Below are 72,089 nucleotides of genomic sequence, written 5' to 3'. Positions count from 1 at the left end.
ATTCATTGTCAGAGTCTAACAAATAAGGAAATGTATGACGACAGACCCGGAGTCTATAAAGAAAATTTCAATGCTTTTTGTAACATGTTGCAGGAAGACTAAAACCACATTTACTCAGTTACCATACAGGTACTATGTGATGGGTTCGTGTATCATGTTAAAAATTTAATTTGTTTAGGTTGAATATGTCTGTCTGTGTTAGGTGTCAACTTGCATACATGGACGTGTATTCCCAAACAATATGCATGTTACCATAGCAACGGTCATGTTTTGAGCTAAATCCCACTTTGTCTTCCTGTAATCCAGCAATGGAAAACTGGACAGTCACCTAAAGTTTTACAGGGTGGCTTTAAGTTGAAAATAAGTAATAAGGCTTCTATACATTAAACTCTTTGTTTGAATAATGGAAATATATGATGACATACCTGGAGACTAACACAAATAATGTTACAACACATTTTGCAACATGATGAAGAAAGACTGACACGAATATTGATTGGTACAGAATACTATGTATTGTTGTTTAGATCGAGTGTGTCTATGTTTTATTTATCGATAAGATGTTTTCTACACACATATATTATTAGTATCCCCAAAACATGTTTCCATAACAACTGCCAGTAAGTTAGTAAATTTTCACATGGTTGTTCCTTGCATAATGGTTTCTGAGGACAGATTAACACTTATACTGTCAACAAAATTATGCACACATTCGATATAAACAAATTAAAACTTAAGTATAAAACCAACATCGACACATATAATATCGAATGTTCGCCCGAGTCCTACATCATGTTAGAAAAAGTGTCGTAACTTTCTTTGTACTAGTCTCCAGGTCTGTCATCATATATTCTCTTTTTTGTTAGATTCTAACGAAGAGTTTGATATATGGAAACCTTACATTATTTTCAGCATTAAGATGTCCTGCAAAACATTATATGACTTTCCATTGCTGAACTACACGAAGTTGAAATGATATTTTGGCTCAAAAGATGGCTGTTGTCATGGTAGCATACATATTTACTTGGAAGAATGGGTCATGTATGTCGGGTGATACCTGTTACACACAAAATATATAAATATTCAACCTAAACACATTAAATCGTTAACATGATATATGAATCAAATGCATACCTGTATGTCATCCAAACAAATGTTGGTCTCAGACTTCCTTCGACATATTACAAAAAGTGTTGTAAATTCCTTTATATCAGTCCCCAGGTCTGTCATCATATATTTTCTTATTTGCTAGACTCTACCATAACAGTTTGATATATATAGAAACTTTTCATTATTGTCAGGATAAAGGTGTCCTGCAAAACATTAAGTGACTCTCCAGGTTTCCATTGCCCAACGGTGCAACTGCAGGAAGACCAAATGTGATTTTGGCTCAAAAGATGGCCGTTTCCATGGTAACACGCATATTTGTTTGGGGGGGGGGGGATCATTCCTGCGTGATGCACTGAAACTTTAATATGATTGGCTCTGTCATCATTGATTTCCATATTTCTGAGACTCTAACGAAGGTTTGATATAACACATTATGCTGGTAATTTTCCGGTTGTGCTTGACGTCAAAAATGCGGGCCCTGCTGCAGCACTATATTTGATCGTCTCAGGGCCTTTACCAGCAACAGCCGCTACGTGCACAGAGTGGGCTTATTTCCAAGAAGGTGAAAGGCCTCGACAACAAAACCCCATAATTCTCGGATGCATCATCACAAAAATATTGGTTACCTGGACATTCTTTCTGTATGGTCTCTAAGAAAGCATCATCTACAATATTTGGAGGTTCAATTTTTGAAGAATGATCGACGCGCAGTGGCTTGAATAGAAACCGCACCAGGGGTTCCTGTATCACGCGTTTAACGTCATCATTTACAATAATATGTAATAACGCATTTACAGAGTGAGAGTTAATTACATTGAAATTCAGTCGTTTGTAATGTGCTGGTCCCCATATACATGTACTTGTCGACGGTCCACGGCAACTTAAATTTGACGAGGATGAAGAAGCATCGTCAGAAGTAGTTGTGTTGCAAGACTTACTCCCACCGAAAATACAGCCTGGTGACGTAGTTTGCCGTAATTTGTATTTCCCGCGTGGAGACGAGAAGGAACCACTCGAAGTCCCACTTGTTTCACCCCTTTTCCGTTTTCCCCCATGAACTTCAGATTCCGACGCCATATTGACGAGTATAAAGTTGGCGTCAGATTCAGATTCAGATTCAGCTAGCGTCATATTGAGCGTCAGATTCAGCGTCAGATAGCGTCAGATCCGAAGACACCCGACGGACTCAATCAGACCTGAAATAATACCGTGTTGAGACTACAGGGAAAGATTCCGCTTCACAGCCTTTTGGTGGAAGTTGGAATGTCTCTGCTTGCGTATTACAGGTACTTTACTGTGACCTGGTTCCTTAACTGGTCGTACGCGTCCTGACTGTTTCCAACTGATGAGTTGACAGCTTCAAGCTCCAGCTATATATGATCCATGCAGGGCATAAACTAATTGTTGAGACATTAGAATGAATTCCAAATGTTCCATGAATGAGAGGAAGCATTGCCACAAATCATGAAACTCAGAGTAGTCCAAAAATGGTTCTCAAACATGGCTATATGACAGTTGTGCTTTTATTTTTCCATCACAGACATCAGCATTTCATGTTATATTCCTTTTCCCAAATTCCTGGTTTCCAAGCAAGAAGGTACAGAGTTGGCTCCGTGCAATCTTTTCCTTTATACAAATACTTTCAACTTCTTAAATTACTATGGAATTGGTACCCATGTTCTCTCAATCCTTGTTCTGACTTCGATCTGTGTTGACATTTCATCAAGTCTAAAATTTAGGGCAACAAGTAACGGTTGTATATCTGATTTTCTTCGCAAGGACTTTTGAAACTCAATAATACGAAATTACATTCCGTTCACCCTAAATCTCCAAGAGCCTATACACTTCAACAATGTTTCGCTCCAAACCAGGTAACACTTCACTTAAATTCCAGGTTTGCTTCGCGCGTGCGCATTACATTCGTCACGCGTCTGATTATGACATCACAACTCATATTGACATCAACATTCTAATGAGAGTTGATGAAAGATAAGTGATCTTCATCACATTTGCCAATAACCTGCATACTTTTGAACTTTCAAAGTATATATATATATCGCAACAATGATTGTCTTATTTTGGTGGATGGTGAACACAATTCTAGGGAAGACTGGGTAAGTATAATATTTCAGAGACTCTGAAGAGAGAGGGGCGTGAAATCTTTTCGACAAGTTCCCTACAGTTTCATAGTATGAAAATTTGGTAAAGTACCAACTCATGTTTAGCAAAAGCGATGTACTGCTAATATGATTAAAATTATCGCATTTTTATAAGTTTTGAATTCGAAGCTGAACACACAAGTGCAATAAGGTGTCATGTACTGGAAACTACAACATGTACATGTACGTATACATTTTACTATATTTTTCTATTTTCTGTTACCAGGCGTATAAAACTGTACTTTAGGAGAGAATTGTTTATGGTCAGCGCGCGCATCGGTCTTTTATTTTCATGTTTTTTTCTAGCCAATGCAGTCTGCACATCCAGGGGGAAACGCAAATTTTGAAAAATACCCCCCCCCCCCCACTTCATGATCAGTGAAGACAACTGCAGAGCCAATCATGAACAAGCAAATGACATCTGCCCCATTTATAAAGTACTAAAGTAACTGTGATAAAATATTAGATTCAGTGACAGGTTTTTTGAGAATAAAATATAATAAAAAAAATAAAATATTCCAGTCGTCGCACCGCTGTAGAAAAAATATCTTGACCAGAAACAATTGTTATGGGGGGTGCCTTATGTATAGTTTGTGAATACGTTTTCACTGCTCGATCAACTTAAAAGTCGTGATCCAGGCCTTTTCGGAATACTTGATTCTCTTAGCAGTTTTATTAAAATCCCAATTCAAATAAGGTTCAAAACCTAGGACTGGTGTAAAAAAAAAAAGTTTTCTGGCAGAGCTGTAGAAAAAGTTAGTGGTCCTGAATGATCCTTTGTAATCCTGAATTGATGACTTCATTGATTAGACAATACTAATATGAGAATCTGGGATTGAAGCCTTGGCCTTTATATGACTATACAGCCTATTTATGACACATGCAAAATGATATCCATTCATAAACCCAGGCAGGAATTTTAGAAAATTTTGTTATCCTATTAACAATATTATGGTCAAATGAACCAATGATATTTCTTTTCTTTATAAGGAAGTATCATTGCATGGTGAATACATTTATTTCAACTTAAATGTGTAAGATAACAATTATAAAACATATGATGTAATAAGTAAAATCATAAATACTTCAATACACAGCAGAAGAAAGTACGCTGTGTGGGAACAAGCAAATTAAAATCACAACGGATAAAATTATTGTCGGTTGTGTATGTGTCTGTCTTTTGCAGAGGGTGATTTACTAATCGATGACTACATGAAGGAAAGCGTGCGTCCTCGTCATAATTCCGACAAACAAAACAAAACATGCACGTGCACGTGCACCATATTGTGACAATACACTATAGCTACGTACGGACTGTTAAGCAGACACATGCAACAATTAAATCGCAGTGTAATAAATAAATCCCCTCTCCGAGAGACAGATACAAGTAACATTTGTATCCCTTCTGACTTTTGTTCCTGCACAGTGGATATTCTTCTGCTGTATTAAAAAAGAAAATGTGTCAAGTTTCAGACATGATGTCAGATACGACCAGTCTTGAACATATGTATACAATAGATTACTTTGGTGGCGCCATCAACGACGATGTTATACACTCTGTGTACATGGCCACGCCTCTTAATTAGTTCTTGTGTTTCACTATCAAATTTCCTTGATTGACAGATCACCTCATCAATGTGACGATCAGCCCGATGAGCGTACTATATGTGACATCTTACATGAGGTGAGAGAAAGTGACCACAAGTTTGAAACAGTTAGCTGTAAAACCAAGAAGGAGTTATCTGCAATGGTCCTTGCTCAAGTCGACATGTTGGATGATATCGAGGAAAAAATATCACAGGAACACAATAGAAATAAGGACTTGGAGAGAGAGATCAAGGACTTGAAGGATAAACACTCCAATGAATACGTACCATGGGAGTTGCAGAACTCTGGTTACCTCGTTCCCGATGAGGGCGCACCTCCAATTTACTACTGAGATCAGTTAGTGTAGATCCTACACTCTCCAGTCTATGGACTTAGACATTGTCACGTGACAGACAGTCCCATAATCATGATGCTTATACGAGCTGAATTATATTTTAATAATATTATGATGACTTTACAGTGACATTAATAGTTAAATTAATAAAATATTAAGTTATAGCAAGAAAAGACTAGTCGTGTATGTCGTCGTGAATATAATGATACATAGGGTAGAGGTCAATATCAAATGTATATACATGTACATAGCAAGGACGTCAAGTCATTGGACAACAGAATACAGGAAATCGGAAATTAAGGTAGAATAAAATTGGTTATTTATTTTGGAATTTTAAACGCAAAACTAGAAAGTTCTTTTTCCAAGCCTCTTTGCTGTTTTGTTTGAATAGTAGATATCACTTCAAAAGTACTGAATAGTAGATATCACTTCAAAAGTACTGTTTCAATACGTCCATGAGGAACTCTTTTAAAAGTTTGATGTCTCGTATTTGGCCCTGTGTCATTGTCTTTTTATCCAGTGAGAGGAGTAGCAAGGTATTAAAGAACACATCATTGCTCTCGAATCTCGTACAGTGTTTATAACTTTCAAATTTAAATCCCTCTTTTCCATTAATGGTATAACATCTCGGATATCCAGCGTACGAATTACCTTGACAACTTTGTGTAGAGTTTTTTTGTTTTTGTTTTTTTGTTGTTTTTTTACAGTAAGTGGTAACAGTACTAGTACCAGATACAAGTCGCTGACATTGCTTGCTTTGTAGGTTCTGTTTTGTTACTCCATGTGGTGAAATATTTTCCCCATCGCTCAGCATAAGTCTTAAAGTTACATTAATGAATAACGAGTTCACCCCATCAACAGATATCTGAGGTTCCACATCAATGTCGAAGTGGTGGCTCCACAATGGCTCGAATATATAGAGGAAATGTGGGTTTGAAAGAATTCTCCACAAAAGGACGAACCCATGCGTGTGCCAGAAACTATCAGGACATTCACACCGTCTTGACTTACTTTCTCTTTTTCATCTTGCTTGACAATATTCAAAGTTGTATAATTAAGGTCAGGAGTTTGATCGTCGATATTTGGATTCAGGTACTGTGTACGTGTGGAGTATCCTTCAGCGAATTCCAATCTTTGTCCGTGCGAAACATTCGACCCACAAAAATAATACACGATCGAGCTCGAGAAACAACTGCCACAAAAATAAACACCAGCACACCAGCACTCATCACCCTTTTCAACATGATGAGAGCTGAACTTTTGAAGCAATGGCTCTTACTGCTTGAAAACCTATCACCACTGCCTATCCGTTGCTCATGAAATGTTGGCTTAGGTGACGTGGTCGGTGCATTTTAAGGGAGACTTCAGTAATCATGAGGGGTGGGGGAAATCAAGCACGATCTATGATTCTGCCGGACCCCCCGAGTTGCTTGTCTAAAAAGTGACCTCTGAATTGCCTTTCTCTAAAGGTTCCCATCCTTTTAAAAATATTTTTTTTTTAAATACTGAAAAGGAACATAAAACCCCCACATCGATAATTTTAAAGGTATTGATTGTTTTCCACTAGTACTAACTCAGTAAATTTGTTTGAAGGCACTGCATTAAGTAATTCCCGTGCTAGGATCTAATTGGCATAGCTGAATTGGATTTTGGTGCTATACAAATTCTTTTGATCGATCAATCAATCAATCAATCAATCAATCAATCAATCAATCAATCAATCAATCAATCAATCAATCAATCAATCAATCAATCAATCAATCAATCATCAATCAGTCATCACTCACTCACTCACTAATTCACTCACTCACTCACTCACTCACTCACTCACTCACTCACTCACTCACTCACTCACTCACTCACTCACTCACTCAATCAATCAATCAATCAATCAATCAATCAATCAATCAATCAATCAATCAATCAATCAATCAATCAATCAATCAAGCAACCATTCGATAGATCAGTTGATTAATAAATTAAATCATCATTGTTAAACACATAGATATTTTAGATAGATAACTTTACATACCTTTAGCCTGGGATGCCTACAATGCATAAATTAAGATAACATGAATGTTTTATTTAGAAATCATTTAATGATCAAACTTTGAAAACTGCTTCGTTTTGTAAAAATAGTGTTTAACATACACTCGCATTGACAGACACTGCAAATATGATAGGCCTACAGTGTGCTAGAAAAATACAGATTGTTTCGTACCTGTTGTTGGCATCATCAGAGAATATATCAAAGGCCCGCTACTGGTAAATTTAAGTTGTTGTCCAGATAAAAGCAAACATGAATCAAGAATTGTAATGGTAATTGTGTCATCCAAGGTTTGATGTGTTTTTATTCACAGTAGGCCTAGTAATATCAGAAAGTGTGTGGCTTTAGTCCCAAATGGAAAGCAGATTTATAATTACTACCAAACCAGGGTGACTGTAGAGTTTCAATTAGGTAACATGGTGGTTTTTTATGTTAACCTATTAACGATTTTTTTTTTACAATTTACATAAAAAAAAAATACAGATATTGATAGCGCGCAAACATATAAAATGATACATTTTATCTTACTGTAAACACAAATCAACATAACTTTCGGATGATACAAGAAAGATTCAAACTCAGGCCTATTTATTTGTGTTCACAATGAGACGAAAGTGAGTGTAAACATCTACTGATCCGACTAATGGAAGGTTATATTCCCCTGTCGTTGTTTGTTTTCTATTTGTGAACCGTGTGGCAAGTCTGCTTGCTTACCTTGGCAAATAATGACGACCAAAACTAAAGTTAAATCAGAGTATATACACATATAATACCCAACTTACTTCCTTGCTTTATCTCATTTAATACTTTAGATAACGACTAGATAAGTAAATACATTATTGCGAATGTTAAAATTAATGATATGTAAATGTCATTTCAATAATGGGACTTGGGAGAGATGAGGCCACACACACACACACACACACACACACACACACACACACACACACACACACACACGTGTTCGTTCAACAGGACAACAGGCGCATAACGGACAAACGTGTATATTCAAACAAGCGTATGCACAGACACAGACACAGACACAGACACAGACTAAGCATAAACACTGTCCATTTCAATGATGTTTAGTAAATTAAAATAAAATAGTGTTTGTACAAGACAAAGCATACCAGTAAGACATAGAAAGTATTTATAACATTAACAGTGGATACAGTATTATTTACTTTATACAAGTTTAGTGAAACCTATCTTTCACGTAGCCGTCTTTCTTTCAATTATTGTAATGCTATTATACTATACAGTTAACGTAGAGAGTGTCCAACTACGTAGAAGATTAGAAACGTTCAAATGGTTCTTGACAGAAAGTAAAATCACCAACGTTTCATTGGTGATTGAACAAAACGTGCTGACAACTAGGAGTGCATTAAGTGTTTGTTAGGCTTGGTAAGGTGTCTCCATGACAACTCCGTCGGCGTGCATATTGAATTATTACTTCAAGACGACACATGGGTTCTTAACAAACAAAATTAGTTTCAGCAGCCTCTCAGGTTCGCAGCTGATTATAGATAATGCAGGTAATCGCCATGGCAACAGTAAAGGACGCAGTGATCGCAGAAGCAGCGCCCTCAGGTTCCGAATCTCCTCCTTCGGATCGTGGAATACGTTCCTTTGAGAACACTGGGTGAAAAGACAGAGTATGAACAAGTTAGAATAGAGAAATGATTACACTAAAATATTAAGTCTCTTTGTAGCAATAAGCAAAATAAGATTGACAACAGTAATTGCAATCTGAGACCTCCAACATGAGTTGCAATTGTATAGATGAAAAATATGGGTTAATAATCGAAACTCACTCTGTAAGACCCCGAAAATATGTTTGGTTCCGATTACCCGACAAATTTTGAAATGCAATTGCAAATGAAAATAAAAATGAATTTAACTTGGAAATTGTTTTGCAAATACAAACCTTTTTTTCTTTTTTAAAAATAAAACTTGATATGAAATAAACTTTTTCTCCTTTTTTTCTATTTTAAAATTAAAATTGATCTGTGAAATCATCATAAGTCTCCTCGGTTGCCGTACTTCAGTGAGTACAACGAATGAAATTAATTATATAACTTATAGGTCGAAATTGAAAGTAAAATAATGCAATTAGGTCTACAAAAAAAATTGTGTGGTTCCGATTACGTCCAATTTTAGAAGAGATGGGGGTCGGTAGATTTTCTTTTTATGTGTGAGTGTCTAGTTCAGGTAGTTATCATTATTTTCTATATGGTCTCTGTGTTATTGGTTTCTTCTCTTCAGATGTACCGCCATTACAGATTGGAAGAACAGTTTTATATTGTCTTGTCAGTTTCCGCATCAGTTGTGCCAATAATAGGATTACATAGTATAATTTTTTTTCAGAACTAACATTTTTTAACTACCCTTTTCCATAGCTCTGGCAGAAAACTTTTTTTTTTCACACAAAGTTTCAATCCTAATCCAAAGTTTAATACTTTAGATAATTTTGAGGATAATCTACTTGAATATAATGTATCAGCAATGGTCGTAAAGTAAAACAACTGAGTTTATGCTTTTTTTACTCATGTGAATAAAACCACATTCCAGAATAGTGTAAATATAGATGCATGCCTTCTATGACATCACAATTGTTATGCCATTGTTGGAACAGTTGATAATTGCATAGTAGGGATTTTCTGAACGCGTACATTTTTTGATACGTATGATAAATTACGTCATCGGATCGTGTATGAGTTTATTGCTTAAATACCAGGTGATGGCTAAGTGCGCTTCAGTATGTACAATACTTTGAGTACCTTTTAAATATGCAGCAAAAACTATGCTCACATACGTATAACCTAAGCTTGTGTCCCCTTTAATTCTACGTTTATTGCTGTGTTTCATTACTGTAGATATAACAAAGTTCGTGCCCTTGACATTTGAAGAGATGGTGTACCTAGAGTGAACTAAGGCTGACGTTAATTCAAGGGTGTAGGTCACATAGAATAGTTGTAATTAATATTCATGAGTTCTGTAACCCAGTTATGACGCTGGTGAAGTCGTATTGGCGGAATGCCAGCTTTGGTGAAAGTACCTTGATGTTGCCACAGCGGCGATTTATCGAAAAGAATGGGTAGAGAGAGTTATTTTGTAGGAATTGTGAGTGTCTTCAAACGGAGAGAGAGAGAGAGAGAGAGAGAGAGAGAGAGAGAGAGAGAGAGAGAGAGAGAGAGAGAGAGAGAGAGAGAGAGAGAGAGAGAGAGAGAGAGAGAAAGAGAGAGAGAGAGAGAGAGAGAGAGAGAGCGAGAAAGAGAGAGAGCGAGAGAGAGAGAGAGAGAGAGAGAGAGAGAGGGGGGGGGAGAGAGAGAGAGATAGGGGAGAGAGAGAGAGAGAGAGAGAGAGAGAGAGAGAGAGAGAGAGAGAGAGAGAGAGAGAGAGAGAGAGAGAGAGAGAGAGAGAGAGAGAGAGAGAGAGAGAGGGTGTAGTGAGAACCTGAAAAAGTTAGGGATGGGAAGGAGGGAGAGTGATATATTAATTCGACATCCATGTGAATATTTGAAAACAGTATAGGTGACCAGCGTAAGCGAAGAAGTTAACGTTTTATATTCATTTTTGCTTCGGAATCTAAAGACGTTCGATAAAACTTGAAATATACTCCTCTTGTCATTTCAAATGTTGTTTTGTATCGCTACTTAAATTTACCTCCATCTTTTGATTGGTAATATCTTCCGGCAATCAATCAGTAAACATATCCATTTATATACTATTTCATAGAATTTTGATATTAATTGTAATTAATATCTAAACTATGTGTTCAATCATTATCACTTGACGAACTCTGTTTAAAAGAGGCAATCAACAGCAAAAAATTGTGTCTTTATTTTATTTGCATTTTATCCGCGAAAAACGGGTTGACTAGACGTGGTCGATATACATCTACCGATGTATGGAACATTTTATGCATCGATTTTGTCGACATTTTCTTCCAGACGTACTTTTGACTATTCAAATATATAATTATTGATTATTTTTTTTTACAAAGAGATCTACTTCCATGGAGAAGAATGGGGTCATTTAAAAAACTAAACAGCCACATTTTGCGTCAATTACTAGCAGTTTCAGTGATGTTTAGTATAAGCTTAACAACTGTAAATGACAGTAAATGGTGTGTGAATTCATTGATTAAAATTAAAACTAGCAATTACATGGGATTGTTATTCGATAACCAAATATAGTACAACTATAAAACAACAACAACAACAACAACAACAACAACAACAACAACAACAACAACAACAACCACCAGAAGAGTAAGTTCCAAAAGCCTGACATACGAGTCTGTTTGTAACACCACCCCGTAAGACAGAGCTGTCCTGTGTTCGTTCTCACAAAATGTTTTATTCATTAGGGGAAATTGTATACAAGTCAAGGGCGATAGTCTTAAGTGGTCAAGGTCGGTGGAAATATACCGTCGTCAAGTTCTTCGACCCCCCCCCCCGAAATAAACTGTTTTCTCGATTACAGACATTTATTATACAGTATACTGTAATGTTATATTACACGAACAAAAAAAACTGAATATAGTACTAAAAACTTTGGATAGGTGTACAAGTATGTATTTGGTCTGTTATGTTCAAAATGGCGATCAGCGTGTAAGTGTTAAATTTAAGTTCTGTAGGTTGCCGACTGTCCTTAGTGTACAGTGCCTAAAGACAGAGTTTACCGGGATGTTTTGGTATAATCGTAACCAAATAAAGGTAAAAATATGAGAACAATTTGCCGACGACAGATGTCTATACTTTGTATTGGACTGAAAAAAAGCATCAATCTTTAGAACCTAAAACTGTCTGGATTATTTAAAGAATGCGTATTGTAAACAATGAATAGAATTGTATATATAAATTGAAAGTGTTACCAACCTGTAAAGATTTGCAGTGCAACAAGGAAAAGTGTACAGAATACTGTCAGTTTGCCCATCTTGTTCTTCGTGTATGAGAATAGTCTGTTCGTGTTATCAAACCAGGTATAGTGCAATCACTTGACTGCTTCCAGCTGCTTCTACCCACAGAATGAGATCGCGACTTTGTTTACTTGGTTTCATACTATATATGTGAGAGAGAAATGTCAAAAGAACCATTGATATGCAGGACTTGGTTTGAAAGGAGTTGCGAGCCATTGAAACTCTAGATACAATGCTCACTTATTGTACGATTGTTGTGTTAACAATAGGAGGCCCAGGTACTATAGGTCAGGTAAGGAACGAGGCCAAGGTTATCAACCTCTCAAGTCAAAAGTATATCATACGTGATTTGGAACTTTTCCCACTGTATGGGTCATATCAATCGTGTCTATTGATTATCCACATTTATGTGTTTATATATTATCGATATCACAAACTACTGTGACTATGTATCCTTAGGTTTTCGTCAATATTTACCGCGAGAAACTTACCTTTTAGAAGAGAAAATATCAATTCCTTTCAACTCCATTCATCACTAGTCAAAAATTGGGGAAACAGGTAAAATGTAAGAACGGTTTGTTTATGTGATTCCACCTAGAGAACACTTCATACGACACATTAATTTTGCTTAAAATGTTTTGTGTATTTTTTTTTTCAAACTATTTTGGCTGTTCATCTCAGAGGCTCATTAAATGTTCTTGCCCAATGAAGTATGTCCCAAAATACATGCCCAATGGGCGGAATTTCTGATATTTGCCCCAAATTTGGACAATGGATAACGTCGAGTCATATCATCGCACCTGGTACCGATACACTCGCTTTCAATTTTGATCGACTTTAGGGCCGTGGTTGGTTCAATATATAAAAATCGCGTAGTCATTAATTGCCTGTGTGGATCACAAATACCATCACATAAATAACGTTTTCTACATTCAGTCTACTATTCACGAAGTTTCTTTGTGTTTTTGATTTGTGTAGTCGAGATCTGTTTAAATACATTCTTTGTGTCACGACAACAATACAACTCTGGCCAATATTTGCTCTATCTCTTGGTGTTCACACAATCTGATTAAAATCCGATCGATGTGGATATCGGCTAATCGTTTATTGCTATTTTACCTTCGTTATTTTGCCTGAATTGACTTTCATGGTACATGTTTACGTTTTTATCCTGATCGCCTTGTTTGATGATGATCTAGTAAAGGGCTACTTACTGTAGCCAGGACTTCTATAGTACTGACACGGTGCAAAGTTATGAGGAAAATTAGATTTTACATCTCCCCTAGAATATGTTACATCGAATATCCATCATTGAGTGACTGTATACTGCGAGTAAAATTTTGTTAGCAGATCATAATATTACAATTCCTTGGTATTAAAAGGTCTTTATTTTCAAGGCTATCATGTTGTCAGCAATATACTGGACAACATAGCCAGTAGTAAGTGAAGTGAATTCGTAATCTAGTTCTGAAACAGCTGTAGTACAGAAAACATTTTAATGACATTTTAATGATATTGATCACATTCATTATTCAAAACCTGTTCAAAAACATTTTCGTTAAAATTGGCAGTTTGGCCAATGAAGGGAGGGGAGTTTTGAGTCAGTACCATGATTAAACTGAACAATTATGACCAGGACAAACAAGTGCCTTGGAGAGTGCAAACTGGTCAATGTGTGTACATGTATTGACAGTTATTGACATTGGTTTACATTTATATTAACTCCACTTCTAATATTGTACTTGATGATTAGCTGAATTAATTTATGGCAATAGTTCACTCAATCAGAGAGATATCTTAGAACTATTGGTTACTTTAAAAATTTGTATGTCCGTGAACGGACAATCATACTTCTCATAGGGTTCCGGTCTAAAGATCTTCATGTGAAGCAATGGATTTGGGTTAGCAATTTACCAGATACACTTAAATTATTGTAAATGTAACATTCAAAATTAACTATGCAGTGTGCAGTATTATGCTTTGAGAATAGTGTGTCTTTTGCAAGAACAAGAAGAATGTTTCTTGTAATATATTGAGGATGGGTGGTGGGGTCAGTTTTTTAATTGTGTTGGTTGGTTTTGTGGGTGAATTGGAGGGAGGGGGTTCATTCTTTTAAAGTACAATATGAACAAAAAGTCGCCTACCCACCCCCGACCGTAAAATCTGATCACCCCCTAACAGTCTTTGTTCTATGCATTGACTATAGTGTTCATCGTGACTCCTAGCTCCCCATTTTATTGAAGCCCGCCTCCTTGCGTTCAGCAGAAGATATGATTGATCCTGGGGCTGTATACTTGTCATATTTATCCAACTGTTCACATCTGCAGCATTAGCGATTCGACGACCATAACACTGAAAGTACACTAAATCGATGGTGATATTCAAACAACGACAAACGTGGTGTCCGGTAACACGTTAGGGATAAATCGTCAACAAATGGTGAACAAAGTCTTATTCGGAATTTCTAGTCTAAACCTCGGGAAATAGTTGCTACGTACATAACAGTACGGGGGAATGTGAGGTCTATTCGTGCCATGCCAGAATAAGTCCAGGCAATGAGTGTGAACTAGAACGTACGAGTAACAAAATAAAATAACTATGCAGATTCGAAAATTACAGAAAGTAAAGGAAGTAAATGGTTCTAGAATGTATAGTTGTTTAGTCCGAATGAGTATTTACCATTGTAAGTTAATTAATTGTAAGTCGTCTGAAGTAAGAAATGGTTTGAATTTCTGACTAGTTTCGTATCCCCAGGTACAAATAAATGTTAAAACGGCTATGGACATCAAGTTAGCTTTCGGCGCATCGAATTGTTCGTATATGCCATTTTGGACAAAACAAATTTAAAACACCCCAGTGATACCTTTACTAATTGTAATTCACTGACCACCCCAGGCAAGAGAAACTGGTTTGCGGTGCACGTGCGATCACGTGCACAATATTGTCTGTTGCTACAAACTGAATAACTCTAGACCCATCTCAATTCTGCCCGTTTAGTGGTGAATTCTGGCAGCTCCCTACCGCAAGGGGCGGGCTTCTAGATTCTATCTACATTCGCTTCCCACACCATAGGGAGTGGTGGCAGCTATTCATTTACAAGTCAAGATGGTTTCTGGGGTAAAAGATACTGTGTCCGTATACTCCACATTGTTAGAATTAATTTAATAGTTTGATAAAATGTAGAAATTCAACAAAGTTCCCTAATACAAACATCACAAGGAAAGAGGATATCTGGGATGTAAAAGTTATGCGGTCGATCGTAACAGAACCCAACCAGTACAAAGTTATAAGCATCTACCCTGTGATTGTCATCTCATTTTGAATTGTATTTATTGTATATTCCTGTGCAACATGTAAATGTGTCGCCCTTTTAATTAGTCAATTTGTATCATTTTTTTTAACTCACTGTATCACAAGGGATTACTCATTTTGGGGCAATAAAGACATTATTGTATTGTATTGTATTGTATTGTATTGTATTGTATTGTATTGTATTGTATTGTATTGTATTGTATGGTAACAATACTTCAAGGGGTAAACTGTCCAGAAAGAAGCAAACGTATCTAGAAACATTCTGTATTGTTATTTCACAATGAAGTTTGTTGAACCCTCAAGTTTTTGTGTAATTTTAGAATCACTTACCTGAACTTCGCATATGTTGGAAATCACTCGAATCGAAGAGTTCTGTTCAGTCTTCTTGTAGAAGCTACCACTGAGGGCGCTTCACAAGTCTACAATAAAACCCCAGACCACATTTTAGACTTGTTTTAACAATAAATATTCCATTTCAAATGAGCATTATATTATATATATGTATATATATATATATATATATATATATATACATATATATATATATATATATATATATTGAGGGTAGAAGAAAATCAAGTAGGGTTTTTCGTCTCTACAAGCCTGTTTCGTGAGTAAATCACTCGTACTCGTCAGGAGGTGCTGATCAACATATACTCCGCTCTGCGTGCAGACGTATCGAGCACTGTGCTACAGACAAATCTTACCACTGACTTCCTATATATATATATATATATATATATATATATATATACTCAGCTGACAAACAGGCAGACACACACACATGCTCACACACAGATAGACATACACAACACACATACACAACACACGTACACAGACAGACACACTCCCACTCTGTTTTGACCATCACATCACATGAAAAAACGTGTTTAGTCAAATATGGGAAGTACTTTCTTCCCAAACCCCCATCCCCACCCCAACTGTATTATCCAGAGAGACGACAAGCAATGATTAAAGTAATAAACAAATGTTTATTCAATTATTTTAAGAGACTTTATAATCACTATTTACAAACTGTCAATCAAATCAATCTGGGACGGATATGCAATGTATACAGCTAATTTATGCAGTAATTACATCATCTCATTAGCATACTGACCTAATATGTACATACTAAGTAACATACCAAGAACAGGAAAATCAGAAATTTACATCAGAAAACTCACACTCTTTACTTTACTGTGTATATCCTTTATTAAACTGAGATACAAATGTTAAAAATAATATTGGAAAGAAATGTTTGTAATTGTGATATCTTTAGAAACATGTTCATGTTTTGTAATTTATGATAATATATGATGCATAATTAATCACAAGTCAATATGTACATAGATGTGTCATGTCAATGTTTACATGGTGTACTGTCAACATAGTATACAACTACTTTATGAATATGCAAATACAAGACAATAAACGTAATGTATGTTTGTCACCTGTGTCTGTTGTGTTCTTCATTCATCATTTACCATTGCTTCTACATTTGAACATGTGTAGACTATCATACTTGTACACTGTCATACATGCACACACACACACACACACACACACACACACACACACACAGAGGCACACATGCACAAGTGCACCCAAACTGAGGCGTACATCTTAAAATACATGTACTTGCTCACTTGCACACATACACACATGTACACTGACACTCACTCACTCACTCACTCACTCACTCACACACACACACACACACGCACGCACGCATACATGCTCATGCACACGCGCACACACACACACACGCACACACACAGACAGACAGACACACTCACTCACACTCACCCTAATTTGTTTTACTGTAGAAAGCTAAAGTGAAAGTTTTACACAAAACATAACAGACATAGCACGACTTTGGCAAATAACAATGAAATGTTAAAACCCTTATAGTGTCAGTATTAAGTCAATTCAATTCATATATTATGATGCTGTAGTTTACAACTGCACCAAACAGACCACTTTTCTCACAAAAAAACACTCTACTGTTTAGATTTCTTGGAGACTTTTGATGCCCTTGAACTTGCCCCTGACCTAATAGATGCTTGAGAAGTGGGTCTTGATTTTTCTCCAGCCGATTTCATAGAATTTGCCGATGATGGTGGTCTCTTTGATGAAGTCGCTGAGGACGGAGGTGGAATTTGTGATGGTGTTGCTGGGGTTGGCGTTTTGTCTTTTTCTTTTTCCTTTTCTTTCTCTTTACTCTTATCTTTATCCTTTCCTTTTGTTTTACTTCTTGGAGATTCTTCTTTCGGTGTTTCTGGTTTTGGTGCTGGTACCGGTTCAGGCGTGGGTTCTGGTTTTGTTTGAGGTCGTTGACCCTCTGATGAAGCTGGTGGTGTTACACTAGTTCTTTCGTATGCACGTAATTTCTCCAGAGCTGCTTTCAAATCTTCCTCCAAGTCAGCAACTTTTTCTTCCGCATTCTGTGCACGTACCTCAGTATTCCTGCATAACACATTCAATATAAATAACACAAGTTTACTTTCTGGCATAGTATCAAAGAAATTTGGAAATTATTGTTTTACAGGCATAGTCTGTAACGTAACATGGTCACTGGTAGTTAGTTAGGATTAATAATGAAATGTTCATATCCAGGGGTGAGCAAATCCAGTAGTCTGACTTAGAGGACCACAGAACTCTTTGCCAGACCAATCCACTAACTACACTCCTGGAGTAAGTAGATTTTAAGAAACAAGAAGTGGAAAAGAATCTGGACCACTAGGATTTAGTTGCAGGAACACTAGACTTCATTAATCAGATTTCAAACTATTTGTTCACCCCTGCTGATATCATTTCAACTACTGCATTATGCTAAATCACATCTAGTCATTGGTAGAGCTGTATATTAATTATAACTGAATCATGATCTGTACAGCTGTATATATATAGTAAAAAAAAAGGGCAGTCTAGGATCCCAAGTTGCTTTGTATTTTAACACACTGTGTTGATTCAAAGTCACTTGTAAATAAACAAAGTTTCAGTAAGTATTGCATATTTCCAAAAGTTTAATCCTAAAAATTAATCTACTTTTCTAAAAGGCTGTTATGTTTTACTGATTTCTTGTTGTTGAATACATCACAGTTTACTTACATGAGTTTTTCTTGTAGTGTGTGTACCGCAGCAAGTGCTTCATACGCTCTTGATGTGTTTGGTGTTTCTGGTCGGTCTTCATCAGATTTCAAAAGTTTTTCAACATCCACCTCCTAAAAATAAACATTTGTATGGAATATTTATATATGCATATCATAGTCTGTTATCTGATTGGTTACTGAGACTCACATGACACTTCACAATTACCATAGCATGTTGTCTGATTGGTTGTTGACACTCACATGACACATAAAAATTTGCATAGTGTGTTGTCTGATTGGCTATAAACACTCACATGATACATGGTGTACTTCTACAGGGAATGCCTTTATTAGGGGAATATGTTGCCCAAATGGGTCACCTTTTTACGACCCCTTAACATGAGTTCACTTTTCTGTATAATGACTGCTCTTTGCAACTTATCCTGAATATATACAAATTACAATGAGTAACACTGAAGTGAAACACTTTCTCTGTGTGCTATATAGCATTCATATCAAGTGTAAAAGTATACTGTTTCAATTGGTTTATTTACAAGCCTAGCATGTGGCCTTTCTAATGTGGTCAATTGGCAAATGAAACAGTATGCTTTATCGCTTGATATGAATGCTATAAGCGATTGTGGTATATACAGAAAACGCTTTACTTTGGTGTTATGGGTTGTACTTGATATGGATGCTATAAATGATTGTGGTATATACAGAAAACGCTTTACTTTGGTGTTATGGGTTGTACTTGATATGGATGCTATAAATGATTGTGGTATATACAGAAAACGCTTTACTTTGGTGTTATGGGTTGTACTTGATATGGATGCTATAAATGATTGTGGTATATACAGAAAATGCTTTACTTTGGTGTTATGGGTTGTACTTGATATGGATGCTATAAATGATTGTGGTATATACAGAAAACGCTTTACTTTGGTGTTATGGGTTGTACTTGATATGGATGCTATAAACAATTGTGGTACATACAGAAAACGCTTTACTTTGGTGTTACGCTTTGTAAGAAGAAATATTTCACACCTTTGGTTTGACATCCTTGCCATTTTCTAGAGACTGTGGTCGTACATTTTGGTCATAACCTATAGCTTGCATTTCTGATGTGTTCACAGTTTCTTCATGTTTGGGTGTTTCAGATGGTTTAGTTGATGGCTCAGATGGTGCAGGTGTTTGTATTGGTTTACTATCTTCTGCCTTCTCCTCTGTTTTCTGTATGGGAGTAGCAGCTTCAGACTGATCTGGAGTTTTGGTTGCCTAGATTAAAAACAAAAAATTGAAAAGAAAAGACGATGAAAACAAGTCTCCTATGTTTGAAGACATATACCCTAACATAATATGATGTTAACTACTGTCTGAAATATGGTCATATGATTAGTTTATTCACTTTTTATGGGTATTTGTGTAAAAAACAACAAGTTGGGAAACACAGGATTAACAATCTACATAAATTCCTCACATCATAGACAGTATGTCTCCCAATAAATTGAAATTAATTGACCAAGTTTTAGGAGATAGTGGTCATGATGATCAAGTTTGGTGTATCACTCCTGGGACATTACATTTTTGATACAAAGATAGACATACTTCAACTCTAGACTAACAATAACAGAGACACAATAAACACAGCAGGATCCTTTACCCAGTCACATTGAACACTGATAAGCATTGCTATTCTTTCACAGTGCAGTAGAAACAGGCTTCTAATGAAAACATTACACATGGACTTGATGATTTTAATGGCTTCAATTGTTTATTTTCTAACTGATAATCAATATTTCAACTTGACTACTTCTACATCCCCACTGTGTCTGGCACCTATGTAATTGCTTCTTTTGCATCAGAAGTTGTCTGAATGTGTGTAAAAATTGTTATATTGAGTGAAACACCAAACAAACATCATTTTAGCTATAACAGGGAATCCACCTAAAATTTGTGAATGGCAGATGACACTGCCCTCTACAAGTCAGCTGTAACTAGTGAACCAATAATTTTTCTTCTGAAATGCAACACAATGTGTGTATGAGTGTAGCAATGAAACAACAGAAAACTGAGGAGTCATATGTTAGTTCATAGAATTCCTCCAGTAATGACTTACCTCATCTGTTCTTTTTCCTGATAATGCTGATGATGGTTTGAAGAAATCATCCAGAGCACCACCCCCTAGTAACTCCTGTAGTAGCAATGTGGCTGTATGTATCCACTCAGCACACTCACTCTGTCATAAGTACAAACAAGTGAGAAAATTAAGAAAGTTGAAAAAAAAGTTTCTCAAACATATTTTCTACTTGTTTCTTGTAATATTGTCATTGGTACCATCACATATTAAATGAATAATGTATGCATGGACAAGAAGACTGATAGATGGACTAATAGAGGGGTAGATAGGCAGTTAGGTGATCTGGCATATAGGGTAGCCTAAAGACCTGCCAACAGACAGATAAGACAGCCAGACAGACAGACAGACAGACAGACAGATAAGACAGCCAGACAGACAGACAGACAGACAGACAGACAAACAGACAGACAGACAGACAGACAGACAGACAGACAGATAACCAGACAATCAAACATACAGACAGACAGACAGACAGACAACAAGACAATCAAAGAGACACACACAGACAGACAGACAACCAGCCAATCAAACATACACATAGACAGACAACCAAAGAAGCAATCATGCAGTGAGACAACCAATCAAAGAGACAGATAGACAACCGGACAATAAAACATACATACATACAGACGGACACAGACAACCAGACAATCAAACAGACAGACAGACAGGCAACAGACAATCAAACAGACATACAGACAACCAACCAACCAACCAACCAGACAATCAAACAGACAGACAGAGACAGGAGACAGACAGCCAGACAATAAAACACAAACAGACAGACAGATAGATAGACAGACAGACAACCAGACAATCAAACAGACAGACAGACAACCAGACAGATCAAAATGAGAGTGAGATTCTGTAATTCTAAGTCATTCCATCAAGACAACTGTGGACTTACTTTTAATTTCTTTAGATCTCTGTATTCATGGTCAGCATCTGCCATACCACGTTCTAATCTTCTCTGCATCTCTTCAGAGACAATAGCATTACAGCAACTAAGGAAGTACAAACAACAAAACGTTGCCATGAAATAATTTTAATGCAAAATTCTCTACATGCTTTGATCTGGTCTGAATTTTCAAATATTTGATAATGTCCAAACTAACAAAAACATTTGTATAAGACACATACATGTGCTCCTGGTAACCCACACAGTTTAAAAAGGAATAACTCCTCTAAACCACTTTGATACTAGTCTAGTTCCTATATGATGCATTACAATTACTACCATCATCTCCATTCATGTATAGGTAAAGTCCTTATTCTAGTACAGAAATCTGTGCTACCCCCGATTGCATTCATATAAACGTGATGATGTTATTGCGTCCCCATATGATTTTAGTTTCAGACTGGAGATGTGGAGTTCGGTTAATGAGCAATTGTCTAAAGGAACTAACCAATTGCAACTGCCTGTCAATTTGTGATGGATTAGTACTGATGTGCATCATTTACCCTTCATCTGGCGGGGACAGCTGTGTTAGTGGGGATAGATGTGTTTAGCACAAGGATTTTCCCTATACATGAGTGGAGATGATGATAGTAATTGCAACATGTTGTATAGGAACTAGACTACTTTGATAAATCCCTGATGTATACTTTACTATGTGGTATAAACTGACAAGAAAATGTACTTTGTACCATTTCAACCCATAAAAAAAATGTGTGTCTTGTATTTGAGGACACATAGTCACATCCAGTCACATCCAGAGATTTGGTCTGATGTGGTGTACTTCTACTATCATTTTATACATAACACATCTTAAAGTGTACTACATACTGAGTATCTGCAAACAATATGGAGCAGAATTGCAATGTGTCTTACAAATACGAACTTTAATGTCCTGGTAAAAAAATTCTAAATAAATAAAACCAAATACATAACACAACAAAATTTAGCTATCTTGGGGCTATTTAGACTGACAGATCAGCCATTGTGGATACGGTCTAACCTCCATTTCCCTCAAAGGGATGCCCAGACCAATGACATCATTATAGTCTAGGGGATACTCAGCACCACTTGCAAATGGGAAGATCACAGCAGGTGTAAGGAGTATAGGCTACCTGGGGAGGACTCAGGAAATAGGTCCTATATTAACAGCCAGCCAGTCACAAATGAATCTACCCTGCACAAGATTATGGGCTTTGCCTAGTTATGATATATAAGATTAGAAAAATATGGCTGCCATCCATTTATATCTGCTTTAATATGTTGTGAAAAAAAGTGATGCGCATTATTACATTTAAATCATGTCACATTTGTTTCAGTGAAATCTGACATTGATATATAAAGGAGTGACAGTGCAATGATGGACAGATGGACGATTGGAACCAAACAGCCCCCTCCACAGTCAAGATAGGGTTAGGGTAGGGCTGGGATAGCATACTCAAACTGTAAGGGGTGGGTTATATAAATTTTCACTCATTCTTACCCAGTGATGTAGTTAGAGAAATCTGTCAACCTTTCACAGATTGACTCTGCCTTTTCTCTGATTTCTGAAGTGGTAGCGGTGGCAGCCATACTGCTTTCTATGGCTTCCTGTGGGTTGCCTTCTTTATCTGGCGCTAGTCTGAGAAGTACTTGAATCATCCAGTGAACCATCTCAGAATGCAGAACGTGAACCTGTGAAAATATGAAGAAAGCATGATTAGCATATTGTCATGGTGACTAAAGGTCACATGGAGGTCAATCATGTGTAGAATGAAGTAATATACCATGTTTGTTTGGTTTCTTGTGTAATTCTATCTAATTTAATATTGAAAACATACATTATATGAGGTGCATGCATTACTGTTTTATCAGAAACTTACATTTAAATATTTATTTTCCCACTTCTTGATGTGCCTACATTTATGTACATGAGAGTTAATCACAACATTTTTGCCAACATTTATGTTAGGTTATCAAACATGTGAAAGTTTATGTTGATTTTTGAAAGTTAAGATATGAATTATTTACACATTGGTATCAAAGAGTTCCAGTTATTCTCACAATGAATTTTTTTATCCTATATTAAACTATTGATCTTGCCCCAATGATAGACCCTTGTCAGGGTGTCTTCATCAGCCTACCCATATTCTAAGATCAACGAGGGTAGAAATACATCACACATCTTACAGTCTCAGTATTATACTAATCTTAGTTTAGATTTGATTTGACATTTTACATACCTGTTCAACTAATTTGGCATCTTCATTATCAACTCCATTGATAGTAGTTGTTAACCACTTCTGTGAAATTCTGAATACATCATCCATTGTAATTCTGTAATAGACAAAAACCAAACAACAAACTATGACATAGCAGTTTAATCCAGACATAGATTGTGACAAAAGGGGCTGTAGATTGATTTGTTATAAAATCTCAAACATCCATCCTGTTAGTTAATTAATGTTTGCATATACATGTAATGATATACCGGTAATAATAATAATGTTTACTATGTAGAATAGTAATTGATACAGCATAAAATCATTACACTGATGACATCTGAGAGATTCCGATGAAATTACGTAGTCACTTCAAAAATTAGATTCCAATACGGTGAGTTCACTATTACTACTAGGTGATTCAGATGAAAGTTACGTAGTCACTTCAAAAATTAGATTCCAACACGGTGAGTTCACTATTACTACTAGGTGATTCAGATGAAAGTTACGTAGTCACTTCAAAAACTAGATTCCAATACGGTGAGTTCACTATTACTACTAGGTGATTCAGATGAAAGTTACGTAGTCACTTCAAAAATTAGATTCCAATACGGTGAGTTCACTATTACTACTAGGTGATTCAGATGAAAGTTACGTAGTCACTTCAAAAATTAGATTCCAATACGGTGAGTTCACTATTACTACTAGGTGATTCAGATGAAAGTTACGTTGTCACTTCAAAAACTAGATTCCAATACGGTGAGTTCACTATTACAACTACATTTTTTGGATGTGATCCGGATGATAGGTAAGTAGTCACTTCAAAAACTAGATTCCATAAAGTTACTACTATTTGATTCAGATGAAAGGTGCGTAGTCACTTGAAAAACTAGATTCCAATGAGGAGAGTTCACTTTTACTATTATGTGATTTGGATGAAAGGTACAAAGTCACTTCAAAAACTAAATTGAGGTAATAATCACAGCTACATTGTATGTCAAGGTATATGATGAAGTACTTATTAAAACTTATACACATGGAATGTAATAATACAAATATTGACTTATGGACTATAATATCCAAGACTGTAATAATGAAATTATTGACTTATGGATAGTGTAGCCATGTATGTAATACAAATTATTGACTTACGGATTGGGTATCCATACATGTAATAGTCATACATGTAATATCACAAATTATTGACTTACACATGTTATATATCAATGCATGTAATAATAAGATTATTGACTTACGGATCATGTGGTTTCCTTTCATTTCTCTCAGATTCTTTTTGTGTTGATCCGACGATATCTAAAGTTTCATCAATCAATACCATCCAATCTTCTAACAGGTCATACAGCCTACCCCACTCAGACTCTGGTGGGTAGGCTGCACCATTGACAACCTGTGTTAGTTTGGTATCCCAGATTTCCATAGCATTCTGCAGAGTGATGAAGCCCTTAGCAACCCCTGAAAAAAATTAAAAGATAGAAGGAATGGCACATTAGACATATCAAATATGAAAATTTGTTATGATGTATTTTTGTGGGACTGAAAATAAAGAGAAAGCTGGTTCTCAATCAAAATGATCGCACAAAGTATGGCAGTCTACAATGTATACACATTGTAGGTCTTAATAATTTTCCCTCTCCTGTTTCTGGGTTCCCAATCAAAATTTGGGGTATGAAAAATCTATGCAAGTTTTACCAGATTTCACATTCACTCTCTCTCACACACAAACACACTGCAATGATACACAGATACAACAACAACAACAACAACAACAACAACAACAACAACAACAACAATATGCAATTCACTTTTGACTAATAATTCTCAACATTGATAAAATCAAGTATCTCTTACCATTTTCTCCATTGACTCTGACTTTAAAGAGTTCCATAAGAGATTCTACATCCTGTAATTCAGGGAAAATACAACAACAATTATTAATATCACTCTCACCCTACTGAATGAACAGAATTCAGTGGAATCTTACTATCTAACTTGAACTGGAACCTGATCTACCTGTTCTAAGTCAAATAGACCGATCAATCCAAGTGAAACAATAGGAACAAACTAAATTTTGCATCAGTGTACAGTAGGTTATACACATCTAAATCAAAATGTCACAATCCTTTCTAATTTACGCTTGCAAAATGACTATGTTTCATTTTCGAACTTAGTTTTTGGAAATGTGAACAATATAATATATAGTTAAAATTAGTTCTTGTGTCATGACCAAGGGTTTCAAAATTCTTACAAGTAAAGTTTCTCATAAGTAATTACAACCGTTGTTTATGATTTACCGAAACCTGATTTAACTTATCAAAGGGTACATGAACAATATATTTTTTTGTAGAAAATCTAAATCATTCAATGAACAGGATTTTGTACATGTGATCAGAAACCATTTAAAAATGAATGAAGAATTGACAATGAACTGATTTGGTGTTGAAATGATGTGACTTTTGTAATGTGGAACAAATAAAATGTGGTAGGAATGCCTGTATAAAAATGTGAATGTTTTATGAGTTTGGTTTTTGCCTTTCAAATGTCAAAGAAAATATTGTGCCAAAGACTAGAATCAGTTTAATGCCTATCTGAGCTTATTTTAATTCTTTAATTTTTAAAAATATTTTGATGTTGGAAATATAAATCTGAACATTTACATTGGAATATTTATTCTCTATTCTTGACCCACCCTGTATTTTAAGTTTCACTGAAAGTACATTATAGTGTATTTTATTTTATCATATGGCTATAATTAAAATACAACTTAAATATCAAGTTTTCTCAAGGTATTGATCAACATAATCAGTTCAATAGATTTCTACCGAATACATTATTTAGAGTTTTGAGAGTTTCTCTGTTTGTCTTACAAGACATTACGTGATAGATAATGAACGAGTTTGGTTGATTATGCGTTATAACACGAGGGGGCGTAGCCCCGAGTGTTTGACGCATAATCAACCAAACGAGTTCATTATCTTACTTATCACCACGGCGATAACAATAGAATTTGCATGTATTCCAAGTCTGTCAGGTGGCACTAGTGAAGAGTGGGTTATGGCTTATAATCTACGGCAATCCTGTACCCTGATTGGTGGACGGAGTGTAGCCGTGTGATAAATATGGTTAACAATATCAGTGAGTTCTAAATACTCTATCAAATGTGAATGTACAGATTTGGTGTTTCTGAGTTTGACGAAAGCAGATTTTTTTTTTTTTTAAAGAAAAACATTGGGCAAAGGGAAAGACCATTGCAGTTTAACATTTCTAAGCTAAATGTCAAAAACAGACACATCTTAAGATACATAAATTTCATGTTGTTTTTTACAAAGTTGGTTGTTTTTCGACAAATATTTAAAATGTGGTCATACTCTCATGCTATGTCCTTCATTTCAAAATCTTGCCTGTGTCAAACCCTAAAACTCCAAACTTTGTAATTCACACTAAGTCTAAATATTAATGGGAAGATAAACTCTCAGGACTCCAATGAGAAACACTACTGTTTTCAACTTTTGAAACACAACTCATTATAAAAACCAAAAAAAAACCAAAACAAAACAAACAAACAAATAAACACAGCAAAAACATGCATCAATAAAAATAATATGTTTCAGAAAGAATCTGATATGCTATTGGAAATATCGTTCAAAACATTTGGGTTTGAAGATGGTGTTTCGTTGTATGTTGCCATGACTACCTCAGATTGTTATATAAAATAAGAAAGTGAAATTAAATCTGTTGTTTTTGTTTTGGTTGTTCATTTCATTGTTGTTGTTGTTGTTGTTGTTGTTGTTGTTGTTGTTGTTGTTGCAAGAGGGGTAGCTTTATTAAGTTTAAATGCAGAGCTTCACACTTACTTGATGAGTGTATTTGGCAGAAAAGTTTCTTGCAAAATAAATTCACCAAACTCCATGGCAACAGATTATTACTACCTTATCAGTGAATGTGTAGGATTAAATAGAAGTATCTTTTGGCTCAGGACCAACTTTTTCTATAACTCTCCTAGATGACTATTTTTTCTCTGCAACATTTAAATCCTGGTCTAGTATTGGCCTTTGAACTGGCCATATGGATGAAGATTGGATATTTATTTTGGATTTTGAATTTATACAACGATTTTATCATGGCTTCCTACTTGAAAAAATTAATGTGAAACAACATTGTCTAAGCCTGTGTTTGTAACTCAATACATTGCAAAAAGACAAAAACTTTGTAAAAACATTAATTTTGTTATTGTACGTACAATAACAAACATTTTACACATTTCTTAATTTTTTGCCATTTATTGAGTTACAAACACAGACATATGTTGTGTTACAAACATTTTTCAGGTTGGAAGCGGTGGCAAAATTGTTTCATAAAATAAAAATCCAAAATAAATACCCGATCCTCATCCATATGGCCACTTTAAAAGAAGCAACACATGTAACGGTATTCCATTAAGAAACAACATGTTAACCTTTCAACTGGTGTTGACTGCCTCCATGAATAATAAAGAAATACAGTCAAACCTCTTTGAATGAGATGCTGTGAACTTTTGGAGAGGTTTTAACCTTTTAATTCCATTTTCTGAATTCATAGAACATTCTGAGATAGTCACTGGGTTGACACTTTCCAATATTGCATATCTTAATAAATGTGCAAACAAAACAAACAAACAAAACAAACAAAGAAAACAAATAACTCAACAACAAAATATCAGCACAACTGGGTCTACATCTGGGTTTAAAACTTAATTAAGGTTTGCAGGTCATCAAAAATGGGACTTAAAAACAACGCCACTCATAAAAAAAGTAAGAATAACATCAAAGACAAAACCAGTTTCACAATACTTTACTTTTGATTCGTCATTTACCTTTTAGAGCTAGAGGTTTAATTATTGTTTTGGTGGGGGGGGGGGGGGGGGGGGTTACTAAGGGGCTAAATGGAATCATGTGTTACTGTGATGGAATGCATGCTATGTCATCGAAACCAAACTATATTTCTTCTTCTTCTTTTTCTGTTATTTTCTCACTGGGGGGGGGGGGGGTGGGGGGTGGCTACTAACAAGGGACTAACTCTGGTATTTAGATGAAATCATTGCAATGATAGAGTGTGATGGAATGGATGAATGTATGATTTGTTCTTGAAGCCAAACTACTTTTTAAAATCATATTCTATATTTCAAATATTCTTTTTGGGTTGGAGTTGGGGGTGGGGGTGGGGACTAACTCTCAGACTGGTGTTTAGATGAGGTTCATGGAATATGATTATCATAATGCGATGGAATGTGGTGTGTCATTAAAACAAAAGTATTGTGAAACTTGATGACTGCTTTCATACATCTTTCTAATAAACAGCGCCCCCTATTCACAGGATAGAGGGTGCCATTCACTGAAAAGGTCTAGTGAAGTTCCCATCCAGCTAGAGGGTGCTAATCACTGAAAAAATTCTAGTGAATTACCCATCCTGCTAGACGGCATTAATCACTGAAAAAAAACTAGTGAAGTAGCCATGCTGAGAGAGGGCACCATTCACTACAAAGTTCTAGGCATGCAAACAAATAAAAAGTGAACGTAGGGAAATGAAACGGAAGGGAAATGTCACAGCAAAGCATTGAATTTTATCAGCAATGTTACCTGCTTTACATCCTGTATGGAGGAATGAGATGGTGTGTAGAGGAAAAAATTGATATGCATTATGGTTAATGATACAGAATGATAAATTGGCATGATTTGAAAAATATTAACACACACATTTTAAATCAATATCTGTTAGGTGTTAATACTTCAAGTTTAAAAAAAAAAAATCAGTTCAAAGACTTTTAGTTCAAACTAAAAAAAAAGAAATTAAAGTTTAGAAGAGCAAAGAAAGATCTTTAGTTGATAGTTATGAGTGAAGTTATTAAATTGAAGAAGAAAGATATCAAATTATTTTTAATTAAAAAGGTTTAAAATTCAAACAGTAAACTGTAAAAGTACAAAACATGTGATATTTTCAGACGTAAGTATTGATTAAAATGAATTAATTAAAAACTATTAGAAACACAGCAGTTTGAACAAAGAGAATATCAATCAACATATACTAATTTTTCCAACACTTTTACCTCTGTGTGCTATGCATGCAAAACAAATAAAAGACGAAAGTGAATTTCATGTCAAATGTAATTATTACAATTCCTGTATTTCATTTTTTTTTTCAGTATACGTACAGTATATCAAGTGTGAACAATTTACTAAGGTATTTAAACCTGGGATTCAAAAATAAAAGATTATCAAAAACCAAAGAAGCAATTTTTTTGTTACTGCGATACATTTTTTTGGGGGGAGGGCTTAGGTAATTACTAAGTAAAACAATAGTAATCATGCACTCTACTATAGCGTCTATGTGATGGTGATGGTACTTGAATTTGATCTAGTGGTGATAGGAATATAGCAATGACATTGACAGTGGTAGTATGACATTGGCAGTGGTAGTATGACATTGGCAGTGGTAGTTTGACCTTGACAGTGGTAGTTTGACCTTGACAGTGGTAGTTTGATCTTCTCACTGGTAATTTGAACTTGATAGTGATAGTATGACATTGGCAGTGGTAGTTTGACCTTGATAATGATAAAATGACCTTGGCAGTGGTACATTATGTCTGAATAATGGATCTTGATTTTGATGGATGATTGACAGGGCATAAAAACATTGAGAATGAGATGAACATATGATATACAAATATGACCACTATCTATACAACTTGTAATAATTCAACTTTCATGACTTTTATCATCATTGTCATTGTCATCATAATCAAACACCACCAATATGAACATCATTATCGTTACAATCATTGTTAACATAATCATCACCCTCATTATTGTTTTATCATCGTAGTCATTGTTATTGTCATCATCGTCGACGTCAACATTGTCATCATCATCATCATCATCATCATTGTTGTCACCACCATCATTGTCAGCACCACCTACCCGTCCACCCACCTCCCAATCACCAATCACTGTAACAAAACCTTACCTTGTTCATCGCTAGCATCTTTTCATGGGCAGGAAACTCAGTTCCATCATCAGCTAAATGTCTACTAAATATTTTCAAAGCTGTCTCAGTCCAGCCTTCCATTTGTTTATGGATTTGGTACATGCTTTCCTCAAAACTCAATAAAACATCACCACCAAATTTTTCTACTTCTTTGTTTATTGTCTGTTGAAATTAAAGAAGAGGAAAACAACTTTGAAATCCGACACATGTGAGTTATTGTGATTTTGTAAAAGAAAATATTTGTTGGGTACATTTCACTATGTAATCATGAACTTGAGCAATGCCCTTGGATAGTCAATCCCAACTTGGAGTTTTGAAAAGTTGAGTTTGTCTTGATAGCGAGCTCAGAGTGTGCCTCTACAGTATGACTTTCATATCACTTTGCATACATATATGATAGCAATGAATAATATCAAATGGGAACGAAACTCCAGGAAATATAAAGGTATTTTCATCAGTACTGGAGAGTCACTCCATGATTTCACATCACATAAATTTCACTTAATTGCCCAAAACAACAAATTGAAACTCTGATTCACTTCTAGTGTTCTTTCAGCTAGTGGTGCACCATTGCATCATGGGTCTTAGCAGACATGAATATTAATTAGATTCGCAATGCATATTCATGACTCCTAGGTGCTTATTTCCATGCAATAAATGTGGTAGTTATGACTATGCCACGGTTTCATTTACTTCCTTTGTACTTCCTACGAGTACAAACTTAATATAATCTTAATAATCTTAAGAGTACAAACTTAATATAATATTAATCTTAATAGTAATCTGCTCACTTTACCTATAACAAAGTCATTATTCTAAGATTTCTTCTCGTCCTAGCTACATATATTTACATATTCTACATATTTTTGTAAATTTTCTTTCATTATCCTTACCTCTTCCCAAAATCTAATGTCTTCATATAGTTTCTCAACAACTTCTCGTTCTGGTGGTCTGACTGTGTAGTTTGGTTCATGTCCACTGTGGGGAAAAATCAGTGGTGTAAAAAAAATTTGAAATATGAAATAGCGCCCTCATACCCCTGGGGATCACTTCATCAGAACTGAAACCGTTGCATGTTTAGCATGATGTATACATTTTTTGGTTAGTAGAATTATTTTACCCCAGCATGCAGATTTTTTGGAATGAAATTTGAGTAATTTTTGAAAATTGATGTTAGTTAATTTTTCCCAGTAGGGTGGAAATCTTTTCATGCAGATTTGGTTAATTGATTTGCACTTGGGGAAAGCATTATCAAGTTCATTTCCAAGGTTATAACTTTTATTTTCTTTCGAAAGTTTATCTGGGAATGATAAGTTGGGTAGTCGGGTTTTGTTGGGGTTTGCACTTTTGTGATACAAGTAATACATGCATTTGAATTATCAATTTATTTTACAAACAATTCATGCAAAATTGAATGATGCAGGAAATGATATCATTTTTTTTTTTTTTTTGGGGGGGGGACAGAAAAAGTCATACTAAATGCAAGTGATGTTGTAAGATGAAGGAAAAGGATATTTTAATGATTTTTTTAAAAAGAAAAAAAGTGAAGCATTCATGCTTATCTGTCTGAATGAGCTGCCATGATACAGGAAAATGATCATGCTTTTAATGCAATGGAAAATAAAATGGTGAAATCGAAATAAAGAGTCATGCACAATACTGGTCAAATATATTATTTTCAGGGCTTGAAACTATGAATTGCTCGGAAAATGGATTTTACGATATAAATTATGAAAATGAAAAAAAAAATTCATGATTTGTATTTAATTTGATTGAAAATTTACAAAAATCTCATTTTGTCAATATTTACTGATTTTGAGACTGAATAGATATGTTTTCAAATTTCTAATATGACTTCATTTATTCAAGTTGAAAAACTGAACTGTTTTATGATTTTGGCAACCTTGAAAATAATGATCAGTGTGGAAATGTACCAAACAATTGCAACCTTAACACACACGAGAAACTCAGTGCAGGCCATACACAAAAACAAAAACACACACCGTTAGATAATAACATTACCAGAATTTTAACAAAACATTCTCCAAGGGTTATTAATTATTACAAAGATAAGTAATCACATATCCATCACCGTGGTTACTAGATTAGAATTTTGATAAATTAAATCTCACTCTATAATTTTCATTAGAATTATTTATTATCTCAGCCAATTTACTTCATGTTAATATGTTTGAGGTGTTAGTATGGGAGCTATCCGCTTGCAGAATTCAGCACACACTTTATAACCCTTCCACCCCTGTCAGTGAAATGAAATGGTCCACTGCAATGGAGCACTTTTTATGGATCATACTAAATTTCACTGTATGTGTAGGTAGGGAAGGGTTATGGACAAGCAAGCCGCAACGGTTGCTTGGTAGCATGGGATGTTAGAGTGCATGTTTATCAACTTTCTGTTCTGACAGACAACATCCAAGACTTTGGTGATACGGTACATAACAGTACGACACGCATGGTGCATTGGTACCGGTCACACACTGACCGTCTCACCTCATTGAAGAATGCCTATAGGAAGTACTGAGAGTGTCTGGAGTTTGGGAGTGGCTGGGCTCCTTAGGAGAGCTTGTGTGGGTAAAATAAAATGTAAAGCAATAATACATGAAAATGAATTATAACAATAACACATGCAAAGCAGTTCTTCATGATGTTTATGATCGCAAAGCTAAGGAGCCTTGTATATCGTTGTCACTGACTGTCACATGGTTGCTTAGAGCCACAAAGCTAAAGAGCTTTGTCTCATGTTGTCATGTGACTGTCACATGGTTGCTCAAGACCACAAAGCTAAAAAGCCTTGCACACTTCATTCCTGCCATGTCGCATAGTTGCTTAAAATCACAAGCAAAGTAGTCATGTATATCATGTGACTGTCACATGGTCAGTATTTCATATTTCTGATCAAATCTATCTTTTCTGATGGAATGTTTTTTCTCACTCAAATGCTTTGTGCCGAGTGATGTTGGGGGGTGGGGTGGGGTGGGGTGGGGTGGGGGTGCAGGGGTTAGGCTCAATTTTCTTGTGGTTGACTCTTTAGAGTGCAATTTTAGTCAAAACATTTTCAACAATTTGCTATAATTATTGTAAGAAAGCAAATCAGGACTGGGTCTCTCCTGTTATTACACACACACAGTGTGAATTGGAATTTTTTGTTGTAGAATTGAATGAAAAGAAAGGAAAGTATTTAATGAAATTACAAACAGTTGATGGTGTTATAGGAAGGGTAGGGAAAGAAGTGTGGGTTTTTTTTGTTGAATGACATGGGAATGAGTGATGACCACAAGCTTTCAGCTTCACACGTAAACTGACCCAGAAGACATCAACGATTTTAGAGTTTGTGATTTTGCCCCTTCTTCAGTGACAGCATCGGACTCTACAACAGTCTTTGTCTGTAGATCTTCCCTGAAAGCCAACGGATCAAAATAAAATGGAACTTTTTAAATTCTACTTCACAGCTGTTATCAGCTGTACAAGCAGACATGAAGAACTGCTAAAATAAACAGTCAACAATAAATTATACTGCAAAATAAAAAAATAAAATAAAAAAATAAAAAATAATTGGAAAACATAACGTGTGACATGTGCGTTGTGATAAAGCAATCCTTATTTCCTGCTTTGCCATATTTTGCGTTTTCCATCTGAAATGAATGTATTAGTAACATGAAATGTATCAATATGGAAGGGGACACCACTTCAATCAGGAAATAATGTCGTAAACTTTGGGTTGTAGACAGCCATTTTATGATTTTACAACACCTACATTACGTGTGATTTCAGAGAATCGTCAAGTTGAACTTGTGCCTCATTTGTTGACCTTTGCTGTGGGTCACATTGCATCATGGGAGTCAGCAGAAATGAATACGCAATAGGTGAAAACTGAATAGCCATGGTATTCTCACTCAAGGTAATAAGTACTTCAGACTCATTTTCACAGAGGAAAATTAGACATTACTTGTTATAACATTGTGTAAAACTAATTTTCATTCCCTGACTTTTCATTTCCTCATTTGAAAAAATTAATTCTTTATGGACTTTTTTTCTCTTAATAATTTTGTGAGAGTAATATTGTGTGTAATGTAAACCCTTAGGTAATGAAACAGATATTTTAGTGATAAAATCTATATCTGACAGTTCCCCAAAATAAACGACCTCATTGTAATTAAAATGGCACTGTCGGTAAGTGAGGCCCTGTATAAAATTTACAATGTAGGCATATCAATTTGCAACAAAAGAAACCATAATGAACAGTGAAATTACAACCTGTGTCTTTTTTAGTGTGATCAATATAAGGTATAATTTGGAGTGGGGGGGGGGGGGGGGGTTGGGGTAACAGTTATATGAAAATTTCAAAACTTGAAAAAAGTTGACACTTACACAATGTTCTGAGCAAACTCTTCAGACCATCTTTCAATACCCATTCTGACTTGTATCAACCTATCTCTAGATGTTTGGTCGCTATCTTTCAAATGTTGATAAAATTCGGCAATCAGGTCACGGAATTTCTCAACAAAACCTTGGAGAGTAGACATTTCTTCTGTGTCTTTGTCACTAAGTACTATGGTGAAATGAGTTGCCAACTTATGCCATGCTTTCTCATTTACGTGGAGTCTCCTGGCGGTTGATAAACTGTTTGCATCTGTCACCTAATGATAGAAAACAGCATTTATTTATTACATCTGCACTAGCTGAAACTGGAATGGTTTTTAAAACTCTTTATAATGACTTACTTTACAATATTGTACATCCTGAACAGTACTCAATCAACTTTGGGTAAACATATTTGAGTAGGATTTATAATTACATACAATATGGTACAATACATACCAAAAAATTGATTTTTGGGTTCGCGTCCAAAAATTAACAATCCATTGCAATCATGATTTCAACTTGTTACTGTACGACTTATGGATGAAATGACCTCTCGTTACAGCTAAAACGATGTTGGCTTGGTGTTTCACTCATAAAACATGACATTTACAGCTACAATGATGTTGGCTTGGTGTTTCACTCATATAACATGACATTTACAACTAAAATGATGTTGGCTTGGTGTTTCACTCATATAACATGACATTTACAGCTAAAATGATGTTGGTTTAGTTTCACTCATATAACATGACATTACAGCTAAAATGATGTCGGCTTGGAGTTTCACTCATATAACATGACATTTACAGCTACAATGTTGGTTTGGTGTTTCACTCATATAACATGACACTTAATACACACCCTTGGACAGACAACTTCTAATGCAAAAGCTGCAGAAACAATTAAATAAGTGCTGTGCATAGTGGTGATGTAGAAGTAGTCAAGTTGAAATGTTGATTATCAGTTAGAAAATAAACAATTGAAGCAATTCAAAACATCAAGTCCATGTGTATTGTTTTCATTAGAAGCCTGTTTTTACTGCACCATGAAAGAATAGCAATGCTTATCAGTGTTCAATGTGATTGGGTAAAGGGTCCTGCTGTGTTTCTTGTGTCTCTGTTATTGTTAGTCTAGAGTTGAAATATGTCTATCTTTGTGTCAAAAACACAATGTCCCATGAGTAAAATACCAAGCCTTCATCATTTTAGCTGTAACATATACAATATACAATTGTGAATACTAAAATGTTACCTTGAGTGCCAGACTATATGAGGCATGACTCCACAGTTCTCTTTCTTCCTTCAGACTGCTGACTTGGTGTTCTAAACGTTTTCTCTGCAACTCATACAATTCATGATACTCAGCTAAAAGACTGAAACACAGAATGAAAATAATGATGCTACAACATATAATAATTTTCTATTCGTCATATTTGGGTTATTCATTTTGAAGTCATTTTTGGACAGAGCATGTTTGCTCAGGACATCCACCATTAGACAAAATAATGGTTAAATGTTTCATAAATGTAGCTGATAAAATAACATTAGTACCTCTTCCCTACATGCATTCTATTTTATACGAAAAATGTCTGGGTTTTTTTAAAGTTTTTTTGTAAATATTTGTCAATTTGTATATTAAATTTAACTCATTGCATGAATTTTCAGCTTTCGAACCCAATAAAACTTGTGATATATCATTAATCTAAATAACAACTCACCTAGCATTCTTCTCTGACTCTCTCAGTGCTGATTTTAACTGTAAATGAAAATCAGAGAATTGTTTGTGATCATGTTTGTACCATTTTTGTACCAACTTAAATCAGATTGCATTTCACCAAGTGGACTAAGAGGCTACAGTAAACAATAATACTATTATACAAGCCTCAGGCTCAACCTAAGGAAACACTTATTTCCACTAGGTGTTATAAGAAATAGCCTGCCTATAAAAATTGTATATGTATGTAGTAACTAGCTACAGTGATAGATTCACCTTTACTGGTGCTCCTGTAAATATATGCTAAACATAAATGAATAAACAAGTGTACACAAATGAGTATTTCAGTCTAGCAGTGTTCCTTCTATTAAATGCAAGACATACATTATTGATGTTGGTCAAAATGATACATAATCAGTGGTCTTGTAAGTGACCACATACATGTAGCAATGGATCGGGAGTAAGATCAAAATATGGTACGTCACTCGAAATTGTTGTGTCAGAGACCTAAAGGGCATATTACGGTCTAGTAACTATCAACACCTTCAAGAATTGATAGAACAAAGTCTGGCAGCATCAAGATTTAGTGTATAGTTACAAGCCAGTAACAACAACTGAATTGCAGAGTACTACACAGAAACAACGACAATAATCTGACCATACAGGCTAACTAAGCATGCTGTTAGAAAGAGATGTAAAGTTATGCAAAGTTATAAATGCATTTAACCAGATGATTTACTTTTCAGTCAGCAAAATAACACAATAAGATTTGAAAACTTACATCTTCCTGTGCCTGCTGTGCTTGCCTTGTAACTATTTTATCATGTTCTCGGACATTAGACAGTTCGCTGAAATTTATAAGAGACAGAAATTGTATTAATCAAAATACTGGATTACAATGGAATATTTTGATAAATTGAAATTGTCAAAGATGATATTTGATATGAGTGGTAACCCTTAGTATGCCGTGCTATGCAGATTATAAATTACCATGATGGCAGTATCCCAACACAACTATTGACTTTCTAGATCCCCTTCTATGTCTCAGCCACTGTTTCAAAACGTTAACCAAAAAATATTATACCTTCCACACTGTGGGTAACTCAGAAGAACAAAAATGGATTTTCACATTCATTTTTTCCATATATGTTTGAATGGATTTTCTTTTGGCTTGTGGGCTTAGTGAAAAATGACAGGTCTTAGGGAGGTTATATAGTCACATGGTGTATGACATTGTATGGTTTCAAAGTAACTCATATCCTTCCAAGTATGCGCACTGTGTTATGTTCATACATAAAAAATCTCACCTTGTTAGATCGGATATATTTGTTTTGAATCTCAGTAATTCTTCAGTAAGTCGTCTATCCAATGCTCTCTGTGCCATTACCTCCTGGTGTAGACTACAAATCAGAAAAGAAAAGTTTATTCATTTACTCAACAACAACAACAACAACAACAACAACAACAACAACAACAACAACAACAATGCATGCGTTTAGCTTTTTCAAGCAGCAACGTAAACAAATACAACATTAACAATTCTGGTATCCGTTATCCAGGCTAAAGTTTGGATAAAAACTTGGTGACATGTTGAGAATGGAGTACTTGGTTTTTTGTCTCAGTGAATTTTTTCCACAAAACACATATGATCACTTGTAAGAGATGGCAATAGGGTGGTGATAGGGACAGAATGTTGGCATTCTTAGGGATAAAAATGTAGTGTTTCATGAAGTAATTAAGGACATCCTAATAGTGCAACTTGAGTGATGAGTGGACGGAAGATTGGGTGGGGTGAGGGCAATAGTAAAGGAAAAGTCACGTAGCATTGTTCACCTGTCTTTGGTGTTTGGGAGGTTTGGTTTGGATGGTGGGGTGGGGGGTTACCATGGTAATAAAGTGTGGTGTACATTTATGTATTAAATTACGTAAGAATACCTTTTGACCTGTCTTGGTACTTTATTCAGTAATCTACTGTATCTTTCTCTCAGTTTGGCAAGTAGTGCTCCTCTTTCACAACATTCTACACTGACCTGTACAAACAAGAATAATAGAGACACAAAGATTAAACACAGGATATATTGTCATTTAAATTGCATATTTGTGATTTCTATAAACATGTGACATATAGTACAAGATTTTCAAACAACAGAGACCGAAAGCCCTCCTTCAATGGTTTTGTAAATTGTTGAGTTTGAAAAAATGAGATGAGTGTGTATTTGTTGAATCCAGTTTTTCTCATCTCTTTGCCAACATTTTTAGTTTTCAAAAGTATATACGCTGTCAGGTTCTTGTGACTATTCACATTTGGAGATGAATTAGAATTATCAAAATATTTACCATATGCCATCAATAATTATTGAAATATTAACCGGTACTGTACTGTACTGTACTGTTATAAATTCTTACCTGTCGTATCAGTTCATGGAATATAATATTATAAATGTTCTGTTCTTTCTTGATAAGCTGGAGTAAATTATGCATCTGTGTAAAGAAATGAATAAAATCATTTAATAGCTTGTTGGAAAATGTCAATTGTATATATTATAATGATGAAGACCTAAAGTAAAAGTAGAACTGGTGCAAAAGTTACATTTCAATTTTATCATTATCTTTTCATATGTATAATAACTGTATGACTTATATGTTTTACTCATTCATAAAATTCATGTACAATATCGTATTGTGTTCAGCGTTTTCCATCAGATGAAAAAAATTGCATAATATTAGCATATGATTTGCATATATTTACATAAATGTGTAAGCAGTATATTATACACTAGCTACTCAAATGATCTAGCACATTTTACTTTACTTGTAGAATTGTAATAGCAGGGCCTGGGCTACTGTCCTGGGCTACTTGTAGTTTAGTAGTAAAATATTTACAATTATTAAACTCAACAGGTAAGTGACTATTTCTGCATTCAAATTTCTCTCTACTGATATGATGGCACAGACAGTTCAAAAAACAAACAAAAAAACCTGTGTTTGTTGATTTGCTCTTTGGTTGTTATGCAGTTATTCACAGACAAGAGGAAAATATTTTTATGATTTTTCCATTAGCACAGAAATTTTCACTACATCAGCAAACAGTGACGACTGTGGGCATGATGTTGTGGTAACTGAGATTGAGGGTGAAAGTGTAACCATACATAATACACATTTTAAATCCATGTTTACACCAGTGTATCACTATCATATCACATTGGACTTGAAAGGTGATAACACCACGTGTGAAATTAATTCCCATACACTAGACAGTAATCACCTATTACTCTGACAAAAATACAGATAACCTGGTAACTACATGTACCAAGAATATATTAGGATATTATTCCCAATATCTTTCTTTGTTCAGTAAGGGGCCTTGTCACTACGAGACATGAGAGGAGTAGTGACACACTCTTAGGTCACGAGTATTTTCTGGTTGAATGGGGAAAAATATTGGCGATATAACATAATTATACTTCTCATAACTATGAATTATGTGGTGACATTTTGTGACGTGTGACATTTTGCGATGTGTGAGCTCTTACCTGTGTGGGTCCTTTGACTTCTAGTTCTTCATCATCAATACCTGCTTTCTCCATCATTTCATCAAGTACGCCAACTAACTGTACCACTTCATACCTACTGGCTGGTTTCCTGTATTACACACCAAAATAGTACAATGTATGAATACAATAAATCTGTACTTCAAAAGTTATTCTGTGGCTGAGGTTTTTTTTTCTTTTATGTGAAGTATAAACCAACTAGTGGAGTAAATAATTGTGACTGTTTACATCCAATTGTGCCCTATACTGAAATACTACAACTTAAGTAGATGAAAAGTTCACAAGTTTTCAACGTATCCTATTTCATACCCATTTGCCACTAATTAAGATTTACAGGTGCATTGCCTGTGTTCCCTGTTCACTGTTAAGTGTAAGACATTGTGATTGTACCAGTGTGCCAAGACTTTTTTTACTGGTGTACCCAATCAAAACTGTCGTTACATGTACGTTATGGTACATAGATTTTACATATTTCCCTATCTACATGTAGCCTGTATACCTAGGCTCATAATTCTAACTATGTATACAAACTGTCTTGCCATTTAACCTACATGCCAATGATTTATGATCACATCATACACTGTCAATTTCTCTGATAGCCGGTATTTTGGGCATGGACAAATTAAGAGGTGGGTGGAAAACCTTATCCAGAGACAGATATCCACATCTCTGTCATAAGATTGAGTAGAACTGTAGAACTGTACAATTCTTATCACCACTACGGTACTAATATAATGGCACATAATGAAAGGAACCAACATGAATGGTACTCACACGGTGACACTATATATTATGTATAACTGGAGAGGCAGAAATATTTACTATTCAGTCATTGAATGATTTTTTGCATGTAAATGATTCATACAATCAAACTGCAATGTACAAAAAATGAACGGCTATGGGACCCCTTTCCAACTGGACTTAGTCTAGCATCACATAGATTTGCTCATTGTAAAAACTAGGCTGGTACTAACATCACCAGTGGACCACCATGTGTTCACACTACTAGAGTTCATGTCGGTTTCAACTTGATGTTAATGCTAGGCTAGCTCAGTGCTAACACTAGGCTCACCTGTTTTACATCATGTGTTTGATACTGGAATAGTTAATGCCTACTCCAGCCTCCTGGGCTAGTCCAGTGTTAATATCAGACTAACATTTGACATTAAATTGTTAAGGGATTCTTGAACTGTACATATGATACAAACTTTAACTTACATGGATGGAAAGACCTGCAAGTGCTTATCAATGTCTGACAGCTGTGTTGTAAATTTCCTGCAAAAAAATTAAAATAAATAAATAAAACCACAAATTAGTTGTTATATGTACATTAGATATAAAAGTGACAATCTAACTTTTCTGACTATAAATTACAAAAAAATGTCATGTACACAAAACAACGGATTATAAAAATCATATGATACTTTTAAGAGCTGATATGGGGTTTTCACATTACTTTCATGCAGCTTTAAGGTGGCCCTTGTTTATGTCTGTTTCTTGTGATCCTATAGTGTACCCACTGCAATGTATACTTCAATATAGCTACATCTACATGTATGTTGACAGACCCACCAGGGTATGGCTGCAGCTCTCTTACAACCCCATGCTGTCTTTGCTGACACAGACCTGTACCTAAAAGTATTACAGGGTCGACACAAGAACTGTAACAGTAGTTCCATCTACATGTTGGTCATCCTACCTGAGGCAGTCCCAAGTCCAACCTGAGGTAGGATAGGTTTGTGTCTACACATAGGAAGGTTACAGCATAAATGTCGCGTGTTCCGTCCTGACAGTACATAGGACGAATTCAGGAGGGTTTCAGGACAGGTGCAGGACGCATTTGTGCATCTACACAGGCTTCAAACTATCCTGAATCCTACCTCAGGTAGGATTTTTAGTGTCATGTAGATGGGGTCAAGCAAATATTTTACTCTGTAAATTTTCACACTGTTCAGTTAAGGATAAAGCTACTTTGCTTAGAACTTTTTGCACTAATATGTAGATTGAAAACTCATAGAGTTATGGTTATTGGTATTTGTGTGTATTTATACTTACTCATCATGGAATTCTAATCCTTGCACACCTTTAGACTTAACTACATGGTATTCTTCTGGAATAAGCGTATCCGACAAACTCATTCCCTACAAAAAAAAACAAGAAAAAAAACTTTAGGGAAAGGTTCGATAGTAGAAAAACAGGAGAAAATTATCAAGTTGTGAACTAGACTGTAGGATATATTTTGTTGTTCAGCCCTATCAGGCATCTAAACCACAAACTGAGTGGCAGCTGAAAGTGTGGCTTGAATGTCCTATCTTACACAGACCACATGTAGTTGTGAACTTTAAGCAACCAGTTACATTTTAAAACTTAGAAGGACATACATTGTACAATATCTGTGAAATTACTTTTAGTAATGAACAGTTTATACTTGCTGTATGGTTGAGATCATTCAAAATTTTTAGCACACCTCTGGCGATGCTGATGAGACGTTGTCAAAAATTTGGGATTCTCTTCCGAGAAATATTTTGACTCTGTGAGTAGAAATTGTCATTATAAAGTATGAACCCAAGGTCTACGAACATTCATTCTGCCATAATTATCTAAAATATTTACCTTTTTCTCTGACACAGAATGCTCTTTGTACTTTTCTACTATTCTGGAAGAACTCTTGTCATTAGGGTCTATCTTGAGTGGTTTGATCGGTTCTTGAGTTACATCATACAGAAAGGAAATGTCCCTGTAAAAAAAATGTGAAAATCCTTGAAATTGGTAATTAATCTATCAAGATACATCTTTGGTTGTGATGTCATTGACAATGATAACAAACTGAGTATTAACAGTGAGGGTCAATATCTAGAATAGAGCTCAGAACAGGAGACTTGCAACGTGTGTGTGTCCTCTAATGATGGCAAAAGTTTGTTCTTTTGAGTCAAAATGATAAACACTCCGTGGCATTTCTAGCAAAATAGTCACATAGTAAGAGATAGGGGAACACCAAATTTTGGTGTGTCACTAGAAATTGTGTGTGTCAGTGGTGTGTCAATTGGCTTAGAGGGCACACTGCTTGCAACCCATCATCTTGTACATGTATGGTGTATTATGGGAAATGTGGTATCATTCTTTTGATAAATGAGATTCGATCACTGTTGTAAACAATCTGTCACATTGTTTGTATTCATAAATAAACTAGTCTTGGTGAACAAAACCTTTGCAGGAATACTATCCTTACAGTCACCCCAGATTAGGTATTATCATAAATATAAATAATCTAGTCTTGATGAACAAGACCCATGCAGGAGTGCTGTCCTTACAGTCACCCCAGATTACCAATACAATGTAGGTATTACTGCAACTAAATCTTGGTGACCAAGACCCCTTGCAGGAGTGCTATCATTACAGTCCACCCCGACTACTGATAGCTTTTACCACAACTACAAATAAACTAGTCTTGGTGAACAAGACCCTTGAAGGAGAGCTGTCCTTTTGCTCACGTCACATCAAATCACAACTACAAATAACCTCACAACCTTTGTATCTGTTAGCACAATTGAAGGCATGATGGGGTTTGCTAGACATTTTAAGTTTGTAACAGGATTGTTATGATAACATACCAGGTATGGATTTTACAAATTACAAATGATGGTTTAGGATGGTAAATAAATACATGTAAGTAGAACACTACTGATAAAAGTACCTTTTACCGATAATATGCACCAAGAAATCCACCTCTCCACCCCGAAATTTTTCGTATGCTCGGTTTAATCTCCTCTAAAGAAATGAGGGTAGTAGAAGTTGTTCATTGTCAACACATTATGATAAACACTTACCTTCCAGCCCCACTCAATGATTTAGGTTGGTCTGTCAAATGTTGGAATTTTTTCCTCCTGTTGGGGAAATTCCATACACTGGCTGGTGCAGCTGTACCCTTTGGTCCAGGAGCCTGTCAATCATGACATAACGAGATGATATAATTATACATGTTTACAATGTTACTATTACTATATATGCTAAATCTGTAGCAGATAATTTGATCATATTGGTATCTTTGCAGATTTTATAATCTACATATACTGACCAAGGCATTGCTATGACATCATGTACCACTTTATATAATACAATGTATATAATATATTTGGTTAAAAGTATGGAAATGAAGAATATAGAACAATTTCATGAAATTATCCTTACTGACCAGTGTGCCCTTTATTAATAGCCAAAGTTTGTTGTTGTGAATCAAAATGATAAAAACTGGCTTTTCTTGTGAGCCACTACATAGTACGAGATAGGAAAACACCAAATTTTTGTGCATCACATGTCACTAGAAATTGTGTGCATCAGTGGCATGTCAAATTGGCTTAGAGGGCACACTGCTACTGACAACATGAAATAGTTAACCTGCAGACATTTGCAATAAAATATTGCAAGAATTTGATTACCAGTTTTTTCATTGTTGTACTAATTATTTGTAAAATTAAATTGTAGACGGGTTAATTAGCTAATTTCTCAATAAAAACAAACAAACAATAATTATATTGATGTAGGTATCTTTTCTCTCTTTTAATCTTGATCAAGATATGGAAAACTTGTAGGTTTGATCTCAAAATAACTTAATGTGTATTTATTGCCTTCATCTTTTCACCATGAATATTTGTTTCTGTCAATTTTTAAGATAGCTGTAAAGATAACGTGTGGTGCACACCTTTTTTCCAGGTGGTGGTAATAGATCTTGGCCAGGTTGTGGAAGCTGTGTCAATGCTTTAAGTATATCATCTGGTATGAATTCACTCTGTAGAGATGTTGGCAATGGTTTACTTTTATCAATAGCTCTATCACTTGATCTTAGCTCAGGTAGTGGACTGTCACCTCTAGCTGTAATATAAATGTACAACACAAACATTATTGTTTTTGTGATGGTGCAGTAATTCTTTTTTTGATTGTGAACAATGACTTTGAACACTCCAGACCTTTTGCCCTGGCTCCCATTGAAGGTTACAAAGGCAATGTGTGTTACCAGCTCCCATCCACCACCCACCCCCCGGCCCACATCATTTCTACAACCTATACAAAGACACTGAATGTAATACAGGAACTACAGTTTTCTCCGTCTATTGTTACTAGGGTTGCAGGACCTAACAAAACAATATGGTATTAAAGTACCCATTACAATTATTATCATGACTATTTTTTTAATCTTTAAAAAATTTTTTTTTTTAATTTGTTGGGGGGATGTTTATATTCTTTACACAGAAAGAAATGTCGTGTAGCCATGATGAAAACAAGCTCAAAGTGGCACATAAATATGAGGTTAAACCTTCAGTCACAGTACATTGAATGAATTTGGTGAATGCTACTTTGTTTGCACCACAATGTATATTATAATCTCACGTTACCATAATGCCAAATAAAAAAGGTGTTTGGTTCCGGTTACTCGACCCCCACCTAGTTTTTCACACCGACCCTAAACTTTTGTTTACGTATTTGAGAAAAATAATAATGAAATCGCAAAAATTGTGAAGTCTTGCAAGAAGTAGTGGGTGTGGAAACTGAAATCAACTCAAAAAGACAATATAAAACTATTCTTCCAATCTGTAATGGCTGTATATCTGATAGGAAGAAATAAACAACACAGAGACCATTTGGAAAACAATGGAAAACTAGACACTCACACATGAAAACAAAAATAAAATGAAATAAACTAAAAAATCTACATACCCCAACTATTTTAAAACTGAATGTAATCAGAACCAGACAATGATTTTTTACGCCTAATAAACAGTACTAATTTAAAGTTTTTGAATGGCTAGTCACAAAAACATTCTCAAAATATTTGCCAGTGTAATTTATTCCGCTACATGTATTGTATCACAATTCAGAATCTAGTACTGTCTACTACAGTGTATTGCCCTTGAAGAAGAACATTTGATAGTTACACATTTGAAGGAATGTGGTGTCCCTCCCTGAAAACTTTATTTCGCCAAAAAAATGTCACTTACATTGGCATGGTAGAATATAACTGGTAAATTATAAACTGTCGAGTGTCAAATGCAAAATCCATAAAATGTAGTTTTATACTAATAAAAGTGACCAAAACACAGTGACACTTCAACTAAAAATAATTGCATGTATTTTCTACTTTCAGTGTTATAGCATAGATTTACAGTGATAAGTAGATTTAATATTACTTACTCTATCTAAATGGAAATGTTATGTAATTAAGTACCACTTCTACCAGCAATTAAATTATCGTATAACGGTAATAAGAACTGGGAAACAGATTATTAATTGTTTTGGGAACCATTTGTTGTCATATGATCGGTTTGTAGCAATCAAAAGCTGTGGTAAAAACAGATGGAACCGTGAGCACGCAAACTTACTGTCGTCTTGAGATGGGTCCTGGAGGACAACTTTGGTGACTTTCACTTGCCTCGGTGTCGACTGTCTGGATTCTGTTCTACCTGTATTCTGTGGACTGCCGGGTGGAGGGTTCGGGGCTAAAGCCAGCTCACCCCCGGTCCGTTGAGACACTGCAGTCGTCATTTTGAAAACTCAGATATAACCGTAATCTCTGTTCAGTAAAGCACTGGGTGCCTGGCCGGTTGATTCCAACGTAGAGGGCAACGTAGGTTCAACTTCAACTTCAAGTGTTAATCCAGGTTGAAGCCAGTAAACTTTGTTAAGATTTCCCACAATGTTTCTCTGCTGAAGGTAGATCTTATGGTGTTCTGTTCCTGAAAGGACAAGGGGTGCAAATTTCGAAGTTAACGCAAAATGAAAGGCGCGAATACACGTGTGTGACGAATGTTTTCAAACGTGTGATAAACTCCAGATGGAGAAGGCTAGAACTCAAAACAGCTTCCGGGTTTTGTACACCGAGCTCCCTTTGATGTTGTTTTTCACTCCGTTATCCGAGATATATTCCGTTGTTACTCACAGATATTACTCTGAGAACATCACTTACAGTGTCGATCAGTAGAATTATGACAAGCAGTCGCCTGCTACTTCCACAACTCACGGTTAATTTACAGTATCATTCACCATTTTCGCAGACGACCTAAGGACATAGTTTGTTTTGTTGTCAAGGTTCGGTTGTTAGATTGATCGTTGTATCATTTCTCCAGTATTGGTGGTTGCTAGAAAGCCCGCCCTCAACAAAGCCAATATTGGAAGTGCGTTTCTTTTGTTTTCGCAAATCTACGTACCCACAACTGCACACAGTATACCCGTAGTAGTTTACAAACCATGTCTACAACGGTCTCTGATCTGTATGCCGATGTTTCTTAATATCTGAAGCATTAACATTATATAGACATTTATATAACAAAGCACGATTACGCATTGAAAAGGACGTTGCAAATATACACCTTACGAATAACCATACTAGTAATACACGTACCCCATGAATGCAATGCTTGTCTAGTTGAAGTTATCAACAACAAAGTGTAATCACTATCCACCGACGCGACCAATTAAAAAATGAAGAAATGTGGCCCACTCATGTATGACAATTATGCAATTATATATAAGCCTACCATTCCACCGTCTAATCAAGGAAATCATGGACTGGTTACTTATCTAAGGTCCCAATTATTACCGAAATTATATTTTTGGGGAGCACCATTTGTGCTGCATATTCAAAAGGGTATTCACTGTATTGTACTTACTGAGGTACACGTAACTGGTAACATTCACTTGTAATTGACTGAACTCACACCTGGTTTAAGATATAACTTACATATGATGCAATGACGTAATTGTACGTATAAGAAAATGTCAAAGAAGTCCCAACAATGCAAGTAACTTAGATGATAATGCAAGTAACTTAGATGATAATGCAAGTAACTTAGATGATAATGCAAGTAACTTAGATGATAATGCAAGTAACTTAGATGATAATGCAAGTAACTTAGATGATAATGCAAGTAACTTAGATGATTATGCAAGTAACTTAGATGATAATGCAAGTAACTTAGATGATAATGCAAGCAACTTAGATGATTATGCAAGTAACTTAGATGATAATGCAAGTAACTTAGATGATAATGCAAGTAACTTAGATGATAATGCAAGTAACTTAGATGATAATGCAAGTAACTTAGATGATAATGCAAGTAACTTAGATGATAATGCAAGTAACTTAGATGATTATGCAAGTAACTTAGATGATAATGCAAGTAACTTAGATGATAATGCAAGCAACTTAGATGATTATGCAAGTAACTTAGATGATAATGCAAGTAACTTAGATGATAATGCAAGCAACTTAGATGATTATGCAAGTAACTTATTAGATGATAATGCAAGTAACTTAGATGATAATGCAAGCAACTTAGATGATTATGCAAGTAACTTATTAGATGATAATGCAAGTAACTTAGATGATAATGCAAGTAACTTAGATGATAATGCAAGCAACTTAGATGATAATGCAAGTAACTTAGATGATAATGCAAGCAACTTAGATGATAATGCAAGCAACTTAGATGATAATGCAAGTAACTTAGATGATAATGCAAGTAACTTAGATGATAATGCAAGTAACTTAGATGATAATGCAAGCAACTTAGATGATAATGCAAGTAACTTAGATGATAATGCAAGTAACTTAGATGATAATGCAAGCAACTTAGATGATTATGCAAGTAACTTAGATGATAATGCCAGAAGATAATTGCAGCATCATGTCGACACTCATCTATAAATTCAGTATGCTAGAATAGTTTAAAATATGTAAATATTCCCATATCGAGTAAAGTACGTCATATGCAAATTGAGTACTATGGAATATTTATTAAACGCTGGGAATTTATTTTAGCTTGTTTCGTGGGGAGTAAAAATGCGCGAAAAATCATTCCAGCGGAATGACATTTGATTCATAGGCGGCCGCCAATGACCTACTTCTATTTGAACTTTCGATGTCGGGTTCCTACCTTTGTGTTATTGTTTTCAACGGAAATTAAAAGTATAAACATTGAACACACCCACGCACGCAATCACGTACACAAAACACACAACGAACTTACAAAAGAAATACCCCAGAAGTATCCCAGAAGTTTTAATTTAATTATTTTGATTGTATTTATTGCAGCTTTTAACATCAAAAATACTTATTATGTCATGAAATGCTAATAAATTAGAAGTGTCCATTGAAGTCCGATGAAACACTAATAAACGAAAATCTGATGTACACACACAATGTTCAATATGTGTGTGGATATTGAACATTTTCGATGCCATCAGATTTTCGTTTACTGGTGCATACCAGAATTATGAGGGTGAACGCATTGATGGGACACACACATGGCACCCAATATAATAGTCTCCTCTAGCTGGTGCTCTTTGGGGACTGAAAAGATGTTAGGCTGCGCAAATTAAGTTCTGTGTTTGACATCACCCTGAGATTGGAAAATCGAGGAGGGAGGGCGGTTTACAAACGAACTATTTATATATTCCAAAATATGCAAATTCAGACAAAAATGAACATTTGAGTACAGTGACTATATTACAAGTGTAGCACCCATACATTTGACAAGATTAAGGTGGACACAAACAAAAAACATTTTTGTTGTAGTTTATTACATATACATGTATGTACATTATACATGATAGTGTTGTCTTAGTGATGAAACCACATTGTAATGATGATAGTGTCAACTCAGTGGACTATATCCATGGTCCTCACCAGGAATATTTTGCTCTTCTTTTTTCATTTTCTTTTAGTTTTTGTGTAATTATTAGCTGGAAGTAATTTTGTCAGAACTTGTAGCTTATTGACTTATTTGCTTTTCCTGTTCCTCTTTTTTTCTGTTATGTACCCTTTGTACAATTTCTGGTGAAATAAATAGAAAAAAGTCTTTACTATGCACACTTGAAGTTGTATTTGATTGATACATACATTGTGTTGTGTGTGTATTATTATCAATGTCCATTCATAGATTGACTAGATCACAAAGGGAGTGATCAGTTTTTATAGCCTGGGGTAACATCACCAGCCATGTTGTACTAATGACGACATGTCAACACCAAGTCTTTACCACATACACATGGAGTCCACACTGAATCAAAAGTTGTATTTGATTGATACATACATTGTGTTGTGTGTGTAGTCATATCAATGTCCATTCATAAATTGACTAGATCAAGTTGAGGGAGTGATAAGTTTTTACAGCCTGGGGTAACATCACTAGCCATGTTGTACTGAAGAGACTGTCAACACTGAGTCTCTACCACATACACATGGAGTCCACACTGAATCAAAAGTTGTATGTGATTTATCCATACACTGTGTTGTGTGTGTAATCATATCAATGTCCATTCATAGATTGACTAGATCAAATTAAACTATGGACATTGATATGTCATGTCACATATACAATTATTATAATAGTTTTAGTTTGTGTCTTTCTACTTGTCAAAAGTGATCTCACCAAAGTAATCTATTGCATTTACTTACACCCATGGGCTTCACACACAAACAGACATCATTCACAAGCTGCAACCATATTGTTTTAATATCACACTTTTATAAAATAGTCTACAGGCAAGTACAATACAATAATCCATACAAAAGTGGTTACATTACCATTTCTATAACAACAGGGGTTACTAAGGCATTGCTAACCCAAACGTGGCCCCGCACTAAAAACCAGAGATAAAAAATATTTTAAAAACTCTGGAAAAGCGTAGGTATATATCGTAATTGCATCAATAAAGTACACCCATCCCCTAAATAAAATACAATACTCTCCCATTAATAAAAAGTACTTCCATCCCTTAAATAAAATATTTCTCTCCCCTTACTAAAAAGTACTTCCATCCCTTAAATAAAATATTTCTCTTCCCTTAAAATAAAGTACATCCATCCCCTAAATAAAATATTTCTCTCCCCTTAATAAAAAGTACTTCCATCCCTTAAATAAAATATTTCTCTTCCCTTAATATAAAGTACATCCATCCCCTAAATAAAATATTTCTCTCCCCTTAATATAAAGTACATCCATCCCCTAAATAAAATATTTCTCTCCCCTTAATATAAAGTACATCCATCCCCTAAATAAAATATTTCTCTCCCCTAAATATAAAGAACATCCGTCCCCTTAATATAAAGTGCATCCATCCCCTCAATAAAATATTTCTCACCTTAATATAAAGTACATGCATCCCCTAAATAAAATATTGCTCTCTCCTTATTATAAAGTACATCCATCCCCGATATAAAATATTTCTCTCCCTTTAATATAAAGTACATCCATCCCCGATATAAAACATACATCCATCCCTAAATAAAATAATTCTCTCCCCTTAATATAAAGTACATCCATCCCCTAAATAAAATAATTCTCTCCCCTTAATATAAAGTACATCCATCCCCTAAATAAAATAATTCTCTCCCCTTAATATAAAGTACATCCGTCCCCTAAATAAAATATATCTCTCCCCTAAAAAAGTACATCCATCCCCTAAATAAAAAGTACATCCATCCCCTAAATATAAAGTACACCCATCTCCTAAATATAAAGTACTTCCATCCCCTAAATAAAATATTTCTCTCCACTAAATAAAAAGTACATTCATCCCCTAAATAAAAAAGTACATTCATCCCCTAAATAAAATATTTCTCTCCCCTTAATATAAAGTACATCCATCCCCTAAATAAAATATTTCTCTCCCCTTAATATAAAGTACATCCATCCCCTACATAAAATATTTCTCTCCCCTTAATATAAAGTACATCCATCCCCTAAATAAAATATTTCTCTCCCCTTAATATAAAGTACATCCATCCCCTACATAAAATATTTTTCTCCCCTTAATATAAAGTACATCCATCCCCTAAATAAAAAGTAGATATATCCATCCCCTAAATAAAATATTTCTCTCCCCTAAATATAAAGTACATCCATCCCCTAAATAAAATATTTCTCTCCCCTTAAAATAAAGTACATCCATCCCCCACATAAAATATTCCTCTCCCCTTAATATAAAGTACATCCATCCCCTAAATAAAAAGTACATCCATCCCCTACATAAAATATTTCTCTCCCCTTAATATAAAGTACACCCATCCCCTAAATAAAAAAGTACATTCATCCCCATAATAAAATATTTCTCTCCACTAAATAAAAAGTACATCCATCCCCTCAATAAAATATTTCTCTCCCCTCAATAAAAAGTACATCCATCCCCTCAATAAAATATTTCTCTCCACTAAATAAAAAGTACATACATCCCTTAAATAAAATAATTCTCTCCCCTTAATATAAAGTACATCCATCCCCTAAATAAAAAGTACATCCATCCCCTTAATAAAATATTTCTCTCCCCTTAATATAAAGTACATCCATCCCCTAAATATAATATTTCTCTCCCCTTAATATAAAGTACATCCATCCCCTACATAAAATATTTCTCTCCCCTTAATATAAAGTACATCCATCCCCTACATAAAATATTTCTCTCCCCTTAATATAAAGTACATCCATCCCCTAAATAAAATATTTCTCTCCCCTTAAAATAAAGTACATCCATCCCCTACATAAAATATTTCTCTCCCCTTAATATAAAGTACATCCATCCCCTAAATAAAAAGTAGATATATCCATCCCCTAAATAAAATATTTCTCTCCCCTAAATATAAAGTACATCCATCCCCTAAATAAAATATTTCTCTCCCCTTAAAATAAAGTACATCCATCCCCTACATAAAATATTTCTCTCCCCTTAATATAAAGTACACCCATCCCCTAAATAAAAAAGTACATTCATCCCCTAAATAAAATATTTCTCTCCCCTTAATATAAAGTACACCCATCCCCTAAATAAAAAAGTACATTCATCCCCTAAATAAAATATTTCTCTCCCCATAATATAAAGTACATCCATCCCCTAAATAAAATATTTATCTCCCCTAAATATAAAGTGCATCAATCCCCTAAATAAAAAGTACATTCATCCCCTAAATAAAATATCTCTCCCCTTAATATAAAATACATCCATCCCCTAAATAAAATATTGCTCATTCCCTAATATAAAGTACATCCATCCCCTAAATAAAATATTTCTCTCCCCTTAATATAAAGTACATTCATCCCCTAAATAAAATATTTCTCTCCCCTTAAAATAAAGTACATCCATCCCCTACATAAAATATTTCTCTCCCCTTAATATAAAGTACATCCATCCCCTAAATAAAAAGTACATATATCCATCCCCTAAATAAAATATTTCTCTCCCCTAAATATAAAGTGCATCCATCCCCTAAAAAAAATATTTCTCTCTCCTTAAAAATAAGGTACATCCATCCCCTACATAAAATATTTCTCTCCCCTTAATATAAAGTACATCCATCCCCTAAATAAAAAGTACATCCATCCCCTAAATAAAATATTTCTCTCCCCTAAATATAAAGTACATATATCCCCTAAATAAAAAGTACATCCATCCCCTAAATAAAATATTTCTCTCCCCTTAAAATAAAGTACATCCATCCCCTACATAAAATATTTCTCTCCCCTTAATATAAAGTACATCCATCCCCTAAATAAAAAGTAGATATATCCATCCCGTAAATAAAATATTTCTCTCCCCTAAATATAAAGTACATCCATCCCCTAAATAAAATATTTCTCTCCCCTTAAAATAAAGTACATCCATCCCCTACATAAAATATTTCTCTCCCCTTAATATAAAGTACACCCATCCCCTAAATAAAAAAGTACATTCATCCCCTAAATAAAATATTTCTCTCCCCTTAATATAAAGTACACCCATCCCCTAAATAAAAAAGTACATTCATCCCCTAAATAAAATATTTCTCTCCCCATAATATAAAGTACATCCATCCCCTAAATAAAATATTTATCTCCCCTAAATATAAAGTGCATCAATCCCCTAAATAAAAAGTACATTCATCCCCTAAATAAAATATCTCTCCCCTTAATATAAAATACATCCATCCCCTAAATAAAATATTGCTCATTCCCTAATATAAAGTACATCCATCCCCTAAATAAAATATTTCTCTCCCCTTAATATAAAGTACATTCATCCCCTAAATAAAATATTTCTCTCCCCTTAAAATAAAGTACATCCATCCCCTACATAAAATATTTCTCTCCCCTTAATATAAAGTACATCCATCCCCTAAATAAAAAGTACATATATCCATCCCCTAAATAAAATATTTCTCTCCCCTAAATATAAAGTGCATCCATCCCCTAAAAAAAATATTTCTCTCTCCTTAAAAATAAGGTACATCCATCCCCTACATAAAATATTTCTCTCCCCTTAATATAAAGTACATCCATCCCCTAAATAAAAAGTACATCCATCCCCTAAATAAAATATTTCTCTCCCCTAAATATAAAGTACATATATCCCCTAAATAAAAAGTACATCCATCCCCTAAATAAAATATTTCTCTCCCCTAAATATAAAGTCCATCTATCCCCTAAATAAAAAGTACAATCCCACTCTCTAAATAAAACTTCCCTAAATATAAAGTACATCCATCCCCTAAATGAAGAGTACATCAATCCCCTACATCTATATGAAAAGCATTTTCATATAGGGATAAGAGATACTTTTCAAATACTTTGTATGAAGAATGACAGTGGTAATACAAAGGGTATTGTAAAGTTTAAGCAACCAAATATGAACAACCAACCCATGTGAAAAAAAACCCACAATTATATGATGGATAAACAAACATATAACCTGTGTGACTCCCCATAAAGTGTTGTTCATATATATATATATAAACTCAATATATGTAAAATGTTTGTGCTGGAATAGACAGTGATCAATACATATGTATGTAAAACAGTGTAAATAACACAGTATCAAGCAAGATACATGGGAGTGTGTCACGCTGTTGTGTCACAGATGACATATTTATATTTTCAGTAAACTTAATATTTTAACAACATCGCATGGCCTAGTTTGACTGAAAGGTCAAAAGACTGTCTCAAGGCACACAGGATTCCAAGCATACTCGAATACATGAGACGACAGTCTGCATTTCATAAATATCTAGGATTCATAGTGATCATTCATCAATGTTTTAAGAATACTTTTAGGGCATGATCACGCCCAGAAATAATTATTTGGCCATTGGCCATGCGTTATGTAAATTTAGACTTTAAGGACGTCACAATAAAGTACACTGGGGACAGGCACTTCACTCAGTTTTGGTAGGGAGACTTGGCTTCGCGGGAAGTCAATGAACGAGGCACTATGCTGGGTGTTTGCCTTGATTTCCAGTGTAGATCTTTAAACACTGTGTGTAGTCTGAGCTAATTCCCTTTAAAGTTCAAGTGTGATCCTGGTACGTACATACAGAAGTTGAGTCGGATACGAGATATGAGAGTGATTCGGGTGTTATTACTTGGTCTATCAGCTGTGTGCGAAGACCAGTAGTAATATTGGTGGCGATCCGGGGCTCGAACAACAGTAGTAATATTGATGGAGATCCGGGGCTCGAACAACAGTAGTAATATTGGTGGCGATCCGGGGCTTGAACAACAGAAAGTAATATTGATGGAGATCCGGGGCTTGAACAACAGTAGTAATAATGGTGGCGATCCGGGGCTTGAACAACAGAAAGTAATATTGATGGCGATCCGGGGCTTGAACAACAGAAAGTAATATTGATGGAGATCCGGGGCTTGAACAACCATTTGTGTGTATAATGAACCAATTTTGAACCTTACGAAGACTTACCGACAACCTTTAAGAAGAAAAACACAACCCCACTGGGTGAGTAAAACAAATTAACACTGTAACGAAGAAACAATGATGGAAATCTGGCCTTGCACGAGAAGAAAAAGTATGTACAAAAAAAAAGATGCGGAGAAGATTCAAGAACTTTTCGAAAGGAAACTTTTAATGATTATATTACAATGGTGGGAATCTGCACGAACTAGAACTGATAATATTGCAGTAACGGAATATAAAATTGCAGCAGGAGAGATTGTGTCTGAAACCGTCGAATTTTGAATAACGAGATAACGATAAAGACTATGACAAACTTTGAAGTGAAGCCATCAACGCGACCAGCTGACATTCGATTGCTACAAGCACGAGTATGAAGAACACTTTAATTTTCAACAAAAAGATATCGGACGCTTATAAATACAGAACGCAGCAGTTCGCATGTGAAATACATATTTAAGACTTTTGATGGACAAAGAACTCATTAATCATACGGTAGTAAAACTTTTTTTTAAAGATTGACATTATTATTATTGCTCAATTCATTTCTATTCACGATCAGCGAGGTTTTTTACTGTGTGTACAAAGCTAATCATGAGAGGCATGTATAAGAAATAATAATTGTATGCTCGATTTAGTTTGACTACGAACAATTCTGGGAATCTATTTTCTTACCACAACCAATTCAGTGATGCTGTTTTACATCTCAATGGTCGCGTACAAGCAGAAAGAATATTATTGATTTATCTATGGAGAAAATTTTAGTTTTAATAAGAATATTTATTGAAGTATGGAGTATTGGAAACTCCTCGAAGCTTTATTGACTCTGAGTTATTGTGAGCCGAAAACGCTACAGAAATGCGTTGCTCACACGTTGAGTCGGACTGTGTGATTTAAAGTTCCTACAGTAAAGGAAGGAACCATGTTGATATAATATTTTATTGAATCTGCAGTACAAGATAAATATTTGATTTTCAAATTTGAGTGTAAAACAGAGATCCGACCGAAATGAGCTGTGTTATTGTCTATACAAATTTCCTTTCAAATTCCGCAAGAATTTATGAAATTCCTCAGAAAGGACCATTATCACTTGAGCTGCGTGCATAATTTCTAGTGGTATTGATTCAAAGGGTATATTGAATTGCAATGAGAAAATTTCCAACCTACTTATGGTCAATCAGGTTACTTGTAATGAAAACTAAATTGACTTATTGGATTAATATTAATGGTCTTATTAGTTCTGTACAAGTCGTTAACATACTGAAGATGTCAAATTTTAAACATGGATGAACAGCTAAGATGCCTGTAATGTTTAAATAATGACGTAGGGTTTCTTACACGACAATGATTGTGTTGGCGCAACTGACTTCTCTTGATGACTGTAACAGCTGATTAGTTAGTGTAACTTAAGGATAGCTGTAAGACAATACATTTAGGACAGTGTTCTTGATAGCTGATATCAGGGTGAAATCACAAGTTACTGGACTTAGATTACTTGAAAAACATTGACTGGTTAATTTTGACTTCACTAAACACAGACGACGTCACTGACACACACTTTTATGCTACACCATTTTTCATAATATTGATTTCGTCTGCAGTTAAAGATTCAATTTGGAATATGATCACGAATATGGCATGCTGACCGTTTGTCAGTGACAATTTTCAATATTGGCGTGATGAAATATTTAAGAGTTAATGTTTATTCATAGCATAGATATTTAATGTCATCATTTGATTTTACGAGACAGATACCTACATTCCTTTCAGATAGGAATACTTATGTTATAATTTAGTTATGTACACGATGAATCGGGTATAACTTGGTCAACATTAAAACATTCTCCTATTTATATTTCTTTATGTTCAACTTTTAAATGCTGCGGATATAAAGTTCCTAGCAAAGTTCTTTAGACCTGAGACTTATATTGATGAATGTACTTGTCTGATAGTGTTAATGAAAATAGAGGGGGCCCGAACAGTACGTTATGGATGGTCATATCTATCAGTATGATTGTGTGAATGATTGAAAAAGACTGGCCAGTCGAACGTATGTTTGTGATGTGATTGAGAAGTACACAATTCAATAGCCAACTCAGGATATAATTATTCTACGATTCAATTTTCTAATTATCTGTGATGTCTCTCTTTGATGTCATTTATTCATTAAAGTACATGTTGACGAAACAAGTATATCTGGTTCGGAATTTGAGATTTTAGCAATCTTAGTTTTCAAGGGTCGTATAAATTTTACATTTCTAACACTTCATACGAAACAGCATTAATTACTTCTAAGACTTTTCAATTTTCATTTATGAAGGGTAAATTATTTTTTAGATATTTTAGTCTGTAACGAGGGCGTTACAAATTTTGGAAAGAGGGGAAAGTGTCACAGATGACATATTTATATTTTCAGTAAACTTAATATTTTAACAACATCGCATGGCCTAGTTTGACTGAAAGGTCAAAAGACTGTCTCAAGGCACACAGGATTCCAAGCATACTCGAATACATGAGACGACAGTCTGCATTTCTTAAATATCTAGGATTCATAGTGATCATTCATCAATGTTTTAAGAATACTTTTAGGGCATGATCACGCCCAGAAATAATGATTTGGCCATTGGCCATGCGTTATGTAAATTTAGACTTTAAGGACGTCACAATAAAGTACACTGGGGACAGGCACTTCACTCAGTTTTGGTAGGGAGACTTGGCTTCGCGGGAAGTCAATGAACGAGGCACTATGCTGGGTGTTTGCCTTGATTTCCAGTGTAGATCTTTAAACACTGTGTGTAGTCTGAGCTAATTCCCTTTAAAGTTCAAGTGTGATCCTGGTACGTACATACAGAAGTTGAGTCGGATACGAGATATGAGAGTGATTCGGGTGTTATTACTTGGTCTATCAGCTGTGTGCGAAGATCAGTAGTAATAGTTGCAATCACCAGACGACTAACGGTATAGTTCCATGAAGTTCCAAATTCAAAGTTCAAAAATTCCATTTCACGTGATGTGGATGCCACATATACAACAGAAGTTGATCGTATATCAAGTCTGGGTGTTTATTTAATAAATTAGATTTGTCAGCATATATGTTGCATAGCTTTTATGCCAGGCAAAGGACACACCGCTTCGAGACGTTTGAACAGGAGGCCGCAGCGGTGATGATCGACTGACCAATCAATGCTATAGTCTTGGCCTTTTTCTTTTAAGTTCCAGACTTGTTTTGACTGCTCAGTACTTTTCAAAACCAGTCATGCAAACCGCAAACAATCCATTACAAATAAGAGATACCACAACTCAACTAAGCTGTCAAAACATGTCTAGAACTTAAAGTGGGAAGGTCAAGAGTATAGACTGAAATTGCCTGAATAGTATGTTAATATTCGGCAACCAATCATATATTAGCCTAAAATCCCTTCACTAATCAACTACGTGTGAATACTAATTAATATATTCAATAGTTCAATTTAGTCTCTTATTATACATATTTGCTTATTCAGGATACAGCTCAATTGGTTGTTTTAAAGATAATTCCAGTCGTGCTATCCCGACATTGGAAGATTCTGATGCAAGACTCGATGGACCAGACTACAAGACCCGACAAAATTCCGTGAAGAAGTGTGCTACCGTAGCAGCTGATCGGGGATTCTATTGCTTTGCTATCCAAGATGGCGGATGGTGTGCATCTAGTCCCATCGCATGTAGAACCTATGACAAGTATGGGTCATCGAGTGCATGTGCAAGTGATGGTGAAGGTGGTCCATGGGATATGGGCTAATAACGTGTACAGAATTGATTGCAAATGGTAAGTTTGACCAACTTATGAAATCAATTCATTGTATTGACGTCGTAAAATATGTACTATTATTAGAATTCGCAACTTTAAATCCGTTATATTTTGAAGTAGAATTTTTAATTATGAATTCGAAGCTTCAGTGGGTCGTTCTTCTTGTCTTGTTAAACCAGAAGCATTTGTTTATTCTATATAATTATTATTCTAATTTCACATGTATGTATGTATGTATGTATGTATGTATGTATGTATGTATGTATGTATGTATGTATGTATGTACTTATGTATGTATGTATGTATGTATGTATGTATGTATGTATGTATGTATGTATGTATGTATGTATGTATGTATGTATGTATGTCGGCCTAGATTTGTGTGTATATATATATATATATATATATATATATATATATATATATATATATATATGTGTGTGTGTGTGTGTGTGTGTGTGTGTGTGTGTGTTCATTTGTTGTTGGGTTTATTGTACCTATTGGAGTATTGCTTGAGTGAAAGTGAGCACATGTGTTCCTACATTAATTTTCTTCCATTCCCGATATTTGAAAATCAATTAGTTAATTGGTTTTATCGATTGTTCATCAATACCCAATTCAAATCTCTTCCCTTCCCTTCCCTTCCCTTTCCCTTCCCTTCCCTTCATTTCCCTCCTCTCCCCTTCCCTCCTCTCCCCTCCCTTCCCTTCCCTTCTCTTCCCTCCCCTTCCCTTCCCTTCTCTTCCCTTCCCTTCTCTTCTCTTCTCTTCTCTTCTCTTCTCTTCTCTTCTCTTCTCTTCTCTTCTCTTCTCTTCTCGTTTATATCCAATTACACCATCTTTCATGTCATTTCCAAATATGTTTTAAGAATTCGACCGTTTACGATTGAAATGTCTACAAAGTTAACGTTTATATAAATGCTTAAATGGCTCTTTTAACTCAATGTATATTATTGTCAATGTTCCGTTTCATGTGCCATCCAGGAATCTCCGTTCCCACTACACATTTAAAATGGCACGTTTTAATTCTACTCAAAGGAAAAACTCATTTTTACCTAGGACCTTCAATTTTATCAACACGTTCCAAACACTGACACATTTTCAAGTCTCAGTACTTTTAGAAAAGATGTCCTAAATGAAATAGTTGATGTGTGAACTTAACGCAATTTCGGTAATTTTTATCTTCTTTTAATTTATTTATTTCTATTTTTACTAGTTTTGTAAATATTGTATGTATTTTAGTCTTTCCAATTTCAGAGTGTCTGTAAATGGGGTAATCCTGTAGACATCTCAAATAAATATATAGATAAATAAATTGTACCTAAAAATGGGTGGAGGCACTTTTGTCGAACATGTCATCATACTGTGTGCAGAGGCAACAGCAAATTGATGTGTTATAAATGTTAGTCAACACTTAGTGTCAAGTTTACGACTTCACCCAAAACTCATTTAAATAACTGTTTTCTTTATTTACAGATCTACTGTGACGAATGGGTGTGTTATTTAATGATCGACAAGTTATGCTTGACTGAAATGTACTTTATTAGGAAATGGTATCTATATTAATTCATGTTCATTCTTGCTTTTTCTGTTCATTGGAAACTTTGAACGAATGTTTTTTTTTCATGGTATCATCAAAATAAAAGTGAATGAATAAACGTGTGTTGTGTGTAAATTGTATTCTGATTCCTTTAAAAAGAAATATTCATAAATTCTACCGTTACTCTATTATCCGCAATAACTGTTGCAATATGGTTTTTTTGTCGGTGACAAACTGTGTTCAATACAACATGAGCTATCAAAGGCTAATCTTGCAGGAGATTTTTTTTTAAATCTGCGACAATCTACGTCCAACATACACCATTAGCGACTAATGTTTTAATCTGGTCAGTTCGGTTTGTCTGTATGATTATGTACGTACATAAGGGTTTTAAAATCATATTAGGTGACTCTGTTGGGGATAGTTTTGTGTATAACTACATCACGTTTTCTAGCAAAGATTGTTCTGAGAAACTAAAGGAGCTTTTACATAGTCTGATGGGCGAAACGGAGAGAGAGAGAGAGAGAGAGAGAGAGACAGAGAGAGAGACAGACAGACAGACAGACAGACAGACAAACAAACAGACAGACTGATGGACTGACAAAGTACGTACGTACGAATATTTTTTTTCACAACTAATTGTGTCGCTTGCGACGCTTCGTCCTTAGAACATATCAGAATGCGTTTTACTGTTCGATCATTCAGAATTCTACGTATTATCAAATATTGGATTAGATTATTGTCAATGCCATCACATAGATTAGTTCATAAATGTTAGTTAATTCAATTAATGAAGCCGAACTAGGGAAGTCTTATGGGACTCATGATATCAAGATGTTACTCTTCCTGTTTGGGATGGATGAAGCATGGAGTTTCATCAAGGAGTGGGGAGGGTTGAGAGTTTTGCGAATTTATTCAAAGACCGTTGTCAAGACATTGACAACCAAAGCTGGTACAGGTCTTTATCCATGTTTCCGAAAGTGGACTCGTACAAGAAATTTAAATTGTTCTTTCGTCAGGAGTCGTATCTTAAAGCTATCGACAAGGATTGATAGAGAGTTATATCGTCTCATGATTTCGTCGCATTCATTGTGAATCGCAACAGATCATCAATTGCGTGGAAAGAATATGTACTCTCTAGGTGAAACCAATCCAATAGTGTAGAAGACGAATTTCACTTTTGTCATGTCTACCCTTTATACTCTGAACTCAGAAAGAGATAATATTTATCTGATGGAAATTTCAAGTACTTCACTTTTGCGTAATTTATATAAATTTACTTTCCTTGATGTGAAAAAACTGCTCCGACTCATTCGTCGACAATACTCAATTGTAAATTGTTACATTCCTTTGCCATAACGTCTGGACAAGACTTTTGAGTCCAATGGTTTTTTTTTTCATTTTGTCTTTATTTGCACTTTATTGAGTTACAAACAAGGACTTGGTGTACATTATTCCTCACAGTTCATTCATGTAGAAAACATCGTAAAGGTGTTTTATCAATTAAAATTCCAAAATAAATACCCAATTCTAATCCACGTTAATTTCCGATTTCCTGTATTCTGTTGTCCAATGACTTTACGTCCTTGCTATGTACATGTATATACGTTTGATATTGACCTCTACCCTATGTATCATTATATTCTGTTCTTGCTATAACTTAATATCTAATCGTATCTGGCAACATGTCTGAAAATTGACACATTTTCTTCTTTAATACAGGAGAAGAATATCCACTGTGAAGGAACAAAAGTCAGAAGGGATACAAATGTTGCTTGTATCTCTGTCTCTCGGAGAGGGGATTTATTTATTACACTTCGATACATGTACAATTGCAGTCAGCACGTAGTGTACAATCATGATATGATGTATGTTTTGTTTGTTTGTCAAAAGTATGACGAGGACGCACGCTGCCTTTCATGTATTCATGTATTCATATTAGTAACTCACCCTCTACAAAATTAAAGACAGACAAAACCGACAATTTTATCCGTTCTGATTTTTGTTCCCACACAGCTTACTTTCTTTTGCTGTGTATTGCAGTATTTATGATTTTAATTATTGCATATGTTATACGAATCGATAATGATAACATTTTGCGAGCGTCACAAACAGGGTATATAGACGTGTAAAGGCCAATGCTTCAATCCCAGGTTCTCACATTAGTATTATCTAATCAATGGTGTCATCAATTCAGGATTTCAAAGGATCACTAGCACTCTGGACCAGCTAGCACTCTGTTCTACAGCTGCTAAGAGAATCATGGATTCCGAAAAGTTCTGGAGCACGACGTTTAAGTTGATTGAGCGCTGAAAACGTACAAACCATAATTTTAAGGCCAAAAAACAAAGGTCGGGATATTTTGTCTACAGCAGTGCGAGGACGGGAATTTTTTAATTTTTTTATTTTTGTTTTAATTCTTAACAAACCTGTCACTAAATCCAAATATGTTTTGACACTTATTGTTCTCTTTATTTAGTACTTTAGAGCAAGTGTGTATGTGGGGCAGATGTCATTTACTTGTTCATGATTGGCTCTGCAGCAGTTGTCTTCACTGACCATGAAGTAGGGAGGGTTATTTTTCTGTTTCCCTCTGGATGTGCAGACTGCATGGGCTGGAATTACATGACAAATTAGACTGACAAGAGGGTATTTAAGTGATGCGCACGTGTACTCTGATTAGGAACAATTCTTTTTTTTGCCTAAAAGGAAATGTTATAAGCCTCGTAACAGAAAATAGAAAATGTTGTAAAATTTACATATACATACTTACTCGGTGTTCCCTAAAATTGTGTTCACCATCCACCAAAATAAGACAATCATGGTTGCGATATTGAAATAGATACCTTGAAAGTTCGAAAGTATGAAGGTCATTGGCAAAAGTGATGGAGATGACTTATCTTCCATCAACTCGCATTCGAAGGATGATGTCAATATGAATTGTGATGTCATAATGCATCTCGCAAATGAAGAACGCCCTCCATTGTTCATAAAAGGCGCATGAGGGCGCTTTGCTGTGTGCGCATCATGATCACGGATGCACTTGCTGAACGCGAGGTACGCTTACGACGGCTGGCATTGTAATGGTGCATCATAATATAAATAGATAAAATGAATGAGTGAATAACTGAATGAATAAAATTCAATACATAAATAAATAATTAAATAAAAATAACTAATTAAATAAAGAATATTGAAAGGCGTCTCAGTCGCTAGTGCAACACTTCGAATTCTCAAATCTTCTGCTGATCGATCTGTTCGAATTCGACAGCTAAAGTTTCTATTTAGACTGTCGAATGTTGTCCTTATTGTTTTTGTTATATATTTTATACTTTCAATACAATTTTAGTTGAAGAAATAAAATTAAAACAAGGTACTTTTTACGTGATTAGATTGTTGCACTGTCCGACTTTTCCATTCCCGATGTCGATGTAGAGTTACTTTGCGCGGCCATGGTATGCAGTAGAACTTGGGATCTAAACGGTGTAATTTACCGTTCCAAGTAACTACATTTTATTACAGTAACTGTTTATACTAATTTATTCATTGAACCTTGAACGTACTATAGGCTTATATAACTCCCATGTACATGACTTTGGATTGTGTTCAAACGTGTGTTTTTCTGTCATGTATAACATTCTTCTGTGAGCTTTTCTAGTATTTCCAGATCTTGAATATTTGTTTGCTTTTCTTTCTACAGATTTTTATCATTTGTCATTTCCCAGTTTCGTATTTTGTTAAGATTTTTTTTTTTTCCTTTTTTTTTTCTTTCATTTTTTTGCATTAGTTATTCCTTGGGTCTTTTTGCTAATTATTATTATTATTATTACATTTTTAAAATCCAATATAAATTGGTAATACGTTAAATTTAAGTGCATACGTCCTATGAGTTTGTTGATGTAGATTATAGTTTTAACAAGCAATTTTCATAATCAACGACCTTAAGTAATTAGGCTACATCTTAAGAAATCAAACTTTCAATCTCATATATTTTGGTCCATACATCAACCATAATAAAGCATATGTGTTTGATATAGTTTTGATGTAGTTTTTAATTGTGATTTGTAATTTACATAATTAATCGTTTTTGATAATTAGGCAATATCTTTAGAATGCAAGCACGTGTCCTTGTTGATGTAGCTGATAATATAAATTGTTCAATTTCATAATTAATGATTTGTCGATAATTAGGCAATGTCTTAAGTACGGAAGCTTCAAATATCATACAGTTTCATATATTTAATTAAGAAACACAGAGAAAAGACTACTAATTACATGGTGAGTTGGACGAGGAAGAGTCAATGGTTGAGGGCGCTGAATAGAACTAACTCATAAATAATTAATAAGTGATAAGAGTAAAGATGGTTTATTAAAACCAACAAAAGAACAAGTTAATATCGATGTCAAAAAAAACACACCAAATTTTCATATCATCACTCTATTACGTGGCACCTTGTAGGGAAAAGATATTTTTAAAGAGCAACAAAAAAGTAGAAAAACAAAAAACAAAGTTTTGTAAAGAAAGAAAGTAAAAAAAAAAAATATTTGCAAACAATATGGCCAATAGTCCCTTTGTTCCAACATTGTGTGTAGAAACAATAATCCATAGATTTACCAGTATGAGAGGCATTCAGTTCACATCTTGTGGAATCTACTTGTTCTGGCAAAAATGACCGCTGTTCATATCATTACGAAAGCCTGAAGTTCGTATACGAGCCATTAACTACGGCCTTCATCAGAAATTTCGATCGAGTGATCGATTTTTTTTATATACCCGCATGTGGACAGCAAACACATTTTTTTAATGAAATGGAAGTGTATTTACCAAACCATCCAGTTCTGATATAAATATTTGTTTCCAATTGCCTTAACGTGGGAAGTCGGTTGTAAAGTGTCACGAACCAGCAAATAAAAAGCAATGGCAATAAAAGAACTATATGCAGGTATCATTTGCTGTTGAGACTATTCAAGCTTTGGGAGCCGTCATTATTTATGGCCTAGGGTGGTCGCAGGAATTGCTTTGAAAATTTAGAACATTTGAGTACCCCCCCCCCCTCACCTGATATATTTTCTTAACCCCCCACCATTTTACAGTCACAACTGTTAATGGCGTCCTACAAACATTACACAAATTCAGGTTGAGTGTTCTATTGAGACATCAATCAACCCGTCCGTACGAACGTAAACCTACCTACCAACTAACTAACCAACCTACCTACCTACCTACATACATACACACACACATACATAACACATACATACATACATACATACATACCAAAACTTTTTATTTTGAAATTGAATTTCCTCATAACAAGATGGATGTAGCTTATTTCAAAAGAAAGGGGTAACAATGAATTCAGCTTATTCCCAGAGTAGCCAGTAAAATTAGAAATTAGGCGATATAAGTCGAATCGAAGTTTGAGGGAGCCAAGTGGGGGTGGGTACTGGAGGGGATTACCAGCTCGCGTTCCTGGAGATTTTTGAAATTCAAGGACTAAAAGAATACTTTCTGGTGTTATTTTAACATGTCAAGGTAGTAATAATACGACATACAATTTGAATCAAAATAAAAGGGAGCAATGTGAGGGTAGGTTAACCTTGAGCACCTAGAAAGTTTTTAAATTCAAAGGACTAAAACTAAAAGAGTGCTATCTGGTATTATTGTAACAAGTCAAGGTGATAACAATATCATCTCCTGATCATAGTTAACATTTTTAAATCACAATACTAACAGTAGACAAATTCTTAAAGTATAGTTGCATGCCATACCGTTTAAAATTATGAAAAATTACAATATACTTATATATTCATTTTATGTAACAGAACACCATGTACTAGAATCTATACAATGAAAAATTAACTATATATTGCAATATTCTTTGTTTTCAACATGTATTTATATTTATAATCAGTATTTACCAGTTATAAATATCTGTGCAATGACACCTGTTAGAGATTTTCAGCTCACTAAGTCACCATATCATCCCAGTATCTAGTATGCTTTGTGTAACTAACATATTATCTACACCGTGATATTCTAGATGAGTTGATCATATTTGATCAGACTTTGCCCTCCTGTGTGGCTTCAGCTGTTTATTTCTTTAACCAGGTTATTCCTTACTACTTTATCAATTAAAGATTTGTTCCATGTAACAGAACTCAATGTATATTCAATATGCAGTGTAAAAACCCCAGGAAAGAACACTGTATTAATAAATGACTTGCATAATTATGCATATATAGGTGTGTTCTATACTTTAGTGTTAGCAAACTTTGTGAGTCCCCCCCCCCCTTCTCTCCCCAGTTTTTGAGTGACCCCTACTATTCCACCAACCCTCTCCAGGTCATAAATAATGACTCCCTTAATGCAAAATTGATCTCTGGTACACAATTCAAAGCTTATGTTTGTCCTTACCCAGCACATAAAATTTATTTTATTTTAAATTTAACGCTGATGTTGGGAATACAGTGAAGAAATTTAATTACTGATGACTCTGGAGCGGTCGTTGTATTCTTCAGCTTCTGTTCGCTAAAGCGCAATTATAGCAATTTCGAAATAATAATTTAGCCTTCTGTTCCACCAGATTAATGTGTGAGTTCAAATTGAAAGGGAAATACATGTCCTTGATATGGCACTAGGATAGAAGGAAATAACAGTGTATTTTGACAATCAATGTTATAACTGGTGACCGAACGGATTCTTCCAAAGTAGTTACGAAGTCTTAACAATTTAAAAAAACTGTCTTGTTTGATATCCAAATTAATTCTTTTGTGTTCATCTACAGTATCGACGAGGTGTTATATTTAATATCAAAGAGGATGCTGGTATGGTAAACTGTATTCCTGCCTACATGATACAATTGTGGTTATAAAACAGTCCAAAAATAACTGAACGAAAATAACAAAATACCTGAATGGCACAGTTGTCAAATACAATGGTCGATGCCTTAGATTCCTTGATAAGTCGTTACAAATACCTACTATTAATGATGTCACTGTATTAATGTTGAAATCTAGCTACATCACTTAATGGTAGCCTAAGCAGAGACGTGAGTGTGTTTATATTCCAAATGAAAATTTATTAGATATCATAGGCAAACTCATATCTATGTTCTAATTCAAGTACAAAAAATATACGTCTGTCTGTCTGTCTGTCTGTCTGTCTGTCTGTCTGTTCGTTCGTCCGTCTGTCTGTGACATGGGTGTCGTGTACATTTTTAGATTTGTTAAAATCAATCATTAACAACACACGTCGACACTATTTTCGAACAAACATTGAAAATGTGAGGGTACTTCATCGTGATATAAACACCCCAGTCTACCAGCTATAGCTATCAGTCCATCTCCACATCCAGTCCTGCACAGCAATTCTTAGAACATTATCAGGTAAGGTAAATTATGAACATTTAAAAAAAATAAGACATAGTCGATTTAAGTTGATAGTTTTTCATGGGTGATTTAAGTGAGTGAAATCCTAGTCTATTTGCCATCACAAGTGAATTGTAGTTTCAATTATAACTTTTCAGCAGTGTGTCTTTCATTTTTGTGTTGTTGCACTGCCAGTAGTCGTTCGTATTATTATATTTGTTCGATTTACCAGAGAAAAATGTAACTCACTTATCCTAAGTCTGTGTTTGTCACACATCAGTTATACCTAAGATACGTAGCTCAATATACAGTACAGTACAATACAATGCAATGCAATACAATACAATACAATACAATGCAATACAATTCAATACAATACAATACAATACAATACAATACAATACAATACAATACAATACAATACAATACAATACAATACAGTAGCATTATCCGTTTCATTTTGCCATTCTTTATACTAGTGTCACATCACACTTCTGTTTCAAAAGAGGAGCGATTAAAGAGATTATGATTATATAAGATTATAATTTTACAGGACGAAAGATTATATCAGACGTCGCTCAGTAAAGTTGTCTCCCAAAATTGGTATACGAACAATAATTTAATCTACACAACAGTGTTTAGGGGGGATAATGGAAAAAAAACTCCACAGTCAAGTAATCGGAGGGAGAAGGGGAGAAGGCACGTGCACAATGGGGAGCATACCCGAATAATCTTGTATCTCTTCCTTGCAAAGCATTTCATATAGATGCCTAAATTCTCTAGATATGGCGGCCATTGTCTGGAGTTGACAACAGACACAGATGTCACAAAGTGTACAAGAAAACATATGAAAAGACTGAGAAAGTGGATGATTTTGATCTTATTGTTGTTGATTTTCTAAATTGTTCATTCAAATTATTTTCCGATTTTGTTCCTCTTTTAGATACAGTCTATACTGAAGATAATTTCAACCACTAATCAATTGATAAAAAAAATGAAGACTGCTGTCCTGTTCGTTGTGGTTGGCATATCTCTAAATCTTGTCGAATCAGCTGTTGTCAGTAAGTCTGTTTATTAATATCATGGATTCCATTCATAATTGAATGTTGGGTGTCACTGAAGACGATAGAAAAGAATTTTAGTTTAGGCCTAAACAAAATTGTGTGTTTCCGATTACATTCAATAGGTGGGGTAGGTAGATTTTTTATTTTATTTTATTATATTCTTTTCATGTGTGAGTGTTGTCTAGTTCAGGTTTTCCATTGTTTTCCATATGGTCTCTGTGTTGTTTATTTCTTCCTATCAGATGTACAGCCATTACAGATTGAAAGAATAGTAATGTCAGTTTCCACATCCACTATTTCTTGCGAGACCACGATTTTCGCGATTTTATTATTATTTTTGTCGAATACGTAAAAAAACGTTTAGGGTCGGCGTGAAAAAATAGGTGGGATCGGGTAACCGGAAGTATTTTTTTATTTGGCCTTATATGGTCACATAGAAGCATAAGTGTATGTGTATTATGGAGGAGGCACTTTTCATATAAATGTTCGTACCCTTACATAATTTTTTTGAGCAATCCTTTCCATGATTTAATTACTACTAAAGAGGCAAAAGTATTCTATATTTACTTTGAAATTGTCATATATTTCTACTCAGCTGTCTTGAACAACCTCTAAATAAACACTGAAAGGTTCCGATCGGCAAAGGTCGTGTGAAATTCAATTTAGCGTGTCAATCATTAGATGTATCTGGCCTCATGATTTGGTATAATTTGTCTTACATGAATTTATATCAAAATCATTGTCCACGAATTAATCACTTGCATTGACACTGCTATTGTTGTTACCAAGTTCTTTTGCATCAATTTATATTAACGAAATATCGTACAACACTCAAGTGTCTCTCTCTTTTTTTTGTATGTCGTACCGATATCACAACAGGAGGTATTCAATCACACCGAGAGCTATAGTTTGCCGGTTTCGAGATCCAAACCTTCCAAAAGTCTCGATCTAGTTCATTAGATGGTACTTTACTGTCATAAACGTTATTTTTAAAACATATTTACAACGTTTCTATTCTTAGACTGTCACAATGAAGTCATATTGACTTTAAAACAAATCGAATACAAATTGAAAGATAAAGTCGTCAGGCTGTTTAAGATAGTTCATTTCAAAGTGAACGACAGCCGAATTCTAAACCACTTTAAGGTAGTTAATTATATAGTATAAGTTCTACCCTCATTTTCATATCTATACTTTTATCATAAAAAAATCAATATGTGTTCTGAAAAAATACGAAATAAAAATGGGGTTCCCCGAATTAGGTAAAAAGTAAGGATAACTCAAACTAGATGCACTTTTGGATAAATCACACAATTTTGTTTATTTCAATTGTATTGTGCAGACACAGCCAGTAGTTAATAATCCTACACGACCTATTTTTTGATATGATGTCAAGGAGGTTTTATTTTGTGCATTTTATAAAATTTCGACATCATACCTTATTCCTCTGGGCAATTTATACGTGTCTTTCTTTCTCATTTCAATCCTACAATGATTTATTTCTAGGTAATGGAATCACATTTTCTCAAACTCTACACCAAACTTCATGATAGCAAACAAATTATATCCTTCCAAATAAAAAAATATCTGTGCTCATTTTCTTGTTCACATTGATGTATTATTCTTTATTTTACTAACTTAAGATTGAATGAAAAAAAAGACACTGTGCCCGTATCAACTTTTTTGTTACGGCTATGTTTCTTAAGTGAGGTGTGCTAAAGAAAGTTATTTCCAATGATGCTTTGCGCCGGTGCGACAATTTGACATTATGCGTTCCCAATGAGCAATATTATTTCATTTTTAACTCTAGACAAACTGTCACCGTATGAATTTTTATCTTGAAGTCTATTCAGATTTGTATTTTTTCCCGTTAGTCAACCAATTAGAGCAATGGTTAAAACTATTTTCTGTGGCTTGAATTTATAAGATCTATAATTTTAGGAAAGGAGACGAAATTGCCCGAATAGTATAGAGATATTTGCCAACATCGGACTGAAATCCCTTCACTAAACAAACCGAATGAATACTAATTATCATAATTATAATACGT

The 72,089-nt window shown here is 34.9% G+C and overlaps 1 protein-coding gene and 2 long non-coding RNA genes across 6 annotated transcripts; 1 reads left to right on the top strand and 2 right to left on the bottom strand.

The window, feature by feature from the left end:
- Positions 1-8,352: 8,352 nt before the first annotated feature.
- LOC144441454 (uncharacterized) lies at positions 8,353-12,291 on the bottom strand. Its single transcript, XR_013481241.1, has 2 exons — positions 12,142-12,291; positions 8,353-8,896 (listed from the first exon to the last, which is right to left on the bottom strand). It is a non-coding gene; the product is annotated as an uncharacterized LOC144441454 (long non-coding RNA).
- A 4,956-nt stretch (positions 12,292-17,247) lies between these two features.
- On the bottom strand, positions 17,248-47,651 carry LOC144441006 (axonemal dynein light chain domain-containing protein 1-like). 4 transcript variants are annotated; one of them, XM_078130511.1, is made up of 27 exons: positions 47,526-47,651; positions 46,942-47,295; positions 45,267-45,436; positions 44,395-44,507; positions 43,181-43,304; positions 42,623-42,708; positions 41,786-41,842; positions 40,550-40,658; positions 39,423-39,497; positions 38,952-39,046; positions 38,324-38,416; positions 37,798-37,864; positions 37,021-37,058; positions 36,555-36,675; positions 35,310-35,578; positions 34,245-34,337; positions 31,817-31,901; positions 30,903-31,085; positions 25,755-25,806; positions 25,142-25,358; positions 23,907-24,000; positions 23,168-23,358; positions 21,637-21,733; positions 20,709-20,828; positions 19,637-19,867; positions 18,609-18,721; positions 17,248-17,963 (listed from the first exon to the last, which is right to left on the bottom strand). In XM_078130511.1, exons 2-27 carry the CDS (start codon positions 47,102-47,104, stop codon positions 17,498-17,500), a joined length of 3,522 nt encoding a protein of 1,173 aa, XP_077986637.1. In that variant the 5' UTR covers positions 47,105-47,295; positions 47,526-47,651; the 3' UTR covers positions 17,248-17,497. The 4 variants fall into 4 exon arrangements, with proteins under 4 accessions (XP_077986637.1, XP_077986638.1, XP_077986639.1 ...); XM_078130512.1 differs by lacking the exon at positions 34,245-34,337 and adding an exon at positions 33,432-33,503; XM_078130513.1 differs by lacking the exon at positions 34,245-34,337 and adding an exon at positions 33,432-33,503 and having other exon boundaries at positions 45,267-45,430.
- Positions 47,652-58,981: 11,330 nt separating this feature from the next.
- LOC144440567 (uncharacterized) lies at positions 58,982-61,722 on the top strand. The gene is made up of 3 exons (XR_013481212.1): positions 58,982-59,112; positions 59,779-60,083; positions 61,541-61,722. It is a non-coding gene; the product is annotated as an uncharacterized LOC144440567 (long non-coding RNA).
- The last annotated feature ends 10,367 nt before the right edge of the window (positions 61,723-72,089 follow it).

The sequence above is a fragment of the Glandiceps talaboti genome, chromosome 10, assembly GCF_964340395.1.
Source record: "Glandiceps talaboti chromosome 10, keGlaTala1.1, whole genome shotgun sequence".
Lineage (NCBI taxonomy): Eukaryota > Metazoa > Hemichordata > Enteropneusta > Spengelidae > Glandiceps > Glandiceps talaboti.
Note: the sequence above shows the minus strand (reverse complement) of the source record. Positions and strands in the feature narration are given on the sequence as shown.

Excerpts from the sequence above, each read along its gene's own strand:
- LOC144441006 (XM_078130511.1), bottom strand. The coding sequence starts at position 47,104 with ATGACGACTGCAGTGTCTCAACGGACCGGGGGTGAGCTGGCTTTAGCC. Across the intron at positions 35,579-36,554 it reads CATATAGTCTGGCACTCAAG|GTGACAGATGCAAACAGTTT; the intron begins GTAACATTTTAG and ends TTCTATCATTAG. Across the intron at positions 19,868-20,708 it reads CAGGAAAAAGAACAGATGAG|GCAACCAAAACTCCAGATCA; the intron begins GTAAGTCATTAC and ends TTTTTAATCTAG.